This window comes from Lygodium microphyllum, chromosome 9 (assembly GCF_053477565.2).
Source record: "Lygodium microphyllum isolate KBCC chromosome 9, Lygodium_microphyllum_v1.1.10, whole genome shotgun sequence".
Lineage (NCBI taxonomy): Eukaryota > Viridiplantae > Streptophyta > Polypodiopsida > Schizaeales > Lygodiaceae > Lygodium > Lygodium microphyllum.
The window spans coordinates 121,706,322-121,778,410 of record NC_141143.1 but is presented as its reverse complement, the minus strand read 5'-3'; the positions used below and the strand labels follow the sequence as shown (position 1 = coordinate 121,778,410).

The window sequence follows — 72,089 nt, the reverse complement described above, 5'->3', positions numbered from 1 at the left end:
GTCTCCTAGGGGAATGATAATGGAAATTGGACCCCATGAAGTCTCTGTATGTCCAATTTAGTCGAAACCACATGTGTAGAGGTCGATGCCTTGGCTTGGGATGCAAGTTGATTCCCTTTCATTAGTTTTGTAGTACAAGGAGTTAGCTATAGATGCTACATCATGATCAATACTCTGATGGTTGCTTTTAGTCATCTTGAGTCCAATACTTGTACTGGCTATGGATCTTTCAATGTTGCTAGTTCTTTTGCCATCCATGTAGTCACCTATTGTGGCAAACTTTCTCATATTTTCAGGCTAGGAAACTCCTCCGGGACCTTTGAGCTTCTTGCCTCATCGGGTAACCATGTTGACCTCTAGTTCATGGAGCTCTTTAATTTTCATTCTGTTGATAGATGGCAATAGAGTTTGATCCTGATTCTACTGCTTCTAAGTATTATACTACTAGGCCTCAATACATTTGGATCTCCAATGGTCTTTCTATATACAAAAGAAACATTGTTTATTTGGGGTGATAATATCCTCCTCGACCTCCGTAATTTCTTCCTCGTCCTCCATGGCCTAGGCTAGGAGATGAATAGTCTCATTGTGTATAGGACACTACTAGGATCGTGGCAGCATATGATTTGGGGTGATTCCAATTGGTCGGTTATGCTCCTCCCATGCCTTGCCAAGACCCAACATTTCCTATCTAACTACAGCAATTATACCTACAAACCTTGGTATTGTGGATACTTGTATGGCAAATGCTATACCACCACTGATTTAGATTGCATTTGGAAAACAAGTGACTCGAATTACTACACTTGGTATACTAAAGGGTTTTAATGGTAGTTTTTTTAGTGCCCTCTAAGGGTTTGTAGGCCTTGACCTTTCTCTTGGACTTAGTTGGCTTTTGACATTTCTCTTCCTTGAAGTCCTCCTCACTATTACTTTCTTCCTCTCGGTATGAATCTGTATTAGAGTCACAAGGTTCCATTCGACGGGGTTTATCAGTAGGTTTGGCCAATTTCCTTCATTTTTTGAACATATCCTTGGCTAGAAACATCTCAAGGCAAAGTGTGTGCTAGTAAAAATAATCCAAGTTTTTAATGAATGGACCTTTTGTAGCTAAGGATTTACAAATTTTCCTATTCATGCCTTGTAGATACAGAGAACACAATATCTTGCCATTGGGTTGGGTGTTCGAGGACATACAAACTCTAAAGACTTTGAACCGAGCTATATAGCTTTGGATTGTGGCACTACCTTGTTTCAACCTACATAGTCTTTCTAATTTTTAAACATCAGTTGTCCACTAATTAGAACTACAAATAGAATGCTATTCAAGCATCATTAAACATTGCCCAATTGTTTTTTGCTGCTCCAAGCCAAAGCCACTGCCTCTTTCCACATCGATTACTCGAATATGGCCATCTTATGGGCAAGTTTGACCATATATACCACCTTGAATTGCCTAAGGAAGGCATCCAAGTCCTCATTTGATGAGCAAGTAAACTTCAAAAATGGAACCCATGCATGCGTAGCCATCCAAGTATTAACTAGGATACCACAATGCAGAATGGGTAAAACCACTATTGGGTGAGCTGATGCAAATAGTTTCCCTGCTAGCTTTAGCAACATGACAAAGGTGATTGTTGGAGTGCAAGGTGCATATATCAAGGTCTAGGAATAGAGCACGAGTGTTATTTGTTGAGTTGTGGAGTGGATTGCTCCACATGAAAATTTTCATCATTGCTAAGAAATGAAGTTGCCTCATGAGACAAAATCCTACAATGCTACTTGCCCAACTATTGTGAGAGCATAGACTACAAGCAAACCTTGTGAGCATGTATGCATGTAGACATGCATATGAAATATCAACATGGTGGCTGTGTAATTAGGTCCAAGTTTTGGATGTGATCACTAGGTGCAAACTAGTTGTACTAGCTCTACGGGACAGTAGAGCCTTATCATACCCGAACCCAGCTTAGGGGTATGCTAGCATTTCTAACTTAACAACAAAACATACCGATAGAGTTAACTACCATCATGCACCATTGATACAAACACTTAATCAAGAAAAGAGAATGCTCATATATTTCCATCAAGTGTATATAGGGTTTGATAACAAATATCAAAACACAAAGTACATCTCATTAGTTATCTACTCAAAAGAAATACATGAAGAATTCAACTAACTGAAGACTACTAGGTATTCACTTTTGTCAGTTTAATTGTATTATTTTACTAATGTGTAGAGATAGCAGTAATGGCGGAGGAAAGCATTGGAGGATAGCGTGCATTCGAGTTATCATTTATATTTTGATGGGTGCATACCTTAGGCATGGCGCCTATATTTTGTCGCGCCTATTTATTAAGGCGTTGGATATTTATTTATTATTTTTGTATGCCCATGGGTGCACGATTATGATATTTGTATTTGGACATTGTATTGGGTATGCCTGACTCTTTGGGCGCCCGCCCATTAGCTTTATTCTATTTTGTGCTAAAGCAAACTCAAAAGCCAAAAGCGTGCTATTTTTTAATTTGGGCTATTATTTGAGCTTGAAGATGATTAATACATAAAATACATGCTTTGTGGAGCACTCACACAAGGCATGGGGGAGATTGCACCCAATTGGTCCCTTGTTCATGTCGTGCATGCTTTCTACCTTGAGTTTTGTGGAAAAAGTAGAGTTCTTTTGTTCTTGGGGACCTTCCAGCACTCACTACGCGAGCATACATCATCCGATCTGTGCACCAATGGTATCAGAGCGAAGCTGAGATCAAGAGCTTCCAATCGCTACCCATCTTGCACGAAGGCAGAGCTACTGGAATGATCGAGCTCTACAATCAGTTTCATCGCGAATGGTCGATACGGGTGGATTCCTTGCGGTCAAGAACCTCTGTCTATACAGCCTCTAATCGCGAAGGATCGGCCTGGGAAAGCGGAGGACCACATCAATACCTCCCTACTCGATTCGTTTTTCTCAGACACAACAAATAAGATTCATCTTCTTCATAAAGCTTAAGACCTTAAAAACTAGGCTTTTAAAAAGCTTAGCATAACAATTTTGAAAATCGGTGGCATCAGGATGGGTTCGCCATGATTTTCGGCATTGGAAAAACGGCCCCCCCTAAAAATTCGTCATGATAAGCAGATTAAGCTCCAAGCTTAATCAACTAAGTCTCAAGTCAAAAGAATCTTCAAAGTTTGACAAGTACTTTAAGTTCTGTAACTCTGCAAGTTTTGCAAGTCAGCAAAGGTCAAAACTGACTTATGCCAAAAACTCCCATAAGGACTGTTCCTGCACAAAAGCACAGAACTGCAAAGTTGTTCCCTGGAAGACTCTGTTCGCATATGGAGACTTGCTGAACTAGTTTCAGCACATGCATAAGGTCATACGTAGATTTTACGAAGACTTCAAATCCCTCAACCGCAAAAGTCGAAGACCGTGAAAGCCAAACAAAAATTTATAAGCCTTGTACACCCGACTTTGAGCTACGCTCATCCCGCTAATTGGATTTTGAGAGTGTGAGGTCTTTTGAATTTTTACAGGATGACGGAACAAAATATGGATGATTTAATGGCTGAAGGCAATCTTCTTGAACCTACGATGGAACAAAAATTGGATTTAATTATGATGCAGTTGGATGAAGAACGAAGAGCTCGGCAAGCCTTGCAAGTTCAATTGGCCAATTTACAATGATTGACTACCGACAAAGATGGACCACAACCCGAAGATCTTATCCGGCGAACCATTGATGCGACTCTCGAAGCTCAATCCATCCGCAAAGAAACAAAGATAAGTAAAAGAAATTTCAAATTTCGTACTTTCAATGAAACTCGAGATACGCTGAAAAAGATAAAATTAAGTATTATGAGATATCGAGCTCCACTCGTGATATGCCAGGGTGACCGTTGTGCATTTATGTCACCGACGTGTTAGTTGCAGATGCGGTTGGTACACCGCCCATGAATAATAGCTAGATGATAGCTATCCTTATCTACTCTAGTTCGTGGCTCAGTTAGTATGCCACCTTAGTTAGTTGAGTTTGGTTTGAGACCCATATATAGGGTTCTTCTATTTCTTTGTATGAGACTTCTTTTTGGCTTACACAACTAAGAAGAGGAAAACTGTTTTCAGCCTCCACCCTTGTGTGTCTTCCTCCATTGTGCAAGCAAGAAAGCTACAAGTGAGACTCCTTCCTTCTCTCCCACAATCTTGATATGGTATCAGAGCCTTGTTCGTGGTAAGGAGCTCAAGAAAGCAAGCCAAGCTCGCGGTGTTCTGGTAAGAGGAGCAGTGTTGCTTTCATTTTCTGTTTTGGGAGCAGATCTCTGCAGGTAGCACAGCCGGAAATTGCAGGAGTGCATTGTCTCAGGTTGAGATGCCCTTCGCGGTGAAGCAAGAGGGCAGTATATGCTGTGGGTAAGGGCTTTAGCCCTTGACGACCCTGTTTTTTTTATTTGAGGCCATTTCGGGGCCTGTTTTGGAGGCGGAAGTTTTCTGCACGCACTCAGGAAAAGACCTTGTTTTATGCTGTGCGACCACTGTTCTACAAGTCGGTGAAAAGTTATTGTAGAAATTGCATCGTATGCTTGTGCGCAGAGACACTGGGAGTTTCAGAATCATCCTTGGTTCCTGTTTATGCAAAATCGTCACTAGGAAGTGACTATGTGGTCAAATACCACTTTCGCCAGTTTTGCAGATTTGCCCTTGTGAGGGTGAAGCTGAGTTTTTGCAGTGACAGAATTTTTCGCAGTGTTCTGTAATGGCGTCTGATTCTCTTTCACAGATTGTCACTGAAAAGCTTGACAAGAACAACTTCCAGGCATGGAAGTTTAGAATGACGAATTTCCTTATGGGAAAAGGATATTGGGAATTTGTTGCAGGAAATGAAGAAGAACCAGTTCTTCCTAATGTTCCCAATCAACAGCAAATGCAGGCATTCAAAGCATGGCATGAGAGAGCCAGGAAAGTTATGTACTGGCTGTCTATCAGCATTTCAGACTCTATGATTGTGCATATTCAGGATGCAAGTACGCCAAAGGAGACATGGGATACTCTGTCAAAGATGTATAGTACAAATACGCAAGCCAGGAAAATGCAGCTCAAGCAAGAGTTGCACAATGTGCAAAGAGAAAATATGAGCATCAATGACTACCACATGAAGGTGAAGAAGATTGCAGATGCACTTGCTTCCATTGGGTCGCCAGTGGAAGATGATGATTTAGTTTCTGTGACCTTGAATGGTCTAGGAAAGGATTATGCACAGTTTCGGACATCCATTTCAGTTCGTGAAAGATTTCCTGATTTTGAGGAGTTGATTGCTCTTCTAATTTCTGAGGAGCAGAGAAATGGTGGTGCATCTTCTTCAGGAGGAACTTCAAAAGAAACTGTCTTCTACTCAAATGCTGGAAGAGGTAGAGGCAGAGGTAGAGGAGGCCGATTTGGAGGCCGTGGTAGAAATCAGAATATGCAGCAAACTCAAGAAAACCAGTCCTATGGAGGAGGACGTGGTAACTCTAGAGGCAGGGGGAGCCAAAGAGGTCGTGGTGGATGGCAAAGAGGCCAAAATGCAAATAGTAATGTTGAATGCTACTACTGTGGTAAAATGGGTCATATGGCTAAAGACTGCTATAAAAAGCAGAATGACATAATGAATGGAAAACTGCAACAAGGGAATTATGCAGCTTCTAGTAGACAGGGTGATGACAGAAATGAGCATTTGTTTATGGTGCAGCACATGAACAATTCTGTGACAAGTGCAGAAGAAAGCAACGATGTATGGTATGTTGACTCAGGTGCATCAAACCACATGACAGGTCATGCAGAATGGATGGAGGATGCAAGGAAAATGGAAAAACCAGGATTTGTGGAGACTCGTGATGATACTGCACATCCTATTGTGCAGATTGGAAAATTTCCCTTGTCTATGCAGGATGGGAAAAAGAAATACATGTCCGATGTATTTCATGTCCCGAATATCACCAAGAATCTGGTTTCTGTTGGTCAAATGGTTGAGCAGGGCTTGCAGGTCAGATTTAATCCTCATGAATGCTTTGTTGAGGATATGAAAAATAAAGGTCGCTTGATAGCAAAAGGAAAGAAGAAGGGCAGAATGTTTACGTTGGATGCAGACATGTCTGAATTGAGTGCAGCAATGTTTGCACATGGGACCGGTGTAGTTGCAGATATTGATATCTAGCATAAACGCATTGGTCATGTTAATGTACAGCGACTTAAATCAATGCAGGCCCAAAATATTGTTGCAGGATTGCCTAGATTCAAGATTGCAGAAATGCATAAGGTATGTGAAGCCTGTCAGTTTGAAAAACAGGCAAGGAAACCATTTCCTAGACATGTTCAAGAGAGTAAGAAGCCATTGGAATTAATCCACTCTGATATGTGGACTACTAAAGCTGCATCTCTTGGAGGCTGTCATTATTTTGTCACTTTTATCGATGACTATAGCAGAAAAGTTTGGGTGTATTTTATGAAAAAGAAAAGTGAAGTTTTTGGGCATTTCAAAACTCTTAAAGCTATGGTTGAAAAAGAAACAGGTCTGCAGATAAAATGCCTAAGGTCAGATGGAGGGGGAGAGTACCTCTCAAATGAGTTTGCAAGGTTCCTGCAGGAGTATGGCATAAAGCAGCAATATTCATGCAGTCATACCCCACAACAAAATGGAATTGCAGAAAGGAAAAACAGGCATATTGGAGAGGTATCTCGTGCCATGCTCAATGAAAAAGACCTGCCAGATTTTTATTGGGCTGAAGCAGTTGCTACAGCAGCCTACATAATGAACAGGACTCCCACTGTACCAATACATGAAATGACTCCAGAGGAGAGGTATACTGGTAGGAAACCAGATATTTCACATTTGAAAATTTTTGGTTTCATTGCCTATGTACATGTGCCAGATGAGTTGAGATCCAAGTTGGATCCAAAAGCTGAGAAGTGCATCTTTATTGGTTACTCTCTGCAGCAAAAAGGATATAGATGCTATAACCCTTCTACTCGTAAGTTTACAGTGAGCAGAGATGTTGTTTTTGATGAGATGAGTAGCTGGTATAAACCAGTAAATGTGATTGATGATGTAGATGCACAAAATGGTAATGCTGCACAGAATTCACAGCAGCAGTCACAAAATATTAGTGGACCTGGAGCGTCCTCTAGCAGTGGTTCACAGTCTTCGCCATGGACAGGTAGATTGAGATCAGGAGAATCTTCTCAAAGTAATGCAGATAGTGGTATGCAGGTATCACGAAAAGGAAAAGAGAAGGTTGATCAGCCCATGTTTGATGTGAATGCAGGTCACTCTTATGTGGATGGTGAATCCAGTGGCTCAGAACAGAGCATTGATGATGAGTTGGGTATTCCCTCTATTGTTACACCTGGAGTAAGAAAGACCAGGGATGTTTTGAGAGCACTTGGGAGTGAACCCACTTTGCGCAGGTCTACCAGAGTTAGGTATCCTGTGGATAGGCTGAAATATGATGGATTTACAGCCATTCACTATGCATATATGGTCAAGCTGATACAGGAACCAGAACCCACTTCTTTTGAGCAAGCCATGGGAAAAGAAAAATGGGAGAAAGCCATGGATGAAGAAATGGATGCCTTGGAAGCAAATGCTACATGGGAATTGGTACCTTTGCCTAAAGGTAAGAATGCAATTGGCTGTAAGTGGGTTTATAAGGTGAAGCACAATGCAGATGGTTCTGTGAACAGATACAAGGCAAGATTAGTAGTCAAGGGGTATGCACAAACATATGGCATTGACTATGAAGAAACATTCAGTCCGGTTGCAAGGATGGCAACCGTAAGAGCAGTCATTGCTATGGCTGCATCAAAGGGATGGTCTTTACATCAGATGGATGTAAAGAATGCCTTCTTGCATGGTGATTTGCAAGAAGAGGTCTATATGGAGCAGCCACCAGGTTATGTACATGCTGTTCATCCTGAGTTTGTTTGCAGGTTGAAGAAAGCTTTGTATGGCTTGAAGCAAGCACCTAGAGCATGGTCTGACAAGATAGAACAGTATCTTGTCACTATTGGCTTTCAGATTTCCAAGGCAGATTTCTCACTTTATGTGAGAAAAACAGAGAAAGGTATTATGCTGCTTGTCATTTATGTTGATGATTTGATTATGACAGGTGACAGTGATGAAGATATCCTTCATGTGAAAATGCTATTGAAGCAGAAGTTTGAGATGAAGGATTTGGGAGAGCTGCGTTATTTCTTGGGCATTGAGGTGATTAGATCACCAAGTGGGATACAGCTCTTGCAGAGGCAGTATGGATTGGACATGCTGTCCAAATATGGGATGACAGGCTGTAAGCCTATTTCAGTTCCTTTGGAGCAGAATGTGAAGCTGAGCGCAGATACAGGTGAGCTTCTCGAAGACCCTACTATGTACAGATGCATAGTAGGAAGCTTGATTTATATGACTATTACCAGGCCAGATTTGAGCTATGTTGTTGGATTGGTAAGTCAGTTTATGCAGGCTCCAAGGAAATCGCATTTGGATGCGGCTAGACGCATACTCAGGTATGTGAAGTCCACATTGCAGTATGGACTATTTTATGAGACTGGGATTCAGATACAGCTGCATGGATACACTGATGCTGATTGGGCTGGTAGTATTTCTGATAGACGATCTACCAGTGGATATGTGTTCTCTTTTGGGAGTGCTGCAGTGACTTGGAGCAGCAAGAAATAGCCTACAGTTGCCTTGTCGAGCACAGAGGCTGAGTACAGGGGTGCAGCAATGGCTGCATGTGAGGTAGCTTGGTTGCATAAGCTACTTTATGATATGCATCAGTCTACAGATGGGCCAGTTGTCATTTATTGTGACAACATGAGTAGTATACACTTGGCAAATAACCCAGTCTATCATGCTAGAACAAAGCACATTGAGGTGCATTATCAATATGTGCGGGAGAGGGTTTTACTAGGTCTTATTGATCTAGTTTATGTCAGCACAGAGGATCAGGTAGCTGACATATTTACGAAGGCATTGGGCGCAGAGAAGCTGCGCAAGTTCAGAGACCTGCTTGGTGTGCAGGAATTTGGATTGAGCTCGAGGGGGAGTGTTGAGATATCGAGCTCCACTCGTGATATGCCAGGGTGGCCATTGTGCATTTATGTCACCGACGTGTTAGTTGCAGATGCGGTTGGTACACCGCCCATGAATAATAGCTAGATGACAGCTATCCTTATCTACTCTAGTTCGTGGCTCAGTTAGTATGCCACCTTAGTTAGTTGAGTTTGGTTTGAGACCCATATATAGGGTTCTTCTATTTCTTTGTATGAGATTTCTTTTTGGCTTACACAACTAAGAAGAGGAAAACTGTTTTCAGCCTCCACCCTTGTGTGTCTTCCTCCATTGTGCAAGCAAGAAAGCTACAAGTGAGACTCCTTCCTTCTCTTCCACAATCTTGACAAGTATGTCACTAATCATTTAGTGGATCGAGCATATCTTTGGTGGACCGTGGTTCGTAAGAGCATAGATTGTCCCACTACCTGGGAAAGTTTCAAAAAGAAGTTGATGCAGAATTTCCTTCCTCCTCAATTCCATGAAAAAGTCATAAAGCAATGGGACCTTCTTCAGCAAAGAGATCGTGAGCCTATTTTCCAGTACACCGAACGCTTTTGGAATACCTTACTCCAACTATGCATGCTTGAAGACGTACCTGAAGTGACTCACAAGCGCAAGTTTATGTCTGGATTACTTGGGCATTACTACGCTGAAGTCAATATGTTCAAGCCTGCAACTCTTGAAGATGAAATTTCTTTAGCTCATGACACTGAAGACAAGATTCGAGGAAGAGACAAGCGTCCACAACAATTTCAAGCAAATGGTAACTATGGTTCTAAGCAATTCAATTCAAATTTTAGAAGATTCAATCAAAGTCGATTTCCTTCATCATCTTTCCATAAGTCTTGGACAAAACCACCTCCTTTGCCATCAAATACCAATCAAAACCCTAAGCCATCCTCACAGCCAAATCCTAATATTCCTAGACTTCCTGCCATTGCCAACAATGTATCTAAAGCCAAGCCAATAGTTTGTTACAAATGCCATCAACCTAGACATCTAGCAGCCAATTGCCAATCGAAGAAGCCACCTGTCCATATCAACTATCTTGGAGCAATGGAAGATGAAGAACATGAGGAAATGCCTGACTTTACGGAAGATGAGGACGACATTACTACTCCTTCGGATACTTTACCAGGTATGCCAACTCCACATTCTTTGTTGACAATGAAATGTTTAGTGCATGGAAAAGAAAAGATTATTCTGCACGATGATGGTAGTACACATGATTTTATTTCTGCAAATTTAGTGAAAGAATTGAAATTACAAACTGTTCCTACGCATTATCACATTAAAGCAGCATTTTTAGGCACAAGGTATAATTGAACACAAGAGGTGCATGATTTAGAAATTCAAATTGGTGAATACACTGAAAGAAGGAATTTCCTAGTTGTACCGTTACAGTCCAGTGATATTATTCTAGGTATGCCTTGGCGTCATCAGCATAATCCTGACATAGATTATTCCACGCATTCAATTAAAATTCATTTTCAAGGAAAACACATTACATTGTATGGTATGCACGCATCTAATAATTTTCCACTTCTTACTCATACTCAAGCTAAACGTGCATTACGCAAAAGTAATAAATCTTATCTAATTTGGGTGAATGAACTTCAAGCTAAAGAAAAACATATGTACCCTAGGCATAAAGAATTCCTTGCACAATTTAAAGATTGTTTTGCTGAAGATTTACCACCTAGACTACCTCCTTCACGTCCTAAAGACCACAAAATAGATTTAATTCCTGGTACACAACCACCCTGCAAAGCACCATGTAGGCATAACCAGATTGAACAGAAAGAAATTCAAAATCAAGTTGAGGAATTATTAAACAGAGGATTAATCAGACCTAGTAGTTCTCCATTTGGCGCACCTGTTTTGTTGGTAAAGAAGAATAATAATACTTATCACATGTGCATTGATTATCATGCCCTAAATAAGATTACTGTTAAGAATAGATATCCAATTCCTAGGGTAGATGATCTTATGGATAAACTACAAGGTTCTGCCATATTTAGTAAAATAGATCTTAAATCTGGTTATCATCAGGTGAGATTAGATAAATCTGATATATTTAAGACTGCATTTAGAACACAATTTGGTCATTATGAATTTTTAGTGATGCCTTTTGGATTGACTAATGCACCTGCTACATTTAGTAGAATGATGAATCGCATATTTTTGAAATATCAGCATTGTGTTATAGTATTCTTTGATGATATCTTGGTATTCAGTAAAAAGAAAGAACATTATGAACATTTGTCTTTGGTTTTCAAGTTGTTGAAAGATAATCAATTGTATGCTAATCCAAAAAAGAGTGAGTTCTTTCAAACAGAAATTGAATATTTATGTCATATTGTGTCATCAGAATGTATTAAGGTTGACCCTAAGAAGATAGAAGCAATATTAAACTGGCCTATACCCAAAAATGTGCATGAGTTACGTTCTTTTCTAGGTCTTGGTAGTTTTTACAAGAAGTTTGTGCGAAATTTTTCATTACTTGCTTTGCCTTTGACTAAACTTTTAAAGAAAGGTATTGTTTATCATTGGTCTAATAATCAACAAAAATCTTTTGATTTATTGAAACATGCATTAACCCGTGCTCCTGTATTACAACTATCTGATTTTAATAGACCATTCTTTTTAGTAGTTACTGATGCTAGCGGATCTAGAATAGGAGCCGTACTTATGCAAGATAATCATCCCATAGCCTACTCTAGTTGTAAACTGAAACCATCCGAACTTAAATATTCCACATATGATAAAGAATTGTTAGCTGTTGTACAAGCTTTAAGACAATGGAAACATTACTTAATGGGTTCTGAGTTTATAATTAAGACTGACCAACAAAGCATTAGACATCTCCTTAGTCAACCCCAAATATCTGACCGATATATCAAATGGGCAGCTTTTATTCAGAGTTTTCATCCCCTTATTCAATACCAACCAAGAAAAGAAAATGTAGTAGTTGATGCTTTAAGTAGAAGACCAACCATACATAATATTTCTGTCATATCATTTGATTCTCTAACCCCTATGAAAGATACTTATCATCAGGACATTACTTTTCATGCTGATTGGAATAAATTAGTTGGAAATAACTGGATTCCTATTGATTCACTGTCTTACAATGATGGATTCATGTTTTATGAAAAGAGATTATGTGTTACAGTCCCATTTAGATCTTTTGTTTTGAATGAGATTCATTGTCCTCCATATCAAGGTCATAGAGGTATCATATCTACTTTGCGTACATTGACTGAAGATTTTTATTGGCCACATATGGACACTGATGTATCTAACTTTGTTTCTGAATGTTTGGTTTGTCAAAGAGTTAAGAGACATCATGGTAAACAGTATGGTTTACTAATGCCTTTATCTATTCCATCAAGACCATGGAAACAGATTTCTATGGACTTTATTACTGGTTTACCTAACACAAAAGCTAACCATGATATGATTTGGACTGTTGTAGACTGGTTTAGTAAACAAGCATATTTCATTCCATGCAAGAAAACTTTAACAGCATCTTAGGCAACACAATTGTTTTTTAAAACTGTTTTCACTAATCATGGATTACCAAAAGTTATTATTTCTGACCGTGATTCTAGATTTTGTAATAACTTTTGGATTACTTTGTTTGCTAACCTAGGAACAAAGATTGATTTTTCATCTGCATTTCATCTTGAAACTAATGGTCAAACAGAAGCCACTAACAGTACTATTTTAGATCTTTTACGTCCTTACACTATTTCTAAACCACAGACATGGGATACACATTTATATTTACTGCAGTTTGCATATAACAATACACCACACACAGCCACAAAGAAAGCACCATTTGAAGTGATTTATGGTTATAGATTGTCTACACCTGTTGCATCTTTATCAAATAGAATTCAGAGCGCTGATGATATTGCTAACATGCACGCTACTATTTTTGATGAGATTAAAGACATGATTGCCAAAGCCCAGCAATCATATACAAAACAAGCCAATAAGAAAAGACAGGCCATGAATTTCAAAGTTGATGACTATGTTTGGTTAAGAATAGAGAAACGTAGATTACAAAGTGCAGATAAGCACCCAGTTGTGAAATCAGCACCTAGATTCTATGGACCATTCAAGATCATTCATAAAATCAATGACAATGCATTTAAGTTAGAACTACCACAACACCTTTCACATTAGTTTATTACGATCCTTTAGAGGCCAATTACCTGTACACCCTGTTTATGAAAACCCACCTTTGCTAGATGAAGAGACTGAAATCCTTGAGCCTGAAGCTATCATACATACTAACTTTATGACCACTACAACTGGCCGTAGATATTCTAGATATTTGGTCAAGTTTAAAAACCATCCTGTTGAAGAGGCCCAATGGATGCATGCTAGAGACTTAAATGCTTTTCCCACTCTGTTAGCTCCACATTGAGCTAATAGCAATTGAGGACAATTGCTATTTCACCCCGGGGGTATGATGTCAGGAGGCATATTCCACGGTGGATTCCGTGCCACGGTGGATTCCGTGAGGTTTTACGGTGGATTCCGTGAACTTTGTTGACTAGGGCTCATACACAAAGTGGATTCTTTGTGCGAGAAGTTAATGGGGACGCCTATCCTTTTCGGGTGTTTCATTAATTTAGTGTGTACATGGGTGATTCCATAGCGGGTGATTTCGCAAAATACATATTAAATTAATAAACATTTATGAGTTTAGAGTGCGCACTCGTGATAAATTAAGGTTAGGATTGATTTCTAACCAGTTGATTTATTTATGTAGCTGAAGATTGCTAGGTATTCACTTTTGTCGGTTTAATTATATTATTTTACTAACGATTGTGAATGCTTCAGTTGATGTGTAGAGATAGCAGCAATGGCGGAGAAAAGCATTGGAGGATAGCGTATATTCGAGTTATCATTTATATTTTGATGGGCGCATACCTTAGGCATGGCGCCTATATTTTGTCGCGCATATTTATTAAGGCGTTGGATATTTATTTATTATTTTTGTATGTGCATGAGCGTACGATTATGATATTTGTATTTGGACATTGTATTGGGTATACATGACTCTTTGGGTGCCCGCCCATTAGCTTTATTTCTATTTTGTGCTAAAGCAAACTCAAAAGCCAAAAGCGTGCTATTTTGTAATTTGGGCTATTATTTGAGCTTGAAGATGATTAATACATAAAATACATGCTTTGTGGAGCACTCACACAAGGCATGGGGAAGATTGCACCCAATTGGTCTCTTGTTCATGTCGTGCATGCTTTCTACCTTGAGTTTTGTGCAAAAAGTAGAGTTCTTTTGTTCTTGGGGACCTTCCGGCGCTCACTATGCGAGCATACAGCATCCGATTTGTGCACCATGACTTGAGGAGAAGAAGGAGAAGACCACATTACTTCTTTCTTGGTCCTTTTATAGCATGCGGTGCATGTGCTATCATGAAGTTCTTCTATCATAATCCTTGACCAATCTGCCAACTTGTGTTAATGTGTCGTTGCTATCAGAATTGATGGCCTCTTTTAGCCACCCTCCCATGATTGCTTTTTCATGTTGCCAATTAGGCCCCATCTTGTGCTTTTGACACTAATACTTGAGGAAAAGAACCTCGTCTTAGATTCCTCTTCTTCTCAAAGCAAGAAAAAGTGTGAACATGTGTTTTACTCTACTAGCAGAGATAGAGGTCGTGGCAGAGGCCAAGGTGGTGGTCGTGGTCAAAGTTATGATACACAACAAAATAGAGGAGGATAGTCTCAATGAAGGGGGAGTGAAAGAGGCCAAGTTGAAGATTCTAATAGGCAATAAAAGTTTGGTGATAACGCTCTTATGTCCCTTTTACATGTGAGAGTTCTCAAGGATATTGTTTTTTTATGAAATGAGTAGCTAGTATAGTAATGTGTAGAAAGTAGTTGGGGTTGATGAGCATGAGAGTGTGGTTGTGCAAAAAACACATCAACTATCACAGATATTGAGTGAACCACAAGAGTCTCCTAGTCATGGTTCTATTGATAGACTTGAGTGGTAGGTTGAGGTCATAGGTTACTCCACCATGTGTATCACAGATGTCAAGAAAAGGTAAAGAGAAAGTTGGGGACTCACCTATTATGGCAAATGTATCATTAAGTTTCTCTCATGTTGATGTTTATTTAGATGGCTCTAAGCAAAGCTTGGATGAGAAGTTTGGGATTCTGTTTGTTAAAACCCCTAGTATGCAAAAGGGACAAGAGGCTACTAATGCAGTCGGTAGTGATCCAAGTCCACACATGTCAAGTAGAGTAAGAAAGCCAATGTAGCAGTTGACGTATGATAATTATGTAGCTCATCACTATATATACATGGTTGAGGTTGTGTAGGATGTGAAACCTACTTGTTTTGAGGATGAAGTGGGTAGTGAGTGATTTTAGCACACTTATGGCTTTTTTCCTAGCTCTCAATTGTGGTGGATACTCCCTCTAGAAGTGTTAGTGGCCATATCCATTTTGTCCAACAAAGAAATGCAAGAGCACTTAGGTAAATAGTCTTACAAGATTACCCTAGAGCATTTGAGATCCCAATGGATGATATATGGAAGACCTTAAAACCCTCTCACTTTTTCAAGGTTCATATTCGGAGAGATTAGGATTGTGTACTAGAGTCGAGAGGCAAGGGTCATGGGGATAGAGAACCCCTTGATGTGGCCAAGGTCACTTGCCATTTGCACAACTCAAGAGAGGCCTTATGGGCCAAGAACTAGGAATGGTCTGAGTGGAGGGCAACAAGTTCAAGGGTCTAGGGCCAATTAGAGCAAGGCAGAGCCCATGACAGAGAGTATGGCCATGTGGCAGTTGTGGAATATCACAAACAATCAACAAATAAGCATGTGGGATGGGGCCCAATGTGGCTAAGTCATCCAAGGGCCAAAAATCATGTGATGGAGGTTGCATGCCAAGGTCCAAGATCCATCCTAGGGTGGCCAAAAGGAAGGGTTGAGGGCCAAATATAATGGAATGGGGTTGAGCTACTTTGACTAAGTTCGAGACTAACTATGGGGTAAGTTAGTAGCGTCTCAAGTGGCATGCAATCCTTGTCCAAGATTTGAGAGGAAATTACTAGTGTCTGAGCTATAACCCTATCCAAGGGTTAGATGTGCACAATCGAGTTGACGGCTAATGGGGGTTGGCCAAGAGTCCAAGGCCTGGAGAAAAAGCTACTTGAGTTGATGGCTCATAGGAGTGGACATGGTCTACTCCATGTGGAGTGCTCAATCCAAGCATGACAATTGTCATGGCTCTCCAAGTGGGTAGCAAGGCTCCGGCATGGCCCAAGGGGAAGTATGGGTTGATGCAGTTGTGAGACGAGCCATAGTGTTATCAAAATCCCACGTGTGAGTTAAGGTCTATATACCATCCAAGCTAATATCTTGGACATTTGAGCACCAAACATGCCATCTAAAGGCCTTGGTGGTTCACGTATGAATGGTAGGGTGGAGGGAAAAATGTATTCTTGTTCGACCTAGATGGCTTGAATATCATCCAAGTCACTAGGCATGGCATATAAGGTGGTCTTTGAGTGTCTAAATAAGGAGTGAGAGGACAATTCAAGCAAGGGTGTCGACCCAAGGCAACTAAGAGCTATACCCCATCCATGGGGGAAAATGGGCATCAAAGTCATCACCTGGGCAAGTGAATTAGATGAGGCTATTGTTAAGGCCTTGGTTAGTCAAGTGGTTGTGAATGGGCTGAGGGCCATGGCCCTTGGAGCAAATTGGACCCTCACTAGGGCTGAGCACCCCTTTCAAGCAATAGGCCTTTGTGGCCATGTAAATAAGGGCCAAGATCATGGTGTGTAGTGCTATCTAGCTCAACAAATAAAATTGATTGACTAACCTTAATAGGCCATCCAACCAGTAAAGTACATAAGGCTTAGGGCCATATGACAGGATCCTACACAAACCCATAAATGCATCGGGCCAATAGATTCACAACTCACAACTCAAAAGCAAACATCATAAGAAAACCAAAAGAAAACATTATTAGAAAATTGAATCACAAGCCTAGGGGTGGTCAAGCCTACCTAAGGTCGAGGAGTCGTAGATCAGATTCAAATAAGTCTGAGACTTCCAAGAACTTCTATTTCTTTTCTGGCTTCTTCTTCTATTCATATCTATCTTTTTTTCAAAACACAAAGAAGAACATTTAGAGAATGTTTCCCACTTTCCTTCTCTTCTCTTTCCTTACCCACAAAAAATAGAGTGAATCAAGTAAGCTTTGGTTTACCACACCCCTAGCATGCTCAATAGAGACTTGAAATGTTAAAAATTTTGTGTTTTTAAAGGTTTAAGGTTACTTTTAAGGTTTTTCTCTTTTTCCTAATCTTGGAAAAAACTCATTCTTTCACTCAAAAATTGATTAGAAATTTACAATATTAATCTTTTATCATTCCATTAGTCCTAATCTACTCACACCCATTTCATAGCTCCAACTCTTATTCCATTTTAAAGTACATGCTCCTATTCCGTTTTAGAGTTCAAGCTTCTATTCCAATGCATGATGGAGAGAATGCATGGCATCACAATTGATTTTGTCAAGTCCCAACAACAACAAAACCAAAATGTTAAAGCTTTTGCAAGCTCAATGTCAAGAACTTGACAAAACACCTATTATCTCATGTTCTTCTCTTGTTTCAACAATGGCTACCCTCTCACATAGCAAATATATCTCTCACACTCACTAATCTATTCATCCTTCTCTCCAAACCCATGAAAGTAAGAACGAACTAATTGATAAGGTTGTAGTGAGCTCACCGTCTTACATGTTCTTCAATGCTACATTGCTTAAAGGTGGCCCAATGATCTTTATAGTGGTCCTCGATCTACCTCTCAAATCGCTTCCACCACTCCATAGCTCCCGATCCAATCTACAAGTGCTCAATTCACAAGGGAAAATGTGAAGAAGAATAGAAGAAACTAAAACTCTCCTCCAATCCACCTCACACCCAAGAAGAAGAAAAAGAGAGAAAATCATGAAGCAAGGTAGAAGTTTCACTCTCCAAGTTCCTCACTCTAATGCTTTTACTCTCCCTCGCTCTCAAAATGAAGCACAATTAGATAGAGTAAAGTAAGGAGGAGAATACTCTCAAGTTTCCACATTACAAAATTAGCTTATTTGTTCACTTTTTGACTTTTATACACTCGGCTTTGAGTTGGACTTCCAATAAAATCAGGTGTCCATCCCTTCTTTTTAGCTCTTGGCTAGTCTTTCCTACTTGATGCATTTGTATTTAGATTACATATTGGCTACTCCAAAAGTGAATGAAAGTAAGTACATGCATCCTTATTAAGCTACAAGTCTTCCTTCCCAACATGACAAGATAATACAACTTGCATGGGTGTCAAGCATCGCTCTCAAAATAATATTATAAATAATTAGATGTACATGGTATTGACTAAAAAATATTACATAAACACAACTAAATGGATTAATTTATAAAATATTTGTGATGCTTTGTGCCTTTGCTAGATTTGTGTGAGGGTTGGATTTTGGGACCTATTTTTGAAGCAGAAAAGTGGCCCAAGAGACGTAAAAGACTAATTTTTCATGCAAGATGAAATGGTTCTAGATCGATGAGTTGGAGTTTTTCTAGATGGAGTTTGATGCTAGGAACACAACGCAAGTCTCGATTTGTTGATCGAAGTCTGTTTGACCCCCCATTTAATCTGTGAAAGGTTTAGTGTTATAAAGCAATTATGTGATCTAGAAGCTGAAAAGTGCATGACAAAGGCCAAGGTTTATAGATTTTGATGCCATGGAGCTACTTAGTAAGATGGATCTCAACTCTGAGTTTGTTTGCCCCTTCCAAAATGCAAAAATCCACTTGCTGTCGAGAGGAGTGTGAACATGTGAGAAGTGAATCGGTTATTTGATAAATGCATGTAAATGACATGAAATGAAATGTCAATGATTAAAAAACTCAAGAAATCAGTTGTAAGGAAGGAGGGGGTGCAAATTTTTTTGCACCCCAAAATTTGTGGGATTCGATGCCTCTTTGATGCTTAGATCCTCAAGAGATGATTGCACATCCCTAATCCACTCCTCAAGGGCTTCAATTTGATTGTGAGCATGCAAATTTTCACGAAGGGAATCAAAATGCCGATTTTCAATATTTCTCTCCTCTCTCCTCTTGTTGTGTGTTTCCATGCTTGATTCTATGAGAGAAGTGGGTGCATTGAGATGAAAGATTTTGATCATGGGATGATGCTAAAGTGAAAAGAAGCATAGATCAAGGTTGGAAGGATCATTAGTGGCTATTGGAAAGCATTAACAGGCCTCCAATCACGAGACATGGATGTCATAAGATGCGGTTTCATGAGTAAGTCGTAAATTTTATTGTTTTATGATAAATGTTGTTTGGAAATGGTTGCATTTGGTTGTCAATGTTGTGATTGATCAGAAATGTTAAAGAAATCAAGGAAAATCAATCATCTAGTAATTTCTTTATAAACAGCAAAACCCGCAACATTCGGGTTTAAGTAAAATCCTATGTTTTTGGGGTTTTGTCGTGCATATAGTGTTTGTATGGGATGGAATATGATAGAAAAATAATTCTCGGTATGATCAATCAATCTAAATTGGTAAATAAAAAATATCAATAATTATAAATATATAAATATAAAAAATAAGTTTTTAAAATCTAAAAAATAGAAAAAAAATAATATTTGTGTTTGTGAATGTATGGTGAGGCTGAGGTGTGAGGCCTACAGCCCTATCTCTATGTTAAAGTAGATTTTCATTGCTTTCATGAAGGAAAAATACATTAAAAATGCTCTCTAAACCTACCACCGAATGCAAATCTTAAGCGGTAGGGAGAAGGGGGATATTAAGTGCTTAAAATACATTGAATGTTGAGGTTTTTCTTATGCATGGCATATAGGATAAGTGTTTTTTAAAATTAAGAGGGTCCAATAGTACGAGCATACTTAGTGCTGGCCCTAAGCAACGTAGCAATCTCAGTTAGAAGAAAGGCATGAAAAGACATGTTTTTGCACCTTCATAATGTTGGTTGCCAAATAAGAAACTTATTTGAGCACTAAGAATTATACACAATTGCATTACACTCAACGCATGGTATCATCTTAGATGCATGGCAATTGTTTTCATAAATCATGACCTACGTTGAGTGTGAGGTACCCTAAGCTGTAGGGTTAGTGGTTCATTCCTTTGGGGAGTATTCAGTGAGGACTATCTATTATCTCCTGGATTGATCGTTTGAAAGAGTGGATTATGTATCAAATGTGCTTTATGTGTTCACGACACATCTTGGGGACAATCCCCGCCCCGAGGTGTAGGAGAGAGCCATAGTGGGGCTGTGGCAATCAGCCAAGGGGCACTCCCTTTGTTTGTGCTTACATGGTGTATAATGCCAATATGTGTAGGGACTTCCTCTAAGGAGTGTGGGAAGGGTTATCCATTGGATTACAATCTATACAAATGCAAAGTTTTGTATTAGAGATTAGGGTAGTATACCCGTTAGATGCTTCTGGCTGTGAGGCCATGAGGGGTGGTTTAGGTGTGTAGTAGAGGTCCGGCTAGTGCCTTAGAGCCAATGTTGAACCCATTGTAGGTCCAAACAGGTGGTATATTTGTTGGGAGCCACTAATAAGTGGTGGTCTCCAAATATCGATTGATAAAGACTAGCTTATTAGGGTATGCCAAAAGGCAATGAGATAGATCCAAAAGACCATAAAGCTAAGCTTCAGAAGCAAGAAAGAGCTGAATGGGCTAGACGGCGGGCTGAAATTATTAGGAGTCATTTTCCATAAAGGAGTGGTTTGATATCCCTACAAGGGAGGGGTCTTAGTAACCCTAGCCCCACGCATAGCATGTTAGCATTGCAACCCATTGCTATCCCTGTAGGAACACCAAACTTGCCAACCTTGGGATTTCCTCTACCCATTTTTAATGGATTAGTAGAGGAAGATGAGGAATTTCATATTAATGAATTCCAAAAGTTAATGCTCAACTATCGAATCCAAGATGAAGGACACTTGATGATGTTCTTTAATATGACTCTGAAAGGACGAGTTGTGGTATGGTATCACAGCCTAGAGACTGGAACCATAACTACGGTTGATGTAATATTTGCAACCTTCTGAAGAGAGTTTGCCCCTAAAAGGAAAGGTCCGTGTACTGGCTACATATTCTCAATGTAACACATCAAAGAACCTCATGAGAATGTTCGAGGCTATGCCAAGAAACTAAAGGAAGTATTTTGTAAGTTGCAAACTTATATTCTTATTTATTCCAACTATTGCTCAATTGCAATACTTTTTGCATGGGCTAGACTTTAACATTCAGGTGCACTTGAGTTGCTCTTGTTGCTGACATTGATATGGCTATTACACTAGCAGAGGAGGTAGAGTTGCGATTACAAGCAGTCTATACCTCTAGGGCAAACTAGAATCCAAGTCTAAGTGTTGGAAACACTCTAGCATTAACAAATGGAGGTCAAGGGATTCCCATGAGTTCTTCTAATGGGAGAGGAAGCATGATTCAAAATGTGCCCATGTTGCTAGCTCCTCCCAGTGTGACCATCCCTATGGCTAATTCCTAATTAAGTGGTTAGACCAATGGAATGATAGGTAGACGATCACAACTATGAGTCAAGTGCCTCGAATGTCCTTGGTGAAGTTAAGGATATGATGAAGCATTATACTGACATCATCACCGAACAATATAGACAAATAGTTGTTGATGTCAATTTTCTTAAGAAGTAGCAAAATTTGATAGGGATTCGACACTCTGAAAAGGGTGTCCCCCTCAAGACTCAGTTGTAAGTGATGTGGTGGCCAACATTTCCCTAGGAATTGTCCAAATGTTAAATGTAACATATGCGAAAAGTCCAGCCACTCAGCTAGTACCTCTTGGAGTAAGATTAGCTCTCTCCAGTAAGGAAGTAAACAGTTAGGTCTAGTCAACCATTGAGCACAAGGAAATAATCTCTAGCAAGATGAGGGACCAAAACAAATACTACAAAGAGGGAAAGCTATTGTAGAGGAGCTACCTAGTGGTAATGGAGTCAACCTTATTGAAGTTGTTTGTGTCAATGGCACTGAAGCTTTTAATCTACGGCTTATTACGAGAGGTCAAAAGGATAAAGACATTGATAAAGATAAGTGTCGAGGGAAATCCTAAGCAAGATAATAAGGGGGCATAATACCTTAATCCTGACATGGAAGGTGGGCCTCTAAAAGCCGTTGATGGTAAAACTAATGCCAGAAAGGATAAGGAATGGCCAAAGAAGAAGGCAAAAACCAAGAAAGAGGCACCAAAGCCTATTCAAAGACCAAAGGAGAGAATGGTATAGCGGGAAAAGAGAGCTCTTGTTAGCTATCATGAATTTGATTTAGCAAGTTCTCTTTGTGAAGTTAAGCCAGATGAAAATCTTCTGCAGTTGATTAAGTTGTCTCCAAGAATGCGTAAAGGGTTTAAGAAGATTTTTTGCGTGGGGTATATTGTGGAGCCCTTGGGAATAGCATGGGTAGGAGATGATTGGTTTGAGCATGCTGAAAAGCATTGTCCAAGGGTAGTAGCATATGTTAATGAAATATTAGTGGATCATGCTATTGTGAATATGAGATCCTCTGTCTCAACATTATGAGTTCGAAATTGATGGAGAGACTAGGTCTAGAAATCAAAAAAGATGCCTCCACGATTCTCCAAATGGCTGATGTTAGTTTAAGACAACCTGAAAGGTGCATTACTGAAGTCCACGTGACCCTTGCCAATGCGTGGAATGCATTTTGGACTTTAGGGTTATCAGGTTTGCGGGTGGCCGAGCTATCAAGCATTGCTAGAGGTAGGCCATGGATCTTACAAGTAGACTGTCAGGTTGATATACCTGCTAGTCAATTGATCTTTGACAAAGGTGCTAGACATGTAGTAGTAGATACCTACCTTGAATCTCCTCAAAGTGAGAGAGTTCCTTTATCCTCTACAGAGATAGATACATTGGAGGATGCAGCTAGTAGTGAAACATCATCAAAGTTATAAATCCAATGAGGGGTCCACTACAAAGGATATTTATCAAGTAACTTTGAATCAGTCAATAGAGGCCCAGGAGAGGGTAAGAGATGCGGACATAATTAGACCTTGGTACGATGAATGATTCATGACCAATCAATTTAGGGTCCATGCTCAATTTGGAAGAAAGGAAGGACTATTTGTCCTTGATTCACGAATTCTATGACATCTTTGCTTGGAGTAATGATGAGTTGAGAGGTATTCCTGCCAACCTAGTTGTTCATACCGTTCCCCTAAAGGAAGTTAGCTACCCTGTGCGACAAAAAGTAAGGTGTATACCTTTCGAATTAAAGGACGGGCTATTCGAGGAGTTGAAAAACCTACGAAAAGCTGACTTGATATTTATGGTACAACACATAGAGTGGTGTTTGCCAATCATTATCAGGAAGATTAATAATAATCAAATTCAACTTTGTGTAGATTTTAGAGAGCTTAATAAGTAGACAATTAAGGATTACTATCCATTACCATTCATCGATCAAATTTTTTATCAATTACTAGATAGGGAAATCTATTCATTTATGGATTGCTTTGTTGGATACAACCAAATGGCTATTGTGGACGAAGACAAATTGAAAATTACCTTTATCACTGTCTTCGGTACCTTTGTGTATCATGTGATGGCGTTTGGATTATGCAATGCAGCTGGTTCTTGGCAACATATAGCTTTGATAAGAATTTTGGTGACATCTCCCCAGAGGAGTTAAAAGTCTTCATCGATGATCTGGGAGTAGTCACCACAAGGGATAGGCAACTGATCATTTTAAGAAAATATTTTGAGCATTGCAAACAATTCTACATTGCTCTTAATCCATGAAAGTGCGTATTTGGGATGCCTTATGGGTTGTTACTAGGCCATGTAGTTAGCTCAGTTGATATCGTGCTGACCCTAAAAGGATAAAGGTTATAGTGGCTATAGTGCTGACCCTAAAAGGATAAAGGTTATAGTGGCTATGAGCTTGCCATGCACTCCAAAAGAGATACATAGCTTTTTGTCATCAATGGGGTATTATCCGAGATTTATCAATGCATTGGTAGAAAAAACGTTACCATTTACGAACTTGTTGTCTTTAACTATCTGTTTAATTAGAGTGAAGCTTGTCAAATATCTTTTGAGGATGTGAAGCAGGAATTAGTGAAAACCCCAATCCTAAAAGTACCCAGAAGAGGTGGAGTCTTTTATATATTTTAAGCAGTAACAATGCATAGTATTAGCTATTGTTTAGCCCAAATTTGGAAAGAGAAATGGTGTCATCCAATTTCCTTTACTAGCCAAAAATTGGGGATATCTAAAGTTAACTATACTTACATGGAGAAATTGTGCCTTGGAATGGTTTTTGCGACAAAGAAATTTAGGCACTATATTCTCTATGAGAAGGTGGTATTTTTTATGAAGGTGGAGGGACTTAGACTGTTGATGAACAAGTTGCAACCGCCTGACCATCTAGCAAAGTGGTTAATTACTTTGCAGGAGTTCAATTATGAGATTAGGAGTATGCGACCGAAGCTGTAGGAGGGTATTATAGATTGTCTTGTGGATTTTGGGAAGCCAAAGGAAATTCTGGCTAATGGGAGTGACATTGAAGGTCTATTCAAAATTGATACAGCTTCCATCCCTTCCTGGTATGCATCTATAACACATTATTTATCTACAGGAGAGGTTTGGGTGATTCTATCAAAGTTTGAGAAGAGAAAGATCAAGCATTGTGCTTTTTTATTATCATGGGTGTCTTGTATCGGAAAGGAGTGGACGAGATTTATCATTGATGCATAGTACCTGATGAGGTACCATTCATTTTTTAGGAATGCCATGATTCAACATGTGGGGGACATTTTGCTGGATGGCTTACCGCCCGCAAAGCTTTATGTGCTAGATTTTGGTGGCCATCAATTTTCCAGGATGCTTTCAATTATGTTAAGCACTATGATGTCTACCAAAGACATGATGCCAGGGAGAATCGTAAGCAGCTGCTAAACCCTATTTTAGTTACGTTATCCTTCAAAAAGTGGGGTATCAATTTTGTTGGAGATGACCAATATACCCTTTATCAACTACACAGAAGTATTATATTATTGTAGCGACAGGCTACTTTACAAAGTGGTTTGAAGCTCGAGCAATGATTAAGGATAACACTAAGGAGATGGCCAATATCATTATGGAGCAGATTATTTGTTGTTTTGGTCCACCTAAGGAGATAATGTCTGATTGAGGGACACACTTTCTGAATAAGGTCATAGTAGCCTTGACAAAAGCTCTGAAGATTAAACACAATAAAACTACCCCATATAATCCACAAGCAAATGGTCAAGTTGAGAGTACGAATAAATAACTTGTAGGGATCTTATCCAAGATAGTGTTTGAAAGTAAGCAAGATTGGGACAAGAAATTGTATGTAATGATATAGGCTTAAAATACGACATTCAAGAGAGCTACAGGCCACACCCCATTCAAGATGGTATATGGGGAAGAGTGTGTCTTACCATTGGAAATAGAGCTGCCCACTATGCGATTTGCTCTTAATCATTCGATGGGTGAGGTAGAAGCATTGCAAGAAAGATTTATTTGTCTTGCTCATCTTGATGAAATTCAATTGTAGGCTTTATTATATCAAGAGGTAGGGAAGAAGAGAATGAAAGAGCTTCACGACCTTCGGGCTAAGAAATATAAATTTGTAAAAGGCCAGTTGGTGTTGTACTATGACACTCATCATGAGCTATTTCCTAGTAAACTAGAACCCAAATGAGATGGGCCATATAAAATGTCCGTATAGGAAAGAATGGCTCTGTAGCCCTTTTATCAAACTTGCAAGGGGTAGAGTTTAAAAATAGGGTAAACTTATATAAGTTGAAGCCTTACTACGTGTAAGGGCTGACGTCGAGGACTTGGTGCCTATGCAGGTCCTTCATGATTCAGCTTTAACTTGCAATAGGTACCAAGACAATCGGATGGGAAGGATCATTCCTTATCTTGAGCATCTGTATTTAAAGTAGTGTTACCACCAAGGTTGAGTGATCTAGTGAAGTAAAGGTTATCACATTATTGAGTGGCAAGATGAAACTTTCACATGGGATATTAAGGTCTATTGCCACCACTATTAAAGGATTCTTACAAGTATTCCTATTGGGTTCAGCAAGGAAGGAGGGATTGTACGTGTCATACATCCTCTCTCTCCACTCGACTTTGATTATCATAAGTACAAGTGAGCTAATCAGTATGGCGTGGCCTATCAATGAAGACTAGTTCTATACTTTGTATTTTGATGAAGCTTCTAGAGGGCCCGCTAAACATGCGAATATTAGTGTCATTATTAAATATCATCGATGTAGGGTTGTTATGAAAATGGGAGTATATTTTGGACACTCTTTTACTAATAATATGGCAAAATACAAGGCCTTAACTATGGGGTTGAATGTAGTCTGATGTGGTGGTATTTGCAGATTATTGGTGAAAGGTGACTCGCAGTTGGTGATCAACCAATTGAATGTGACCTATAGTATGCAAGATCCCATCCTACGAATGTATCGTCATGCAGCCTTGGATATGTTGAATATCTTTAAGACGGTGACTTGTCAGCTAATTCCTTAAGAGTGGAATCGCTTTGTAGTAGATTCCTTGGCCAATTATGCTTTTGTTGAAGATGTATTTTTCAATTGTGATCCAGGGGAGCTCTTACAATTACCTTCTAATATTAGCCTATGACTACTTTGAGGTCTTCTTGCTGATACGTCCTATTTTGGCCCTGCTGGTGGCTAGTTTGGCTTTTGAGTCAAGTTGCAATTGAGCACCTTCCTATTCTAACATGGACGCATAAGATCGTTTATCATCATATTCGTCAGACACCCCTTGCTATTTATGCAAGGGGGTTATCCAATAGCTTGATGCATTTAGTATAGGGCCTAAGGAGCCCTTATCCTTGGTCGATCTTGTGTTGTAGTTGAGTTATGTTGGGACCAAGGGTTTGTTTCAGTGGTACATTGATGAATGGTTGTTACATGGATTCTCTTGTTGAGCTAAGAGGGCTAGTAATTCTATAGTGAAATGTCACATCTCGTTAGGCCAAGAGGGCCATGTGTCTATTTAGTATGAGTGCAGTTAATGGGTTTTGTCTTAGTGTTGTGCTATACAGATTCAGCGGAACTTGGATGGAGCCTCTTGCTACACGTGTGTAAAAAGGTGTTCTAACCCCTAAAATAGAAAAGAAAAGGAAGCAAAATCTTAAGAGTAGTTGTTCATTGCCTTGCGAAGGCTTGGTGGATTCCTAAGGATGAGTTAGACCCGGGGTCAATGCCTTGTCTTCTTGGGGATGGCATCTAGCTTTAAAAAATTTACTAAGGAAGGTTGGAGCAAAAACAAAAGCGAATGGAACAAAAAAAGATTGAAGTGTCACCTTACAAGAGCTTGGTAGGTTCTTGGATATTGACTCAGGGCCTAAGGTCGATGATATGTTCTCCTTGGGTCACTCTATGCTTAGTTCCCTAAGAGGAAACTTGCATAGTAATCAAAACCATCATAGTAGATTGAGAAAACTTGGTATGAGCAGAATGATTAATACACTAGACTCACACGGCAAGCTGATTTGACTCATGTATTCTGAGTTAAGCACTCAAACTTGCTTGTTAGAGCTATAACAAGTAGCAACCTAGATACCAATGAGAAACCTATTCTTCCACCATCATACCTCTAAATAAGAATGACTATCACTCACTCAAAAAATCAAGATGACACCCTCATAGACAAAGGCTCTAACTTCAATGTTTGTTCTACCATTTCTAGAATCGAGTAGGTTAGCCCTATTGTTGATGCCAACAAACATGAAGCTCCACCCTTATGGTGGCAAGGCCTGGTCTCTTCTAGGAAAGTGTAAGCTCATGACAATAGTGGGAATCAAAAGTACCCCCATACTCTTCTACATTTTCCCAAATTGAGAGGACGTGGAGTGATAGATCCTTTTAGGTCATCAATTTAAGTACCAAGTGTGAGTTAATGCTAGCTACATAGAGAAATGCATCCACCTGACCTTTCCTAGGGCCAAGGTAGCCTCTTCTTTCAGCATAGGGAAGAGAGGCTTTGCTACAAGAATTGTTGGACATTCAAGCTAGCAATCTACAATTGATCAGTAAGAAGAGACCCATTCTGCAATGTAAAAACAAATGTAGATATCAATGGAAAACCAAGAGGAATTTGGAACAATCTAAAGATTCCATGCTAATGTACCAAAAGCCAATTGGACAAAAAATGAACCATAGCTAATGGCATGCCTCATTGAGATGGCTACCTAAGGCCTTACTTTGTGGCACAAGGATACTACCAAGGCAACCACCAACTCTAGGTTCCAAGCCACACAAATATCACTTACAAATTTAATAAGCCACCTATCAATGTAATTTATAAAGATGCAAGACAAATGCCAAGACCATACTTGCTCCCAAAAAGTCTCAATTGGTAAAATCCACTATGGTGTACAAGAAAAAAATCCCAAGCTTACTGCTCATCTCGCAAGTAGAGGAAAAAGACAAGCCCTTAATGGTCCTAGTTACACAACAATATAGCTAATCCCAAGCAAGACTATAGTTGTACCCCAAAATGACAAGGCAAATTACAAAATAACAACTTTACACTAATCGTGTAGAAATAGAGCTCAAAGAAGTTGCCACCAAATCATGAACACAAAACCAAATGCAAGAGGAGAGGCTAATGAAACTTGATAAAAGGATGGAAGACCTCAAGGAAAGAGCCAATGCTAGACCAATATGACAAAACCACCACCACTATCCAAAACACACTTCATGATCAATATATCAAATGGCAATGATGTTGGCCACACAAACAAATCTTCTAACACATGATTACTTTGCCTAATTCAACAGATATTTGAAACTCTTGTTCAGGCCTACAAAATGATAGATATAGGCATACTAAACAATCATATACTCAAAGTTGTTAGTCATTGGAACACCATATGGAAAGAAAATTAGAACATCTTTTGCAAAAGTACATCAATACAAAAAGAGCTCTTAAAAACCTTAACGATGGAGAGATATGCAAAAGCACTATGGCTTATTCCCACTTTGGCATCGATGACTAAAATTTAGGATAAAGTTGAGATAAGATAGCTCAAGTAAAAATGTACCTGGACAAAGTCAATTATTAAAAAAATGGTACATGCATAAGGTTGAGATTGCTTGTGATATCGACTCATATCCAATGCCAAGTAGTGTAGATAGCTTGTCATTCCTTGATCTAGTTTGAGATAATTAGGAGCTTGTAGATGTAATATTTTAGAAGTGTAGTTTGCACAAATCAGCTATAGTACCTGCTATGTCCCAAGAAGCATTGATTCTCCTTCGGCTTGGCATTTTGAGGTGAGCTCATGATAACCCAAATCTTAATCATTTTTGTTGTAGTGTCATTCTGGATATTACATGACCAAGATGAGTTCATGTTTTTACCCAAAAGTGGCATTTCAAGGCATTAAGAGAAAGTTGATGCTTCCTACCTCCTTCAAAGACCAATCTTAGTTTCTCTAACTATTCTTCCTGACTAGAATTGACACATATCCACCAACACATCAAGCCATTTTCTTTGCATATCCTTGCATATTATATTGGGTGGTGCACCTATAAGAAATAACACACATCACTTTTGTATTTAAAGGGCATTAGAAAAAGCCCTTTCCTTACAGGTTATAAGACAATAAAATGATTCATTTACCTTTATGAAGCTTAAAGACTTTCTTGAAATTGTAATTAAAAACATATAACATGTTTTAAATGCAATTGTGTAAATTTTACTAAATAAAATATTTATTTTGTTGATCGCACATGGTACACTTATTATTTTTTAGGTATACCCTCCAAGAATTTTATGCACATCAAACATTGGAAGGCAACTAGTGCATTACTTAGGTAGAAAGGCGTGCTTATGTATTCAAAAAGTCCCTCATTCAGTGGGAAAGATTGTTTTCTACCTATCATTTGGATAAACATGCACTTGAGGAAGCTACTTCCTTGCATGCCACATGCTTTATGTGCTTGGTATAAAGTAGGGTAGTGATCTCTTTTGTTCATCATGTTCATCTTTTTGTAATTTACATATACTTAAATTTGGTTATCATGTTCACCTTTTTGTAGATTACTTATACTTAAATTTGGTTATCATGTTCACCTTTTTGTAGTTTACTTATACTTAAATTTATCTATTCTTGGTAGTACCATAGTAAAGGGTGGTATCTAGCCTGTATGCTAGATATCATAGATAAATCATGCTTAAGAAGCTTGTCCACTTCTCTAATATGGTGTGCACATCTTAGATTCATTAAGTATCACCTTTGAGTCACGGCCTTGGTGTTAGTATCTATTGGAATTGTATATATTATCACATTAGCAAAATCCTTTAGGTTGGTGTAATTGTAGCATATCGTGGAACTCCTTCAACAAGCCAATAAGCTTGTTCTTGTCCATGGATATGAGCTCCTCAACTATATGAACGGGATTTGGCATTCCTTCCTCTCTTATGAGATTCACCTCTGTTACTTTAGTGGGTCCTTCAATAAGTTTGCTAGAATCACTCTATCTTTTTATATCCAACATTTCAATGATGCATCCCCCTTCTAATCCTAATCGTGCCATTAATTGGGATCAAGTAGTATCCTTATTGTTGATCATCTCAACTTTGAAAGGGACTTAGCGGCACTGAAGGGATGATTTTATTACATGTGTTGACTTATTGCTTAGGCCAATATGAATACATGCATATAATGCCACACTCAACACATCATTGATCTACTCTATTATCCTTGGGAGGCTCTTGCTTTTGTAGAGACTTCCTCAAGATATACCTTGGCTAACCACACTTCCAACACTTAACTATAGTATTAATTTGGATTTTGTCTCTCCCTCAGTCACATCCTAACATTTGACTATATTGGGCAATAGCCCATGAGGATTGCATGCTCTCTTTGTTCTTTTGGCCAGTTTATGTTGGAGCAATTGGTTCAAAACTCAATCTTGATCTCTTTATCAGATTCTTCTTAGGCTATCCCTCGTGGAATTCATGCCCTAATTGTGACAAGGGGTAGGGTGAGAGTTGTTTAGTGTTATGTTGTGTATTTTGTTTGAAGCATCTTGATGCTCTTCATGTTTCCTGTTTTGTGCAGATCAGTTTATGGGTTTGACAAAATTGAGTTATCCTATCCCATGGTTGCCAATGAGAGCAGGATTTTAAGTAGGATAAAGAGACAAAAGCGTGCTAAAATTCGTCATTTAAAGTGAAAATGCAAGCCCACTAGAAGCAGTAGAGGGCAGATTCAATCATTTTAAGAATTAGTAAAAGATAGGTTTTAAAGTCACATCTGAAGACGAACCTCGACGAGGTTGTAAGTTTTTATAAATTTTTTCAATGGTTAGGACTAGCAATGAATTCCAGGAGTTCCAGATGGGTGGGCAAGGATTTTCAAAACTCAATTCGAAGGCCGAGAAAACAAGAGATGTAGGTGCCCGAGCAGGAGGAAGAATATGCCAAATGTGAAAGGGATCTTTTTAAGTAAAATTTTTTCAAAGAGGGGCGTGCCATTTTGGCCATTTTTTTCGGGCACATCAAGGAAGAAGGCACCATGGCATCATGATGAATATGGAGAGGAAGAGAGGGTGATTAGAGCCTCCAAATACTCCATGCAATGAAAGACATCATGCTTTTCCTCCATTTTTTCACTTCCTATTGCTGCCTCCGGCTCTGTGAATGGTGGCCCAATCAAAAATATGAATTTCTAGTCTTTCTCTCTCCTCCCTCTCTCTCCTCTTGTGGGAATGATCAAGAGAAGATCGGGATGAGATATGGCTATGTGGCTTGAATCGGATGAAGATGAGATCATACCAATGCTAAGATGTGTTGAGAACACTGATTAGAGCCCAAATTGGGACCAATTTGCTAGCCATGTATACATCTATAAAAATACAAAAGTTGAAAAATCTCCGTAAGTCTTATTTTTAAATGAAAATTGATTATTTTTTATGTTTGATCATGGAAATGATGTGCATATGGTATGAAATGTTATATGAGAGTAGTATGTGATGTGTTTGAGTGTTTGAGTGTTTTCATAAAGAAAATTTAGGAAGTGACATCACATTAGTGAGAAATTAATTATCTAAAACACAAAAAATCCACACAAAATGAAGTAGTTTTGATAATAATTGATAAAAATAGTAGAAAGAAATGTTGTATGCAGATGAAATAGTGTATGTTGATTGCCATGGTTGGGCTTTGCTAGTGTGTGATCAAAAATTGTAAAGTAATGAGTATTTATAGTAGAAATAATTAAGAAAAAATAGTTTTTAAATAGAAATAACAAAACATGTCCAAATGTATGGTGGATTGTAGGGCATGGGGTTTAGCCTCAATTACACCCATTTGCATGTTAAAGTGCTCATTTAAGGGGGGTGATTTTATGGGAAAATGTCATATAACATAGAGAACGCTACATAATGAATCAATGTGCAATGAGGCTAAAATGTCAAGTTTTTTCAATAACAAAATAAATGATTGTGCATTAAAGTGTTGAATATCTAAAAAAATGGAAGCACGGGTTAGCCCAGTTCCATCTTCTCAATGTTGCATTGAGTTACGGGAAAGCATAAAAAGAATGTATTCGTACAACACGTGGCTAATTGTTAGTCAAAACTGTTTGAGCACGCTAGGACATAACACATTGCATATGCATGAAGCATGGTATCAAAGAAAAACTCCTACATGCATAGCACACATCTGCCAAATTATTCATGTACGTTGAGCGAAAAAAGTTCCTTTGCCATAGGTTAGAGCGGCTATCTTTGGGAAAAGTTATGTGAGGAAATAATAAAACTCCTAGATCAAAAAAAAAAGAGCGAACAATGTTTCGTTGTTCTTTATGTGTTAGACGATGCATCCCCCAGGGCCAATCTCAGGGGTGTGGGAGAGTCATAAGGGCCATAGCAATCAATTGGGGGGTGCTCTCTATGTGTGCAAATCGAGGTGAAGTAGTCACCTATGTATGGGAAGCTCCCTGTACTTAAAGATGGGATAGGCAATTATCCTAACCGTTGGACTACAATTTGAAACTTATGTCTACAAATGCATTAGTTAGATAAACCATATTGTATCATCTAGACACTCCTAGCTATGAGGTTGTGAGGGTTATTTGGTGTGTGTAGAAGCCCCCGGCTAGAACTGAAAAGAGCCAATGTCATGCCCACTTTTGGTCCCCACAGATAGTAGGTGCTTCATGGCCAAAGCAGATAGAGTTTCTACATGCACGACTAGGCTTGGTAAAGTCTGATGGTAAGTGAATCCCACTAAAGCATATGCATTCTATATTTTCTATGTAACCCCTTCGCTACTTGATAGTATCTATGATTTTTGTGAGCTCCAAGTACTATTGTTCAAAGATAGTTATGATATCTTGAGTCATGTTGATCTCTGCATTGCTTATTCTTGGGTGGATAGAGTTCTTGAATTCCTACTCCCTTTTTACTTTACTCCTCTCCTTATGGAGAAAACATATTTTAATGGCCTCTTCTAGCATGCTATTTGATGTCAAATCAATCAAGAACCAAATAATTGTTCATGGCCTCATAGGTTCTTTCATCTCATATTCCCTTTATGAATTATTTGGTCATTACCTTGGCATTAGGCCTTTTATTTTCAAAATCCTTTCATATAGACTCCTAACCTTGGGGACATGGCCTTGCATATTCTATTCAACCTACTACTCCACATTCATTAGTCTTATTATGATAGTATCCCCATAGTTAGCATGTGTAAGGTGCATAATAAAGAGATATTTGAGATTCAAAAATGATGATTTATCCATTGGGTCTACATCAATGGATCGCATTTGTAACTTCTCACCTAGGCACAACTTGAATGATTGCACTTTGTTTTAAGTCTGATATGGGATTGTTTCTAGCTAGAGTGACAAACCTACTCAAATCTCTCTACAAAGCTATAGATGTCATCTCCTATTCTATACATATCTAATTCTTTGGTTATCATAGGGATTTTGGATTGCTCATTTTCTATCCTCTCTCATCATGTGGCTTTGGTTAGTCCATTGGGTCATTCTAATTAGGTTGGGTTAGCCATAGCATTAAAGCTATCCAAGGATTTGAGGGACCTCCTATGTCAATTTCCCTCCATGGTGTTAGTTTTGCATTGGTTGATCTCTAGGCTTATAAAGTTTGATGATACTTTTGATCAAAAATCAACGAGAAAGAAGGAATGCAAGAAGTACATCTTGAGTCTAATGATGTGTCTTTTCTTCTAGGTATTGGCTCTACACCTTCACTTCTCCTCTCGATCCTTGGAGTGGATGGCTCCACTCCTCTTGCATCTCTCTACCTATTCCTTCATCCCTTCTCTTCTCTCTTTGTCTCTATCTCACAACCCTAATAGAGTTGAGTTAGGACAAAAACATGTATGACATCTATATCCTTTTGTGTGTCATCCTTAGTCTCCATTGAGCTCAATGTTATGTGGACACCTAGCTATTGTGAATGTGTGTGCATTTTGGAGGATGCCACCTATATACGTCAAGATGGGGATGGTATGATGATGATGAGGATGCCCTACTCATGGTATGCAAAGTGGGGCTTGATGTTGTATGATTTAATGAAGGTGGGCCCAATGATGATGATTGACACTACAACTTCTTATGCGTGTGTGATGCAAGATAGGGTGTTGCAAGATAGAATAGTTGAGGTGTGAGATGTAGGTGATTGTGTGGTAGATTGTTGGTGCACATCGTGTCGATAATACCCATGTTAACATGATTATGGAGTAATATGGGTGATGATTGTCATGGGCTAGGTGGGGTGTGATGATGATTGTGAGATGGGGTGCAACTATTGTATGCATGAGGACAACAGTTATCATGTGCTATGGTGATGGTGGCATGAATGTAGGCTAGTGATGATGCTCATGTCAAGTGGATTGTGGGCTAGTGATGACAATTGGTGATGATGACCATGGTGGTAAGGATGGAAATTGGTGGTGAAGACCATGGCAAGGATGGTGCTCATGGCCTAGAAGGGTGGCATGATCGTGGGGTGTGGGTGTGGTTGATAGTCTTGGGGTGATAATGGTGGGTGAATACATTCTTGGTGGCTCAATTTTGGCATGATGGTGGTCATGGATAGACATGCTCATGTGGCATGTTGATCATGGGCATGAAGGGCTTCATGGAAGGCACAATTGTGGTGATGGATCGTGAGAGTGATATTATGGCTACTCATGGAGTGGTGGACTTGTTGTGGCTAATGAGGTGCAAGCTTACCATAGGCTCAAGGCTTGTTGTGTGATTGTGGTTCAAGTGGGGATGGCCTACAATTCTAGGATGCGTGGTGACTATGATTGTGATGTGCTAGAAGGGTAAACAACCACAATTGATGGTGATTATGGGCTTTAGTGGTGATGGATTGTGGGATAATGATCATGGGTATAGAGCTAGGACTTCCCTTCTTATACTTGTGGTGTGGCAAGCTAGTAGGTAGATCAATCTTGGTGATGTAGGCTAAGCTTGTAGGTCATGTAATGGGTTATGCAAGTATGACTAATTAGGTAGGGTAACCTAAGTCAATCTAAGTATCCAAGTACATGCAAGCTAATTAGCCTAGTCCAATTATGAGGAGGCTTACAATTTATTGCAAGTGCAAAAAAGCTAGTACAAGTGTGGGCAACCTAGTCTAGGAATAGATAAGATTGATGGATGCTCTCCATGTGCAATCTAAGTAGACAAGAAATTTTCTCATTTTGTCCCATTCAAGCACACATGCCTCCTAATCTACCACATAGTAAGAATGCAAGTAGCTAAGATGAATCGATTTTGTTTGTTGTCTTGGCCATAGAACCAAAATGTTAGCCTCAATGAGACCTCAACAATGGGAGACTCCATGGAGACTTGTATTCTTCCAAGAGCTTGATACACCAATGCCCCACAACTATCTCTCAATTAGTTGGTTCCTACTCTTACTTTGAACCATTTAAGCTTCCTCTCACACTCTTCATGCAATGTAAGAAACTAAAAGATTCGAAGGTTGTACAAGACTCACCCTACTTACCTTCAACCAATTGTAGTCTAAAAGCATAGAAGGTTCATTGATAGCCTCAAAATTCATGTGTTGGACTCCAAGTTGCCACCTCCACTACTTTGCATCCGCACCACATAGCTTCAATGCCAAGGGAAGAAGATACATAAGAAGAAGGAGAAGGAGAGAATGGAGAAAAGCTTCTCTCTCTCTCTCTCTCTCTCTCTCTCTCTCTCTCTCTCTCTCTCTCTCTCTCTCTCTCTCTCTCTCTCTCTCTCTCTCTCTCTCTCTCTCTCTCTCTCTCTCTCTCTCTCTCTCTCTCTCTCTCTCTCTCTCTCTCTCTCTCTCTCTCTCTCTCTCTCAACCTTCAAGGTATGGAAGCAACATGGAAAGAAGAGATGAATATGAGTTTCACCCTCACTACATGAGAGGTACTTGGTGAAACAATATGAAGCTTACTAGTAAATAAGTAATCATTACACAACTTGGTAAGTGTACAAAGTAAAGCATACAGAATTAATTGACCACGATCAATATTTTTTGCATAAAAAAGAAGAAACCATGAAGAAAGAAAAAAGGAAAACAGTGAATTTGACACATCATTGTCATCAAAATATTAGGAGACATTAAATTTCATTCTAAGTATTCAAATTTCTCAACCTATGAAGTTTTTGTCTTGAAACCTAGTTGTGACATTTGAAACTCTATAGGCATTTTTCCTTATTCCAAGTTATTTCTATTTCAATCATTGCCATAATTGGTGTTATGCAAGAATTATTGAATTGTTTGATTTAAATAACTTATTACTAATTGTCATAATGTTCCTAATTGTGTCGCAAAGCATAAATGAATGCAAAGTTGGCACTACAAAGAGGTATATCTATTTAAAAATTGTTTGACTTCAAAGAATGGTTACAACACCCACCTTAAATTGAAATCAAATATATATGGGCACTTGAACACATGACCACACATAAATAGCTTCCCTAAAAAGAGTATTTTCATAGAGAATTGCTACTATTGTAGGGTGCCAATATTGATGTAAACAACACTCATGGTACAACAAATGTTGCACATCATTCACAATAAAACAAGTTAACACTGCAACAAAAGCACTCAAAGAAGCATTCAACTATTATATTGAGAATAAACTATGTGCAATTGGAACACTAAAACATATTGGAAGCATGATACCCTAGTGCCCAACTAAGTGCATAACAAGCAATATACTTAACACTATCCTTACTATCATGACATCCATCAAATCATTCACATTAATGAGTATAAATGTGACTACTAAAAGAATTGTGCTGCTACAACAAAAGTTTGTATTGTAGAAATTAGAACACAATGACAAGAACATATTCTTTCCACACATAGTACAATAACTTTATTGAATGAATGTTCAACCTTGAAAACACATGTTTAATAAATAGAATATGCAACAACATTTATACTAACCAAAGAATTTTTTTTTAAAAAACTGTAAATTACTTCTACCTATGACAAATAAAATCACAAAATTGTCTTCCAAATAGCTATATACAATGACATCACTTAGAAAAACATTTAGCTACTTATCATAATCAGAGTATCTTTAATAGAAAGCAATAGGCTTCAACATATAGACACTCGACTATCTTTAATCAAGCATGACCACAAAAATCCATTTGATAATCTCTATATTATGTTCTAATGTAATTTCTACCAAGCAAGGCCTATAAGAGATCATTTGATCTTCTAAACCAATGACATGGATAAGAAATTCTAGACTTTCTACAAAATAATTTAGAAGTGTATGAACTCAAATAACCAATGCAGACATACAAACAATATTCGTAAACACCCTTAATGATTGCCATAATGCTAAAAAAGGCATGCAAATTCTAGATGATTCTAAACTCATAGTTGCATCACATAACCTAAAGAAAATTATGCTAATAGGGGTAAAAATTAGGAGACCCTTGTGAGAAATTGGCCCAATCATTCAAAAAACCTCCCAAAAAATAGCCATTGGGCTAAAATTTTCCCCTAGTTTATGGCCTAGATCATCATTGTCATTGCTAGTTGGAACATGTGTAAGAAACAATGGAATTGATGGATTAGTAAAATCTTCAAAAGTTGCATCATACACAATATGGATAAATATAAAAGTGGGAACTCAAGCTAGGTATGAAAAACAACATCCAATTCGAAACACATAACATGTAGACTTTAAAAAATTCAAATAATTGAAAATAACAATAACGTTATTTCAAGAAGCCAACATCTATGCAACTAGTTATAGAGCATGTACAATTCATCTAACATAAGGATTAACATTGTCTATAATAGCATCTAATCCATCAAACATTAAAACATATGGACTAGTATACACAACACATCTTAAAATATCAAAACCTAAAAACCTTCATTGAAAAAGACCAATTCAAAGAAACACATTCATGCATACCCTTTAGTAAGAAACATACTAGCAATAAAAACCAAGTGAGAATTTACAAACACGGTCTTCCACCAAAGCAAACCAACCAACACTTTGATACAAATACTAAACACAAATAAACTACATCCACAGTTCCACAACATAATAAACACACATGTATTATGGAAATTGAACACTTTATGCTTACTCAAAACTCAAACACATATGTGCCTATTTTCAACTTCAACTTATTAAACTACATGTTAGACATGGAATAGAACTATACTATGGCAATATGATGCAAATTCTAATGTGCAACACAAAGTTACAAACAATATAAAATACTTGCAAACAAAACTCAAACCACATACAATGATGCAAATAAACATTGCCTTCATTCACAAACTCCCAACACCAATAATTAAAAGCATGATAAACAACATTCCATAAAAAGGACAATTCATCTTTATAGGAGATTTTCATAAGATGACAATAAGACAACATCATATATTAGAAAACTAGAAAAAACCTTTATGAAATACTAAGCAACACAACTTATATCAAAACCCACAACAATATACCAATCTATACTGATCATATATGGACAAACATGCCTTTACAAGAAGTTAGAATATGAAGCACATTTTGTTATTGACTGAATTACTCATCCACAAATATCCTCATGTGACTTCTTGCAAAAAGAACTTAGAAGCAAACTACAAGCACACATTACCACTACCACTTCCAAGTTATAAAGGAAAAAAATATCGATAAAATTAATTTAAAAATGGCAAGTCTATAATATATGGACATGAATACATTGGTGTCATTGGGGAAGCACAAATCAAGGATTGAACTCGTGCATCCATGAAAATTAAGCAATTTTTACCCATTTTGACCGTAAGCTTTTGTAAAAAAACTTAGAAGACTAGGTTTCCTATAAAATGTAAGAGGTTGCCCTTGTATATAACTTTTGATCATTTTTATGTGAGCAATCTATTGGTGGGGGTTAAATGCCACCTATGCCCTGCCACATATATTTATCATGTACTTAATGTCTGCACACCACTACACTACTAGTGGTAGCCACCCATCATTGTTATGTTTATTCTTTATAGTTTACTATGGAATAACAAATGGAAAGTAGGTTACACATTGTGACTATTGGAGTTCCCACAAACCAATCTTGCTCTCTAAGAAGGCTTGTGATGGTAGCCTTACCATTTTGGTATTATATCTTGATGATATGTTGATTACTTGGAATGCTAATGATGAGTTGGATGCTTTGAAGACTCGGGTCAAGAGAAGCTTTGAGAAGAAGGGCATGGGAAATGCTTCTCACATACTTGGTATGCACTGCTCTAAGGGACTCCTCTACTTGTCTCCCGTAGAAGGAGTACATTGATAGGGTACTTGAGTAATTTCATATGCAAGGTGGTAAGCCTATCAATATCCCTTTACCTTTCCATGTGAAGTTAAGTTAGTTGTCCCCAATTAGATAATTAGAAGGCTAAGATGGGCAAGATTTCATATGCATTTGTAGTGCAAGCAACTTGTGTATGTTATGATAGCCATTAGACTTGACATAGCATTTGCAATAGGAGTTACGGATTGTTATATGGTGACACCTAACATGCAACATTGGAACACTATGAAGGGTAACATGAGATACCTTAAGGCACTACAAACTTGTGCCTTTGCTACAGTGGCCAAGATACTAGAGTCATGGGCTACACAAACTCGGATTATGTAGGACATGCAAATAGTAGGAAGTCCATTTCTAGCTATGTCTTCACCTTTGCTAAAAGTGTTGTTTCTTGGATGTCTAGGGTGCAGAAATGCATTGCATTGTCTACTATCGAGGCTAAGTATATCGCAACCACTGAGGCTTGCAAGGAGGCCCTATGGTTAGGCTGTGTAGTTGTTACAGACCTCGGTATTACTTCTATGACTCCTATAGGGCATTCTAACTCTATAAGTGCTATCCAATTGGTACATAACCAAGTCTTTCACGTGAAGACCAACCACATTGAGGTTCATTATCACTTTATCAGCGAGGTGATTGTTGAGGACTAGTAGATAGACTTGTTAGGATCTATATTCATAAGATTCCTCATAATTTGCTCACTAAAAGTCTCCCAATGGAACATTATGCCTTGCTTAGGAAATGATGGATGTAGGATGAGATGGCATATTTTCTCATCCATTTGTACTCATATGTACATTTTTTATTTTCTTCTCCTCACTCTTGAAACATTCGCCTAGGTTGTCAAGGATGCCTGCCTGGCAACGTATATTTATCATGTACTTAGTGCCCGTAGACCTATACACTATAGGTGGTGGCCACCCATCACTGTCATGTTTATTATTTATTCTTTACTATGGAATGATAAAGTAAAGATAGGACACACATTGTAATTGTTGGAGTTCCCACATATCGCTCTTGCTCTCTTAAGTTCAAACCTCTATGACCATTACTCTCTTTATTCCATTGTGCTTCTCTTTCACTCTCATTCCTACTTGCCCCGTTCACTATCCAACTTGGAGCTCTTGAGGCTAAACCTCCCACCAACCATTGAGGGTGTGTACTCACAAACACCATTGCATGAGGTGTATATCATTTTATCTATTTCTCTTTGTATTTTCTCCTATATTCTAACTATGGCTTCCTTTGTACCATATGTTGCACATGAATACATGCCATGGCTATGGCTTCTCATGGATATGATTTGTATTTCTTAGTTCTAGTATAATTTATCTTCCAATTAGAGGTTCCTTCCATTACAATTTGGGTGGAGACTCATGACCTCTCAATGTACCCCTTGGAATGTACACCCTAACATTAGCAAAGTTATAGAGGAAAGACTCAATGTCCCCCCACTTGGCAACCCTTAAGGAATAGAGTATGTTTGTTGTGGAATATGGAGGATAGCAAATCGAATGTCTTGGACTTGGCCAATCTCATACTCAAGTTGGTTTAGTATAAGTTTGTAGTTGCATGTTTCAACCTTGTTATGGGAATATACCACAAGGAATGCCTCAATGTAGTAGAAGAAGGATAGATGTCAAAATAGGTCCCCAAGAAAACTCTTTGACAAAAGTGGCCAAAACACCATAGAAGGAATAAATTAAGCAAGAGGACACATGCAGAGAGACTTCAAAAAGGAGGATGATTGGCAAGCTTTTAAAGGGGAATAAGGTAGCTAAATTCGAAGCATTTGTGCATGAAACTACATGGATTAAATCTCCCCAAGCTAAAAAGTTTTGAAATAAAGTGTCGTTCCTAAATACAATGGTGATAAGACTAATTTACTCATGCATCTCAATAGAGTTTCACTTGAGCACTTGGACAAGGAGTATGTAGGAATGGACACTAAGATCTAAATGGCCTCAAGCTTTGTTGGCCACAAACCATATGAAATTAATAACCATGATTGGTCCATGGCTAGAAGCAATGCAAAATGGATGGAACAACATAGAGAAATCATTGCTAGTAAGGAGCCCTAGAAAATAGAGAGAGAGGTTTGAAAGGCCACAATGTAAAGAAAATCTAAATCAAATTGATGAGAGATCAAATCAAGTTGGCCAAAAGAGCCCTTTTCTAAACATGGATCAAAAGAATAGATTTCGAAGCTATAATAGTACAAGAGCACAAGCTTCATAAATGGAGTGGATCCACGTTGCAACAAGGTGAGTGCACATGCTTTGGGGAGGGATGGCAAGAAAATAGATGCCTCACAGTGGTGAAGACCATTAAAGACCTAAAGTGTATGATGAACAAACTTGAGGGAATGATGCTTGAGATATGCATCACATGGGGATATGAAAAAATTGACTTAATTCATATGTATGATCAAGATAATAGTACGTCAAGAAAAGACATACAAACAAATATGAAAAATATTTCATTGGGAAAAGGCCTTATTTGGTGACTTGAACGTGATTATGGAACAGTGGGATACTTCTTCATCGTCATCCTTAATGTAGGGTGAAGAATAGGAGGCTTGATCTAATGGACCTGAAGGATTATCTACAGCTTGATCATGCTTCCATCACCTTCAACTAGCTTAGACACCTGAGCTACTAGGTGCACCTTGATTGGTGTGGTACAATACCACTTTTGGAGAATGGCTCCCCATGTTAATTAAAGCCATGGTGGATTTTGACTACCTTCTTTTTATCATGCTCCAATGGTAATTGAGTAGATTGCAGCTAAACCTTCCATCATTGAGGGTACACACAAAGGATTATTAGTCAACCCACAACTTTTTAAAGAAGTTTCCTTCTCATACATGATGAGAGGTGCCATCTCAAAGGTAGAGGAGGACATTAGTGCATGCAAATAAGATCCTTAGGGGGACTTCATGCACACCTTGTAACACTGCATTTCTCTTCAAGGAGCAAATGAGGTTTTCAAAGAGATGTATCAAAAAGCATCATGGAAAGCTTCAAATCAAGTCAAGATTTCATTCCTAAATTATGCCCAAATCATCAAAATAGTTATCCAAGTACATGAGCTTAAGAAGCTATCTATGTAGCTTTGTAGGTAGCTTGTCCTTCATCCTTCATGTATTTTTGCAAAATTTATAAGAAGCATTAGATTAAAGAGAATCAAAGGAATTCTCATTACTTTGGAGCAAGAAGATGGAACTTGGATCACCAACCAAAAGGAAATCATGATGAGATCCAAAAACCATTTCAGAGAATTGTATACTGACAAGAAAAGCATGGATTGGGGAGTGGCCAATCTAATGTAAGATGCCATGGATAATGTGGCCTTAAAAGAGGACAATTGAAACCTTCTCAAGTCCTTTTCTCAAGAGGAATCACTGAAAGCCCTAAGGAGTCTCTTAGCCATGATGGAATTACAATGGAATGCTTGCTACATTTCTAGCCAACCAAGCTAATTAATTCTTATCTCGAGGTTGGGAAACTTCCCAAATCCTAGACAAAAAGCATAGTGTGCTTGGTTCCTAAAAAGAAGCAATGCTTTAAAATTGTCTTATTAGAGACCCATCACTCTCATGAGCACTATTCCAAGATGTTCACAAAGACAATCACCAATGGATTTGACTAATAATTCAATTGATGATATACTCATGATGTTAAAAGGAACTAAAACCAACCTCTAATCAGGTTTAGATATTGTTACATGACTAGAACCTTGTTGTGGCTTTTTCATTGCATCTCCTTGCCACACAATAAAAGCCCGTTTTTTCAATTGCAAGTACAATATTGGTGTCACTCGCTCGATTGAAGGCATTCTAGGCTGAGATATTTGTTGGGGGTAATGGGGCTCTTGTATCCGCGAGTTGTATGAAGAAAACGTTACATTTGATGCATCTTGGGAAAAATCCGAAGTGGTGTCATGTATAAGTGTTATATGACAAGCTCCTCTACCCTACCCTCCCCAAGCTTCTAACTATTTTGATGGGAATAGAAGTAGCTGGGGCATGGAAGGAGGAACCCAAGGTTTGAACTCATGCACCCACATGCTTGAACCCCCATTACCCCCACTCAAACCACTAAGGTACCACCCCATTGGGTTCCCTCTTTGGTGTCTACCCTCCCCAAACGTCTCTCTCTTTGTGGGCTACGACTCCAGGATATGTAACATGTGATATTCTTTATTGATGCTCTTCTATTCGCGTCAATACTCGAGAGATAACAAAAGACGGATAAACTGGTTTGCACAAGCAAGCTGGTTTGATGCTGCCATCTTTGCAGGCTCACAACGCAGCCGAGCATTCTCAAGGATTTATTCCGTCTTCCCTCCAATCTCCATGGCAGCTTAGTCCCCTCTTCCTCGGAAATTCACCATCGACACCATCATCTTCTTACCATAGCTGGCAGCTGCCGCACAGTAATGTTCATTCCCTGTCCTGAATTGCTTCGTGCAATGATTAAGCATGGTTGTCAGAGGATTCGGGGATGAATTGCATGATTTTGGTTGGAGAAAACCAAGCGGAAGTCCTAATGCAGAGAGTGGAAGAAGGAGCCATTGTATTAGGAGAATAACACCTCTGTGAATATGCAAGGATTGCCGTGCCAAAAGCAAATCACATTTTCTATCTATAACTGCATTAGAAGAATAACACCTCTGTGAATATGCAAAGATTTCCATGGCAAAAGCACACCACAAAGATGTGTGAGGGATTGCTTGTTTGCATCATTCACCAAAGCACAAGAATTGTTTTGACATTTTTCCCTTATTTTTCCTTATAGTGTTCAAACATCATAAGTTTCTGCTCGAGAGGCAATGTATACCTAGGTAGGTGCAGTTGGGGCAGGGGGCTGCCTTCCCACCCAAGGTCAGCAGCCCCCTGCCCTGAACTACACCGTGGTGGTCCCTCCCTCCCAGGATTTCATAACTTTGTCGTAATTCACAATGTGGGAATTATAACGATTATTTCTCTAAAATTTCTTGTGATTGCATGATCTTTATGATTCATTAGCTGCATTGAATGTGTAAAGACTGCCGTGCCAAAAGTACATCACAAAGATGCAGAGGGTGTGCTTGTTTGCATCACTCAGCAAAAGGGTAGCAGGACCAGTAAGAAAGTGATCGTTATGAGTATTAGCTTCTGTACTTTTGTTTACCACTTGGTGCATTGGCAGAGACATTATTCAGTGGGATAGTGCTTGTCGTGGGATTTAGGACCTTGTATTGTTTGTGAGGGTGCATGGTAGTAATAAATTTAGTGATTGAATTGAAGGAGCACTCAAAAGTTGCTGCAGTGGTGCAATGTGGTTGTGCTTAAAAAGTTTCTTCTCTAAATCTGACATGAAAGTCCTTATCTCACAGATTGCCTGAAACGCCTGGATAGATCCATTTTGCACTGGGACAACAAGCCCCATGTCAGTGTTAAGGGGGGAAAAAAGGCTGTAAGAAACATACAACCTTTCCTCATTTCAATCCTTCCTGTTCTTCTGTTTTATTGGTAGTTATTTGCTAGAACTCTTTTGATCAGATTGCAGTACATGCTGGCAAATTATATGGCAATGCAGAGGACTCTGTTGGGGGCTTTGTTGTTTCTCTTGAGCCAGATTTTGCTATGGACTTGCAGTCCACCTCCTTGAACGTAGAGAAGGCTTTCCATAGTTGTGGAAAAACAGATGCTTTCAATGGAAATTCTAACACTACTTACAGTGTCAGGTCTGCTTAAAGTCTAATCTCAACGGCTTTTTCACATGAAAGTTTATTCTGTATTCCATGTTTATCAAGCTGACTTACAATCCATAATGTTGCACACTTCATTCTATGTTTGAATGTTTTCACAAAATACAAGTCTTTGTAATTCTTAGTTTTCACTGCATGTGGAAGGAAGCTTTTTTTTCTTTCATAAATTTGTCTATGGAATTTTTGCATTTGAAAGCATTTCAGTAACCCAGCTGTCTTACACTCCATGGCCTTTTCATGCAGGTCAGTAATAGAATTTCCATACCCTACTCCCTTGTCACTGGGAGCCATTGTTGCTTTATGTGGAGCAGGCAGATTTCTTGAGGCATTTAAGGTTGCCAAAAGGATGGAGGAAGCAGATATGTGCTTAACTCCACATTCTTTGGTATGTCTCTTGCACACCTGCAGTACTGAGAAAAATGTTGCAGCACTAAAGGAATTACTTTACTTTGCTGTGAAAAGTGGATGCGATTCCAATGCCCTTGTTGGAACCCAGCTGATACAAATATTTACAATGATCAAGAATCTTTCAGAAGCAACTCGTATATTTAACAAAATACATACTCCAAATATGTTTACTTGGACAGCCATCATTTCAGCCCATGCTAAGCTTGGTCAAAATGAGCAAGCTATTACTCTCTATAACAGGATACAGGATTCTGGTATGGAGCTTGATGGACATATCTTTGCTGTGGTGCTTAGTGCATGCTGTAGTGCAGCAGAGCTACAGCAAGGGAAGCATATTCATTGCTGTATTATTGAGAGGGGTTTGGAAGATAACATTGTTGTTGGCAATGCTATTGTCAACATGTATACTAAGTGTAGGAGCCTGAAAGATGCATATGTTGGCTTCGAGAGATTGCCAAGAAGAAATGTTGTGACCTGGACTACATTGATTGCTGGATGTGTGGAAGAGGAGTGTTGTCAGGAAGCCTTTGAGGTTCTTGAGAAAATGCAGGAACAGGGGACCCAGCCAAATGTAGTTACATTTGTGCACATCCTCAAAGCATGTTCTAGCATTGCAGCCTTACAGCATGGCAAGGGTATTCATGCCTGCATTATTGAAAGTGGGCTTGATTGTGATATGTTTATTGGCAGTTCGCTGATAGACATGTATTCGAAATGTTCATCTCTTCAGGAGGCACGCATGGTGTTTGACAAATTACCAAATCGAAATGCTATAATATGGAGTGCAATGCTTGCAGGGTATGCAGAACATGATCAATGGTGTGCTCAGGAGGCTTTACAGCTTTACCTAGAGATGCAATTTGAGGGTATTCAATCAGATTCTGTGACATTTTGCATAGTTTTGAAAGCATGCTCTAACCTAAGTGACTTGGAGCAGGGTAAACAGGTGCATCATGACATCATTGAAAGCGGCCTAGAGATGGATGTGTTCATTTCAAGCAGTATTATCAACATGTATGTCAAATGTGGAAACCTTAAGGATGCACACAGTGTGTTCTGTAAATCATTGGAGAGAAATGTTGTAACATGGAGTTCACTGATTGCAGGATATACTGAACTTGGTCACAGTCAGCAGGCACTGCAACTATTCCAGGAAATGCAACAAGATGGTATAGAGCCTGACCAAGCTATTTTTCTCTGCATCCTTGAAGCATGTGCCAACATGGCAGCCTTGGAGCATGGCAAGCACATTCACATGCACATAATTGAACGTGGACTTGAGATGGATCTGCATGTGGGAAGCATCCTTATCCACATGTATTCCAAGTGTGGAAGCCTAACTGATGCAGTGACAATCTTTGACAGATTGTTGCATAGGAATGTTGTGACTTTTAACTCACTAATTTCAGGTTTTGCACAGCATAATGATTATTTCTTTGCCTTGAAATGCTTTGAGAACATGCAGATGGCTGGATGCCAGCCTGACAATGTCACTTATCTTTTACTTTTTTCAGCGTGCGGTAAGTTTAGGTTACTAGAGGAAGGGTGTTACATGTTCAAGTTAATGAGAGACGGTGGTCAAATTTTGCCCGGAGTTGAGCATTACAATGCAATGGTCTACATTTTTGGCCGTTCAGGATACCTGAGTGAAGCAGAGGACTTGCTAAATACAATTCCTTTTCAGCACAATTATGTGGGTTGGATATCTTTGCTTGATTCCTGCAGGTCTTATTCAAATATGGAATTAGGAAAACGATGCTTTGACCGTGTTTCCACTGCCGAGCCTAGTATTGGTTCTGGATATGTTCTTATGTCCAGTATTTATTCTAATGCTGAAATGGACGAGAATGTAAAACTGGTGGAGCAACTTAGGATATCTGCTCATGGTTGGAAAATGCCAGGAAAAGCCTTCATTGAAATTGACTACAAGGTGCACATCTTTATGGTTGGAGAAAATACCCATCCACAGAGTCCAGAAATATATGCAAAGCTTAGACAGTTGAATGCAAGAATGAGAGAGGAAGGCTATTTTCCTCCTGGCTTAATCATGAAGGACTTGAATGAAAGCAGTGTGGAGAACAGGTCGTGTGGGCATTGCGAGAGATTGGCAGTAGGCTTTGGATTGATTAGTACTCCTCAAAACAGAACTCTAAGGGTTCGTAAAAACCTTCGTGTTTGTGCAGACTGTCACACTGTTATTAGGATTATATCTAAAATTGAAGGTAGAAATATAATCTTAATAGATGCCTTCTGTGTACATGACTTCCAAGATGGAGTCTGCACATGTCAGAACTATTCTTTTAATGAGGTAGATATGCTACGTGCTTTAGGGAGATCCAATTGATGGCAGCTATAAGAATGAAGACCTACACAATAACTTTGGAGATCCAATGTCTTACTTGTTTCAAGCAACATTTGTCTTCAAAGTGACTGCCTCTTCCACTATGCTTATGAGTTTGGCCTTAATGTCTTGTTGTAAGCAACATTTGTCTTCAAAGTGACTGCCCCTTCCACTATGGTTATGAGCTTGGCCTTATGAGTTGACTCTTTATATAGCTCTGATTCACCTCCTGAAAAGTGGTTTTTTAAGCAAGAAATGGAGAAGAAGCATTGGGTATTACAAGATTTTGGTTTCCTTCTGTCCATCATACATCAGGAAAACTGTACAGCTGCTTAGATGATGACAGATAAGTAGATTTGTAGTATGTTGTATAAACTCCTTGGCCAAATTGGATTATTTTTTCAACATCACAGTTCATTGTTAAATAGTCAAAACTGAAAGCAGTTGTAGAAGGTTGAAGTGATCAGAAAATTTCTACGCTGGCAGATCCAGTGATGCCAGCAATACATCTGGAGGCCTCTCTTGCTAACCCATTCAAAGGACATTTTGTAGATCTCAATGTGACAAAGAAGTTCAAGATTGTAATAGGAAAATTTATTGAGGTGGTGCTAGAGGAAGAGGGCACTTCAGTAATGCTGGGAGCAAAACAGTAGTTGCAAATGTTACTATAATGATGGGGCACAGTACCTAAAATTAAGAGGAGTGTAGCTTCATTTTTTGCCTCAATGAAGACCACAACTAAGTAGAGCTTTAGAGCCTTCAATATCAGATCTCTTTTGAAGTGTCAGTAAACAACTCCTTCACCGTAATTAGGTCAAAATGTGATGAATAAATAATGAAACATGAATCCTAAGGTGATAAACATCATCATAAAACTATGGGAGTTTCACATATTATCCAGCTTGCAGAGTCTTCATCAAATCAAACCTTGGAAAGCACATGACATGAGGAAAGGATCTCACTTGAAAGTTCAACAATGTGTGCAGCCTGTAGGTGCAGCTCTTAACCCCTTTGTGAAAAAATTTCCTGATTTTTACCTTGATTAATTAAATCTGTTGTGAAAGTTTTTTTCCAATGACCGAACATCTATACAACACTTATTTTCATTATGGCTTTGCGTTGTTGAAACAACAAAATTCACACTGATCGTCCTTACCGAGAGAAGGATATTCCAAAGCAGTGTGCAGCACAAGTAAGGCTTGCCTCTGATGGCATTTATTTCAGTGGACATGGCGATGGTGTAAGAATCGGACACTGTATGTGAGAACAACGTGGCTAATAGAGGGGACTAAAGTATGAACAGCATGACTAATGAATGAGTGTTCAGAAATAAATGAATGAAAATGAAAGGCTGAGTACTCTGTACAAGTGCTTTAAGAAAGTATGAATGTAGAAGTAAGACCGATGCCAACTACAAGAGAAGCTAGACCAAAACTGAAAGTCCTGAAGCAGGGAACAAACCATAGGGGTTAGCAACACTTAGAGAGGCCATCTGGACTGTGCATGGGCTGAAGGCAGGGTAGTAGGTGTGAGGAAACACTAGGGTTTGCCGAGAAAACATAGAGTGCATGACAACAGATGACTAACAAATGAACTCAGAAAATAGGAATTAGAGTGAATGAAAAGAGAGATTCTCATGGAGCAAAGTGATGCTATAGAGACATGAAATACAGTCACAGTGCTCAAAGACTATCTCTGTGAGTGGGCTAAGAGATGTCGAAGAGGAGTGTCATTCCCTTGAATAAATCCTGGAGATAGTAGACCATTGTAACTCAGTGCCAGATGTGAGGATGATGTCCCTTGTTGAGCCATTGATATTATTAGGGTTTGCACTGACTCATAATTATGGTGCATTAACCACTACTTTAGTCTCCTTAAGATAGGCTTAAGAAGCAATGATTGCTAAATTACAAAAGGTAATCAGCTTTATTTCTGACAGTAGGACAAATGCACCCCCACTCCTCTATAAAATAGGAATCTTGTGTTTGTGCATCTTGATCCCTTAGTTACTCCACTCAGCTATCATCAGCCCTCTTCAGACCCACTGCTGTCTAGACTCTACACTCCTCCTGGCGGATACCTCAGTTTGTGGAGCTTCATTGGGTGCTGCCACTGCAGTTCAGAAGCTTTCCACTACTTCGCAAACCACTGTGAAGCTGCTTTTGCTGTCTTCAGTCACTGACCAGCTGCAGATCTTTCACATCTGCATTTGCTGGGACAGCTGCGTTTCAGTCAGACCAGGCTGTCTATCACCTGCCCGCACTCCAAAAGCTGTCGCCTTCAATACCAGCCCTGTGTTTTCATCATTGGAGGACTGTTTCACACTGCCGGCATCTGCATTTGCTGTGGTACAGACCGCCCTTCTGCTTCCTTGAGTTTTCAGCCTGTTGCGGACAGGTGGCATCTTCTCTGTCCACCCTGATCTGCGCTTTCAGTCAGCTGGTGACTCATACTGTGCTGCCTACAGTGAGACACCATTAGAGACTGCCTGCTGTGTTTTGGGATCCGTTTGGAGTAAGGTACGCTCTGACATTCCTTCAGCCACCTCTGCCCGGTCCTAAGACACAGAGGTTTGAGGTCCGACTAATTGTATCATCTTCATACTTCACAATTCATTCATTAGAATCCAGCATTCTATAGATTGTGTTCTCCATGTTGTCGTACATTCTTGTGTTTCTGTGTTTTCCATCCCGTTTCTTTGCATGGTCTCAGAGGAGAGGTGCACAGAGAGCTAAGGACGGATGGGTGGTCTCAATGCAAAATGCATACAATCACTAGTGAGGAATACGAAATGATTATGATATGTGCAAGATTAGGAAACATCAAGTTGGAGCAAGCTTGGAGGCTCCTAATCCACCTCACACAACACCCTTAACATATAAGTCCACCGACCAAGTGTATAACCTAGAGCGTCTTGCTCATAAATTCATGTTGGTGCAAATATATAAGTCCACTAACCAAGTCTATAACTTGGAGCATCTTGCTCATCAATCAAAAATCCATGTTGGTGCATATTATAAGTCCCTCGATCGAAAGAGGAAAAACTAAGGCAGGAAACACAAACTATCCACTACCATCCGTTTCACCAAACACGGTGCAAGGTATATATGGTTCATCTTTTGCAATTCTCTCTTTCATTCCTCCTCCTAAAACAATCGAGGTGCACATGTGAAGTGCAAATCAATTAAGTCATGCTCATAGCCTAAAGTACCCTAAGTGTGTAGTGGGTGACATTGGCAAAAGTTGTATTAATTATGCTAGATAGGTACTTGTGGGCATTTGGTATCAATTTGGGCATACTACATTAATTGGGCCTTTTAAATGTCATATGGCAACATTAGGACTTGGCATTAATTGATAAATTAATGCTACTCTAAGGCTAATCAAAGTTGGGAACAATTTAAAGTTTCAAAGGGGTTAGCACATTAAATGTGGATGAGTATCGGCCAATTAAAGGATAGGATCAAATGGATTATTTTCAAAATTTAAATTTAAAAAATTAATTAATCGATAACAAAAATTACTTTTGGAGGCTACCACTTGGCAAACTTACCCATGGGAGCTGAGAGAAGGTCGTTTGGAGTTGGCTAAGGGTGGTGGCAACTATTTTGTAGGTAAAGGGAGGTGGAAAGTTGTTGGAGAGGAAGAGATCAACCATTAGGAGATAGCCAGCAAACCAAGCGACAATACTATGGGCTTGCCAGATTAGCTCTAGCCTCTAAGACAGGCAACAATTAATTGCATAATGCAATGGATAGGGGCAATAGGTGTCCTTCTCTCGCTTAGTAAGAGGCGGTGACAAGAGAGGAGGGCTTGTCAATTGCACTATGACTTTACCTCTCTTTCGAAGTTGTTAGTGCCATCGGAGCTGCTACTCAATAGATTCTCTCTCCAATTGATTTTATCTCTCATTCTCTAACAATCCCTTAGCAATTATTAGCATATTTAAGCCATTGATGAAGAGTTGCTGTGGTATTTACTGCTAAAACCCTAATTTATAGTAGCAATTAGGGTTTCTTAACCACCTTGGAATCTACACCCGATAATTGAAGACCTTGTGCTTAGAGCAACAGTTATGAATTGAAAATTTGCAACTGATATGAGGCGTCAACCCATTCCCATTTGAATTGGTCAAAGTTTGAGGATCAATTTATGCCCAATCTCCAATCAAATCAAGGGGCAAAATGATTATTGTTATTGTTGATCATTTATGGCAGCCACTTGTACTGAAGTTGGAAGAAGATTTGCCTACATTTCATTGTACTTCAACTTAGAGCAATACAAGATAAATAAATACTACAAGAGGCACCAATTATTGGGGTATCGAGTGTGCATTATCCAAGATTAATTGATAACATTTATATTTAAGTTTATGTGAATTTCACGGTTGATGTATATAGTACTTAATCAAGTCATTACCACCCTTTCAAAGAAAGAATGTTGGTTTTATGGTTCCATCATTGAGTTACAATCAACTCTCTTGAATTGGTGGGCCTATGGCACCTAATTTGAAGTCAAAAGCATTGCACACATGCTAATTTTGTAATCAGCTAAGTGCTACATCAAGCAACTCTCTGTCTAGTGACATGGGTTCACCCAATGGTGATGTATCACAGTGTAAAAGATCACAAAGCATTGAAAGGAATGCAATGCCTAATCTTGGAATGGGCACACTGCATGGGTAGAATGCTGAGAATGTCGGCTTTGATTGAGAAGTGTATCCCTCAAGGCCTCAAAATGTTGATGACCACATCAACAAGATGATGACCATGATCATGATCAATTCAAGGCATAGTTGAGGACAACAACACTTGGTAGATCATTCTCAATGATGTAGTTTACCCTAATGTATTTCAATCCAAGACCGATTTTGGATCAAGCTCATTCAAGTTCAATAGAGCAAGAGGGCCCAGAGTATTACCCGGTGCTCAAGTGAAAGGTTGCATGTCCACTTCCCTAGTGATGGACAACTCAATTATGTGGTGGATCTCGAATGTACTAAGTTTGCATCCAAGGTACTATATACTATATGCATATAATATTTCTGCCATTGGGATAACTACTTAGCATAATAGTAACTATGCGTTAGAATGCAAATATGTATGGCTTGCACCTAGGCTCTAAAGTTGTATTTTGTAACCTATTGGTAGGTATGGAGTACATGGAATGTACATTTAAATATGATGTACATTTGCAAGGCATATATGAGACACATCAATGGTATGCAATGTACATTTATAAGTCATACAAGAGAAGCACATTTGCTTAAGACATGTGTGATTTACATATTATGTATGCTTTACATGAGTATTATGTGGTACATCATTGTTATGAGGCATTATTTATGCTTAGTCTATGCATTACTTTGCTTTGGTGGTCAAACAATATTAGGTTTTGACATGTGGATGCATCCCTTATTTTGATAGTAGTTATAATTCATGATGTGTGGATTCTAATTAGCTCTAGTAACTAGAATTTTAAATATGCAAAGGGCTTGTAGGTGTACATGTTGTTTGACTACGATATTAGCATGTATTTCATGTAGTAATCGATGCCTTTTATGTCACTATAGTCCAATCAAGGAAGGACAATTGCAAGGATTTCAAAAGGGAGGTCTGTCATGAAGACATGTATTTTTAATGCTTAGCTTTGGCATTATTAAGTTATGAATATGTGAGTTGCACATGTGAAGTGCAAGTTAATTAAGTCATGACAATAGCCTAAGTACCCAAAGTGTGCAGTGGGTGACATTGGCAAAAGTTGTATTAGTTCTTGTAGGTGCCTCATGTCATTTTGGGCTTAGGATATTAATTGGGCCTTTAAAATGTCATGTGGTGACATTAGGACTAGGCATTTATTAATTAAATTTATGCTAGCCTAGGCTAATTAATATTGGGAATAGTTTGGAATTCCAAAGGGATTAGCACATTATATGTGAATGGGCTCTATCCAATTAATAGGCAAGGTCAATGGATAATTATAAAATTTCAAAATTTTAACTTTTAAAATTGACTAATTAATATTGAAATTTATTTTAGGAAGGGTGCCACTTGGCAAAATTGCACATGCAAGCTAAGAGAAGGTTGTTTAGAGCTAGTTGAGGGTGGTGGTAGCCATTTCAAATGTAGAGGGAGGTGGAGAGCTACTAGAGACGAACAGGTCAACCATTAGGAAGTAGGTAGCAACTATGCGATAGTATTCTAGGGTTGTCGAATTAGCTCTAAGGTAGGCAACAATTAGCTAATCATGTAATGTGACAGGACAAGGGGAGCAGGTTTTCTTCACTGCCTAAGTGAAAGGAGGTGACAAAGGAGGTGGACTTGCTGGATGCATCAGATTTTTACCCCTCTTTCGAAGCTATTGGGGCCATCAAAATTGCCATCAATGCTACGGCTTACAAAAGATTCTCTCTCTTATTCTCTAACAATCCCTTAGCAATTCTCAATATATTCTGACCATTCTTGAAGAGCAGTTGTGGTATTCGCTATAGAAACCCTAAGTTACAATAGTGATTAGGGTTTCTTAGCCACCTCAAGGGCCATGCCCAATAATTCAAGATCCCATACTCAAAGTACTAGTTGTGAATTGAGACTTTACAACAACTACTCTGAGGGGTGAGTTTATTCCCATTTGATTTGATCCGCATGCAAGATTCCAAGGATCAATTTGTGCTCAATCTTCAATCAAATCAAGGGGCAAATTGGTTGTTGTTGTTGTTGGTTGTTTGTGACAATCATTTGTATTGAAGTTTGAAGGAGACCAACCTATATCTCAATGTACTTCAACTTAGAGAAATACAAGATAAAGAAATAACACAAGGGATGCTAGATGTTGGGGTCAATCGGTAGAACTATCCAAGATTAAATTGTAACATTTATATTTTAGTTTATGTGAATTATATGCTTTTGTTGTAATTAGTGCTTACTTAGATCATGACCACCCTTTCAAAGAAAGAAGCTCAGTTTCAATGGATACAAGTAATCATGAAGATCCAAACCTGTGCTAGCATGTAAATGCAAGAAGAGGTGATTATAGAAAGAGACCAAGTAGTACCTTTGTCTCTCATGCTTATTACTGCAATGAATTTTCTTTGGTGCCTTATCATTACTAAATTGGAATGAAAGATCACAAATTGATTTCCACCCATCCCACCCATTTTGCAAATCCTTCTACTGCATGTACACATTTATCCATCTCACAATTCATCACACCAAAGGATACCACACCATTAGGCAAGTATCCCATAGGTAATATTCTTTTCCCTCAACCAAGTGATGTCAGAACAACAACGATGGAAGTTAGACTCCCAAACCAAGCACCAATGGAAATCTACAATGTAAGGGTATCATCCAAGAATGCATTTATGGATAGGACTCATTTCAACAGGCCCAACTTGATCACTGTGTCAAATCTGATGCACCATATCTTATTCACAAGGCTTGTGGGAACTTGTTTAGAGGCACAAATCCTAACTTGACCCGCCATGGTTTTCATATGAGATAGTCCACTCTTATAAGAGCTCATGTAGAGTCTTATGTGTGAGTTCCATTTACAACTTCAACATTTTGACCTTGATTAGAGCATTGGGAGTGTCTAGTCAAGTGCTATGTAGCTCATAATTGTACCCAACATATCAACTGTGATATTGAACTCTTAATTGTTTAAACTCATTGAGAGGGATGATTTGGTTGTCAAGTTGGCAGAGTGTCAGTGTCTACTTGCCAAATTCACCATTGCCCTCCAAAGCCATATGATGATCAAGTTGCTTTATTCTTGAGCAAGAAGTCACTTGAATATTTTAATTTTATGCAACAAGTTATCTCACAGCCCCAATTACCCACCTTCTATAAATTTTAATATCAACAATTATGTTTTGCAAGGTTGTTTGATTAGATTTGCAAGAAGGCCCATTTTCCATATTCAGAGGGGGCCTTGGCTTCCACTGCACAAAAAGGGAAGCAAGGGGGTGGAAAGAAGAACAACAAGACCTAGATGAACAGTGAAGAGCAAGGTAACTCCTCTCCATGATTAAAACTAGCAAAATTTCCCCCAAGTTAAGTAGGCAATATCAACATTGCCAAGAGTCTAGTCACTATGCATTATATTTTTATCCACATTCAACCAAATATGGATTGGAATCCTTTGACATATACTCCCCCCCTCTGTCGGAATGGAGAGTGCCCACTTTATATCTTGATAAATTTTCTACCATGTTGATAAAATATCTAAAACATAAGAACAATTCAAACTTAGCTTTCAAACCATATACCCATGCATACCTAGAATAGTCATCAATATAAGTCATGAAGTACAAGTAGTTGTTAAAAGATGCTATTTGCATTGGACTACAAACATCACTACATATAAGCTATAGTTTTATGAATAGCTCTGACTAAACCATCATTTGGAAATGAAGCACGTTAAATATTACCCAATATGTTGCCTTCACAAATGTGTTTCCAAGTGCCTCAAGTGAAGACATCGTATCATAGTTCTGTAGACATAGCAAACTAGTAAAATTTAGATAACCAAAACATGCATACCAAAGTTTTGCATTTGAAAGTCATGCAAATCTACATGTATACATATCATGTATTCCACACATTTACCATAGTTATTGAGCTTGTACAACCCACAACACAATGGACCAAATATAAGAATTGTATCACCACAAGACAGATTATGAACTATACATACGTGATCAACAAACTTCATAATCAAGTTAATCTTGCAACTACAAAAATTAACAACAAATTCTGCTTGATTGTGGTACATACAAAATATTTGTATGTGTGAATGTAATGTCATTAATAGCAATTAACACAATTTCTCATTCTTTAATAGGATAAGAGAAGTTACTGATACATGTCACAATACTATACTTAAGGGCAAGCTTAAGAGAGTGAATAGATTGCATAGAGAAATAATATTCTTCATGGCACCATTATCAAAGTACCATACATCTCAATCCACAATAGATGTGCAAGAATCAGGTAAAGGACCGTAACTACATTGTGCACTAAATACAACCTTTGTATTATATTGCACAACATTTGCATATTCTAACTCAGAGGAGAGATATCAATGCCATACTTGCCTATTTCTTTTTGGCCTCTTTCATAGACAATTTAGCACAATCCTTAATGATTTGATATTTTGCCTTATAATACTTGCAATAGATTTTATTCTCATTTTTCTTCTCATCCTTATCAACCTTCTTTCTCTAAATAGCATTCGCATACTTTTCCTAGTAGAAAGGGCAGCTTCTCCTTTACTTTTTGACTAGCCACAAAAACTTGATCTGTAACTTACATAATGGATCTATTTTGCCTAGAGTCTTCTTCTTGACGCAAAATAGAAAACAACTCATCAAATGACAAAGCATTCTAATTGTTTTTCATTATCAAACCAAGAGGAGATGCAAATCTCTGATAAGAATCAGGAAGACCGTTGAGAACTATCTACCTAAATGAATTGTCTCACAAAACATACATTCACTCTCTAATTGCTTACACATGTAAGCAAAATGAGCCTTGTTTCTTCCTTAATACAAACGTGCCAATATATTCCGAGCATCCTTAGCTATCTTACATGAGCAAATGTTTGGGATCATGGTATCTAATAGACAATGCAATCAAAGCATGAGTCTTAGCATCTCTGTCATCCCAACAAATTTGCTTAAGAGTAGGTGGTGGTGGTACTCTAGAATTAAATGGAGCAAAATTGGAACTTGTAGTATCCTTAACAACACCTGTTTTTATTGGTTTTGTTGCACTAACAGCTTCCAAAACACCACCAAGATATTTCTTAATTCCATGCACAATATTTTAAAGCCCCTTTGCAACCAATAGATGATGCATCATATAAGCCCACAGTTGTCCTCAAAATGAGTATATGGAATACATTGTTGCTAGCCATGGCCATTGATTGTACTTGATACAAAAGGTACTTGTATAGAGGAAAATATGCACAAAACCAACTTGTATTATACAACACAATACAAAAGAGACTATAATATCTCTTAGCTATATAATTGACTGCTATTAAAAATTCTACACCAAATGACAAAATAGCATGTGTTGTACTGGTAATAGTGCAAATGGAGGCCAAAATGAACCCTAAACCAAAAAATATAATGATACCAATCCCTTATGGGCTTAACCTGATATTTGTCAACCTACAAACATTCATCAAATCTCATCCCAATCTAAGGAAATAAAGTGGTGTTGTCAATAAGCTCGCTTTGATACCAATCATTCCATTTAGGTTGCACAAATGCACATACACAACTTGGAGAAGAGGAAGCTTGAGAGAGCACAAATCAAAGTATATTGATAGGTACCAATAGAGAAGATTTACAAGTTTAAGTATGACCTAAAGTGAGTAGGCATATATATAAGGCCAAGAACAAAAAGCCTCCTAAAGAGGGAAAAAAGTGTGACCTAAAGTGAGTAGGCATATATATAAGGCCAAGAACAAAAAACCTCCTAAAGAGGGAAAAAAGTGGCCCAATGGTCCTAAGTGTGTTCATACACATCACTACCAAAATATGGTAATACTCCTTACATTCTATAGCATATTTCCCTTTCACCTTATCAAAGGAGTGGTTGGCACAGATCCACCATATTTGGGTTATCTCAAATTGAGGCATCTCACTATGGTAGACATTTATAGTAAAACCTTTGCTATACCTTGTCACCCTAGCCTTGCACTTATACACTATTTATTCATGGAGATTGTTTATATGTCCCTCCTCACTATCATTAAGAGCCATTCAAAAACAAAAGTAAGACTCTTTTAATAGGTTTATCTAAAAGAAGATATCCATTGCCTCTATAGTCTCAATAAGGTTTCGAGCAACCAATATGCACCCATGGACTGATGGCTTGGCTATTTTGGGGTGAGACCTTTCCATTATGAAAAGAGGGTAGAGATATGAATTGTAATCCACCTTGAGCACAGTCCTTTTATGCCTAAGAGGGGTTGCTAAGCCACTAGTATTAGTTTTTTTACTTAATTATAATTATGGTGCATTAATCACCAATTTAATCTCATCAAAACAATCCCAAAAGCAACTAATGCTAAGTCATCAAAACTAAATGGCTTTAAAATTGAGACTAGGATAAATGCACCTACAATTCTCTACAAATAGGAGTCTTGTTTTTTGGTATCTTGATCCCTCGGTTACTCCACTCAACTACCATCATCTTTCTTCATGCCCATTGTTGTCTACACCCCTTTTGGCAAATACTTCAATTTGTGGAGGTTCATCAAGTGCTACCATTGTTGCTCTCTAGAAACTTGCTACACAACTATATTTTTTGCATTTAGCCATTTTCTAGCATTTATACACCTTGCTACAACTAACATCATCATCTTTCACATCTATGCTCAATGAGATAGCTACCTTTTGATCAGATTAGGCTATCCATCTCCTACCCACTCTATAGTAGCTGTCACCTTCAACATCATCTCTATGTTTTCATCAATAAGGATAATTCACACTAAGGATCATATGCCTCCCTTTTAGCTAACATGCCCTTGATCTCACAATAGGAATGGTCCCATAGCCCAACACTTGTACTTCACATCTCCTCCTCTTAGGGTAGCCAAATGGAGGCTTGTCACCTCAATCATGTCCTTGAAAGGTGACTTATGCCAAAATCCATTCACAAAGGTGAGGAAAGTGACCACAAGCCCAAAGCATATGTCCTTCTAAACCCCCTTGCTTAAACCCCTTCATAAAGGTGAGAAAACTGACAACCAACCCCATGGCCTTCATTGCTACTCCCTCACCCTTCTCACCCCTTACAATTTCCTTTAACACCAATACTTTCGCCTTGACATTCCCATCCCATGTCCGGACTCTCAACCTCCTAGATCAATGTCATGCTCATTGACTCACTTCCAACCCTATATACAACTAAACACTTTCATATTTCCAACCTAAAATCACTTTTAATGGAATAATCTTGATGAAAACTTACCTTTTCATATTACTTTTAATCATCCTCCATCTATACTTAGATTTTTTTCATCAAGTTTTGTCCCAAAATTTGGGCATAATATTGATAACATTAGGGTAGGTCCTCACATGGACCTATAGAGCTATTGACTTGCTTCAAAAAAGCCACAAAGTAACACATTTTCACTAAAGAGTTTGGTTGTACTACTACTAATTATTATGTTATATAAGTATCAATTTGGAACTCTTTATAGACTTAAGTAATTGCATGGGGAGACTGAGATGCAACAAATTTATTCCAACAAGTTGAGCTTACTAAAAGCAAAGACTTTCTTCATAGCTCTGAGTGTTACCTTAATGAGTCAAAAGAACTTCTACAACTCTTATCTTAAAATTTAAATATGTTCTTAATATTCTTGGGGAAAAATTTTAATAGATTTTATATTAAAGTGGTAAAATATTCATAAAACCATGAGTATCACACGTTAATGGCATCTAACTTTTGCTAGTTTCCTAGATGCCACTCTGTATACCTCTCTCCCTAAGTTTCATGAAAGTAATTAAAACATTTATGTACAAACATCTCTAAAATGCTCAATTATGCATTTATAAGTCTTCCCTTGTGCATCTTCAAATTCTTAGGATTTCAAATAGCTCTAATGGTGACCCGCTTATAAGGTTCCAAAATTTCAGTGAGTCCTTGCTTTGCGTGCCCTTTATCACCCAAAACAATTCTTAGGATTTCAAATAGCTCTAATGGTGACGCCGCTTATAAGGTTCCAAAATTTCAAAGAGTCCTTGCTTTGTAGGCCCTTTATCACCCAAAACAATTTCCTTGAAGCTCAACCTAGCATTGAAGCTTGCCTTATCCACCCATTTTTTGGTTGCAAACCAAAGTCTACTTACATTTGGGTAGTCCCAAAAGAATGGGGTGTGGTGTAGCCTCTTAGCTTCATGCACACAATAAACATAAATAGGCAACGACTTCATGTATTGAGCCAAACTATCTTTAGTAAGGACCTACTTGGAAATCACTTGCCAAGCAATAAGTTGATATGGTTAGAGGGGTTTGTTGACAATACCCTCTTGACCCTAGCCTTCCACACACTCCAACTACAATGCACCAAATTTCTCCTCCATTTCTCTTAAATCTTTGGATTAGCCTCGTTATTTCTCTTCTCTACATCCGTGATAGTCTTGCATAGAAGTAGGGGCTTTTGGTTGCTAGATCAACAAAACTTGGTTGGATTATGAGTTCTTTAAACAAAGGCCATTGGACAAGTCATCCTTGATGTGCAACAAGACCTTGCCTATCTCCTCTTGTGACAACTTGCAATGATCCTTTGGCCTTAAAGGATAATAGCAAGGATCTAAAGACATTTTAATAATGTTCTAAGCACTCTTAAAGAAAGGAAAGACTATAGCTAGGAAAACCATGGATGCTCCAGAGTTATCAGCTTACTTGTATTTGAGAGAGGGACGAAGGAGTACTTGTATACCTTGCTTGCCATTTTGTTAGCATCCAATCAAGTCTTTCTTTACTTAGAGGTAATGCTCAATGCAATCAAACAACACATATATTAAAAGCATTACCATATGTTTGATCAAATAAAAAGGGCCATCCCTCCAACGATGGAAAATCAACGAGGGCACAATTAAGTAATAGGAGCTCAATCCACCCACACCAATTAATGAGCCAAAGAGATAAGCAAGTTCATTGTAGACCTATATAGGAGACTCAAATAACTGTTGCTTAGCTAGAATCATGTTAGAGTTATCATCAATGAACATTTGTGAGAATAATGTGATCATCTAAGGGGCTCAACACCTTATGTTGCTTATACCACTTTCTTGTTAGTAGCTAGAGGAAATGGGCAAGCTCAACTTCCCGAGCTCTTCAACTTGAAGCTTTGAGTCAAAGTTCCACTAATTGGTGGTCTTAGAGGTGCATTGCTAAAGAGGGTGGAGACTATCTTGCAAAAGATTTTCCCAGATCCCATCCACTTCAAAATACCCAATACGGAGTGACAACTAACTTGGTTATCTTTTATTACCTATTCCATTATATATTATTTTAGCTGTAGGCAAACCTCCAAAAGAGCCTCCCTAACAACCTATAGTCATACTAAACCAAATTTAAATTTCAAAATGCTCACTTTCACTCTTACGATTGGCCTGACACATAGAGCTTTGTTTATCCCCCTTTTGCTAGGTAAATCTTCTCTCTCTTCCCACTCTTTTTCACAGGTTGATCTCTCTCTCTCTCTCAGCAAACAAGTGTGTGTGTGTGTGTGTGTGTGTGTGTGTGTGTGTGTGTGTGTGTGTGTGTGTGTGTGTGTGTGTGTGTGTGTGTGTGTGTGTGTGTGTGTGTGTGTGTGTGTGTGTGTGTGTGTGTGTGTGTGTGTGTGTGTGTGTGTGTGTGTGTGTGTGTGTGTGTGTGTGTGTGTGTGTGTGTGTGTGTGTGTGTGTGTGTGTGTGTGTGTGTGTGTGTGTGTGTGTGTGTGTGTGTGTGTGTGTGTGTGTGTGTGTGTGTGTGTGTGTGTGTGTGTGTGTGTGTGTGTGTGTGGGTGGGAGGGAGGGAGGGAGGGAGGGAGGGAGGGATCAAGTCAAACATAGGCACACAAAGGGGGGAAAGAGATCAAACAAAAAACATAGAGAGAGAGAGAGAGAGAGAGAGAATTTTTAATTTGTTAATACCAACTTTGTCACCTAAAAAATTAGGAGGGAGAGAGAGTGGGAGAGCGAGGGATCAAATTAAAAACAAAGAGTTTTTCATTCCTTAATTCTAACTTTGTCATCTAAAAAATAGGAGGGAGAGAAAAGAGGGAGAAGAGATCAACACACACACACACACACACACACACACACACACACACACACACACACACACACACACACACAATTTTTAATTTGCTAATTCCAACTTTGTTACCTAAAAATTTAGGAGGGAGAGAGAGTGGGAGAGAGAGGGATCAAACTAAATACTAAGAGATAACGATTTTTTCATTCCTTAATTCCAACTTTGTCACCTAAAAATTTAGGAGGGAGAGAGAGTGGGAGAGAGAGGGATCAAACTAAATACTAAGAGACAAATAATTTTTCATTCCTTAATTTCAACTTTGTCACCTAAAAAACAGGAGGGAGAGAGTGAGAGAAAGGGGGGAGAAGAGATCAAACCAACCAAACACACACACAATTTTCCATTCACTAATTCCAACTTTATCACATTTAAAAATAGGGGAGAGAGATATCAAACCACAGAGAGAGAGAGAGAGAGAGAGAGAGATTTCCATACATTAATTCCAACTTTATTACATTCAAAAATAGGGGAGACATACATACATACATACATACATACATACATACATACATACATACATACATACATAGAGAGAGAGAGAGAGAGAGAGAGAGAGAGAGAGAATTAAAAAAGATATATGCATCCCTACACACACATGTAGACACATACATACACACATAGAAATAAACATTGGTGTTTCCCTAAAGGAAATATTTGTGTGGTTAGCTAGGAGAAAGGAGAGGGAGAGAGCTTTGAACATGTGAAAGTGAGAGAGAATGAGAAATCAAAAAGAGAGTGTGGAAGCAAAGGAGGTGAAAAAGTCACATTTGTGAGAGGAAAAGAAGCAACACAAACAAATGCCAACTTCGATTCATTTACAATGTTGCTTCATGGCGAGAGAGAGAGAGAGAGAGAGAGAGAGAGAGAGAGAGAGAGCTTGCAATATCATTATTCAAAACCTTGCTTAGTAAAGCATTACTAAAAACTTAGCATTCAATGAGATCAAATTGGGTGTATTCTCCATTCACTAGATGTGTTGCTATTGTTAAGTTCTAATTACACTCGTTATTAGGAGCAATTTGGAGACTATAATCTTCTTGGTATCTTTCTTGAAAGCAAAGGTGGCCTAGCAATATATGCTTTCTCTCTCTCTCTCTCTCATAGTTGCCTTTGTTTGATGCGGCAATTGCATTAGGCATGCACGTGCACAAACACACACACACACACACACACACACACACTCTCTCTCTCTCTCTCTCTCTCTCTCTCTCTCTCCCCCCCCCCCTTTTTTCCTCTCCTTTTTCTCCTCTCTCTACTTTTTTCTAACTTCATCTCTATCTACAAAGAGAGTGTGCTCCACCTGAGAGAGGGGGGGAGAGAGAGTGAGTGAGAGAGAGAGATAGAGAAATGAAAACAAAGAGATAAAGTAGAAAGCTAGAGAGGACACGAAGAGAGAGAGAGTATGCATGCATGTGCATGTGTGTGTATTGTAGGTTCACATTTGTTTAAAATCACCTTTGTAAGGATCCTTAGCTATTGTGGTACATATGAAATAGATGCAGGGGTTCATACATGTTTAAACCTTTAAACATTTTGCTAGAACACTAAGCCACATGGCCCTAGAAATAATAATCTCCTTAGAAATTTACTTGTCTCTTCCCAAAACTCTAAATACCCCTCTCTCATCACCAAAAGATGGAGCTTGGCAAGGCTTGTAGAGGTGATGGACCGAATGTGGAGGTCTACCTCCCAAGATGCCATAGCCCACAAGTTGGCACTAGAAGAAGAAGATGATGAAGCAGAAGATAAAGTAGGCATTTGGAGGAGGTGGTGGTTGGCGAGAGGCAAGGATGGGAGGTAGGTGAAGAGTATGAGTAATAGGTAGCAAGCGAGAGTAGCAATGGCGATTGAGTGACAAGCAATAGGTGGTGAGCTATTGGCGACATGTGATACATCGAGAGAGAGAGAGAGAGAGAGAGAGAATGGGAAATATGTGAAAGTGAGAGAATTTTAAGAATCCAAATTGCAATATGTGAGGAATGTATGATGCTTCGTGGCAGCTTTGCACAATAATGCAAAGTTGCTGCAAAAAACGGCCTAGTGTTTCTTCTACATGAAGTGTGCATGGAATGCTAGAATGCTTTATCAAAATCCATGTTTATAAGTGCAAAATTTGCCCGCCGTCGAAGTGTTTGGGGTCAAAAGTCTACCATGGGAGTAAGAGACAGTAAGGTGAAGGGAGATTCAAGGAGAGGAGTAGACAAAAGAGAAGAGGTTTAAAGAAATAGAAGATGTAGAAGAATACTCATAGAGGTGAAGCTTGTCAATGTATTTCTGCATCCTGAGAAGATAAATCTCTTGTAGAAAAAAAAAGTGCATAAAATAATAGCTTCTTCTCTGCTGCTCAGACCGCCAATCTGATGCTTCCATTAGCTCCGAAAGGGGAGAAAAATATAAGGACTCCTGGTCAAAATTCTCTTAGATCACTCCTTCTTCTCCCAGTTTGGAGTGTAGTTTGCTGCTTGTAAACTGCGATCGCACGTGTGCGATTTCGCCCATCCTTCTTTTTGCATAAAATCCCCTAAAAAATGGCTGAAAGTTACCTACTTTCTTTTACATGTCATTCTATTCTAGAAGTTGTCTACAATTTTTGGATATTTACAAGAAACAGTATCTCAAATATAAAAAATAGGCTAAACTTGTTCAAAAATCTAGTATTTTTGAACCATCCACACTAGGACACTGACACTAATGACTAATATGGCATTTACTCTCTAGATTAATAAGAAAGCCGAATGACAATGTACTCTAGAGTTTTTCACACTGTGTCCACGTAGCGGCACGACATCCACCCCCTCTTAACATGCACATCCTCTGGCATGTGCCAAAGTCTTATGGATTTGCAATGTGAGAAGAAGTATCCTCTGCCATGTCAATGTCTTCATTTTCTACCTCTTCTTCTTCCATATGCTCATATTCATGCTCAGTATCCAACTCCTTCAACTCATATACTGAAGACTCCCTATGTTTAGAGAGCTTGATACGTTTTCCAGCAACTGGAATCCTTAGAGCTATCCCATCTATCTCATTTAATACATAGGTAGCATTGTCAAAAGCAAACCTTACCAGATATAGACCAAACCACTGCTTTGCCATCTTCTGACTCACACTATGCTGATTTTCCAAGCTGCTGTCATAAACTAGTACTTAGTCTCCTTCTTGTATAGCTCATGGTCGAAGTTTGTGTTGCTTGTCAAACCTCTTCTTGTTCTTGATCCCTCTAGTCTTTGGCTTTTTCATGGCTATCTCAATGTCTTCACGCCTTCTTTCTAACTATCTAATGCGTAGGACCAACAACTCTTCTCTATTCAAACCCTCTTCCCATGGTAGAACACTCCAAGTAGCAATAGTCTCCTCAATAGGCATAATTGGTTGTTGTCCATATATTAATTCAACAGGCATATACCCTGTAACTACACTATGAGTGGTCCTATCAACCCATAAGGCAAAGGGTAACATTCTTGGCCACTCTTTCATCCTATCCTTGCATGACTTTGCTAATGCCTTAATGATAAGTTGATGACCTCTTTCACTTTTGCCATTTTCTTCAGGATTGTAGGCTGAAGTTAAAGCCAGCTTGATACCCAATTGTGAAAAGAAGTCACGAGCCTCATCCGCATCCAATTCTCCTTTATCTGCAACCACTTTGCCAGCACAACCATACTTGCAAAAGACTTCTTCCAATAAGAACATGCACACTACTTGAGTAGTCTTTGTACTAAGAGCTCGGCCTTCCACTTGATTTTGTCAAGCCTTCTTGTGCAAGCACAAGAAATCTCATATTTCATAAACCTGTAGGTATGGTAACCAAATCAACTACCCATTTGTAATGTATAGACAATGGATAGGTCGGTTGCAACCCATCTCGTTGCTTTTCCATGGAATACATCTGGCAATCACTGCATGATTCCACATAATGCTCCACATCTTTATACATATTCTGTCACCAATACTTCTCTTTGATCTTGACAAATGTGCCCCAAACTCCTCTATGTCCACCCAGCCCATAAACTTTCATGAAAATCATGCATCACCCATTGTTAAGAAGCCCTATCTCCCAATACACCTATTGGAGCTCCTCTCTTTTTCTTATAATGCTTCCATAAATATCCATCTTTCAAGAAAAACCCATAAGATTTCTTTTTAATCCTTTTGAATTCAGCTTCAGACCACTCATCCTTCTTTGTCATGAGGCTGAGATATTGGCCTATTTTTAGCCAATCATCCTCATACAACTCTTTCAAAAATTGTGTTCTCACTGAAGCATAACATTGATGATGCTTTCTCTCTACAACCCATCTCTTCTCCATGGATGTAAGCTCTTTTCTTACTATTGAAATCCATGTTACAATAGTTATACATGTAGTAACATCAACTGCATACTCATTCCCTGCTCTGTCATAAAGTCGTTTTCAGCAATAAGGAAAAGAGATATGTAACATGGCAATATCAAGAGTTGAGAAACTTACTATCATGCCCAATAGAGGTAGACAACCAGTCTCTACCACTACATGAGCTCCCATAAAATACTCCCTATCACACTTAAGGGCTATCACTACACCCCAAAGCTCTCTTTTGACTTGAGAATACTACCATTGCTATTCATTGAGGACCTTTGCTCCAAACTGAATGGCATACCTATTCTCATCAGCATCATCTTGACCCACTGCCCAACCAATGCCAATTGGGATTGTATCCACGGTGAGAACAATAGGCTGCCCATTCTCATAATTTGCTCTCTTTAGTGTCAGTGCTGAAATCAATAAGCTCTTTAACTTCTGAAATTGCCTTCGTATGCTGTTTGCCCCACCAAAACTTTTGCCCTTTTCTCAAAAGGTGATATAAACTTTCAGCCACACGAGCAAAATGTGGAATCCATATCAAGTAAAAGACACATGTACCCAAAAATCTTCTCACCTCCTCGGATACATTCGAAGATGTCTCCCGCACCCTGCTTATGGCATCAATCTTAACTGGTGAGGGCTTTCTCCCATATGGCCCACACATATGCCCAACAACTAATACTTCCTCCACTTTAAAAACCGACTTTTCTCCTGACAGAGTCAAATGCACTTCTTCAAGAGATGGCTCAAAATCCTGTCACAATCAGCAATATAATCAGCCACAAATCTTCTACATCCATGCTCATTCAACTCTTCATTCTTCTCATAAATATCACATCCTTTGATTAGCACATCATCAAGAAAGGGCAAGGTCAATTGAGGAATATAATCCCTCAAAACTTTATGCATAACATTCATGTATTTACTTAAGTGTTGAGATTTCAAGTTATTTATGACAATTACTAGGTGTGTTTAAAGTAGAAATTTTAGATGTATGTTTACAAGAATGCAAAACCAAAAACTTCAAGCAATTGGGGTTAGATGCCACACCATGAAAGTCTATTGCCAAGGAGAGTGGCTTAGAAAAACCTCAACCCATACAAAGCATGATGATGAAGAGTCAAAGTTGGATGCTACAACATAGCAAGGCGTGAATATCATAGAGCTCATAATAATAGAAGATGTCAGGGAAAACTAAATTGGTTGCTCCCTATGGAAGCGTACACATCCTAAACAATCCAAGCGGTGTCTTCATGGTAGTGATATCCCGACTTTCTAATGCAAGCTAGAACTGATCATATCCTAAATATAAATCTTCCATATAGTAAATTGCCTTGCCTGCAAATGCTTCTGCAAATTCATCCACTATCGGGCCTAACCCAACATTCTTTATGGTGATCTTATTAACTGGTTATAAATCCTATATAAACCTCAAATAACCATTCTTCTTTGGAACAATGAGCCACCGATTCGAATATGGAGCTGAAGAGGGCTCCAAAATCCACATCCATCTCTTCTCATTCAAAAGCTCTGGCAACTTAGGCAATATATGCCCGAGGTACTATAATAGGATTTAAATTCCATGGCACATGAGGTACTGTAAAGATCACCATAGGTGCAATCAACACATCCAATTTCATCTGGGTGAAACACAAAGGCTTTCCCATGCCTTGCCAACATCTACAAAAATAAGCTCTTTTTGCACAGGCAAAAGAAAGCTTGTATCACAAATTTTTAGCTTTTGTAAAGTTTCAATTGTAAATTTATGTCCTACTCCATGTGGATCCTGCAAACTAGAATGTTGAATCACTTTATCAGCCAACCCATCACTTTTAGGTGGTATAGGCAAAGCCACTAGCTTAACCTTCTTTGCAGCTATTTTGTACTTTGTATCCACCCTTGCTTTAGCCCTATTTTGTAGCCCATATTGCATCCCATAACATTCATGCTCAATAAACTCTTAAATGACTTCATACATCTCTAAAGTATCAACATAAATAACCCTTTTTTTCTACCATGTTTTTAACATCAATTGTAGTAGAAGTTTTAGTCATTGTATCAATATCAACCAACCCTGAAAATAGCCTTGAAATGCCTTCATTTGCAACCATTAAACCATATGTCTTCAACTCTTTTTCAGCCCATCCTACATATTTCTTTTCAGCCCTGCACATGGCTAAAATATTCGTAAAACTGCCAAGACTGCATGCTGTCCATTTCTGCAATCCAAACACAAACACAGTTTTCCCCTTTCTTGGAGGCATAATTATCTTCGTAGAGGCACTGCCATATCCTCCACTCATAGTAGTGATGTCTAAAAACCCTTAAACTCTCGTGCATTAGATGGCATAGGATTATCCCGTAGCCTATCCTGATTGTGGGATGATTCACACAACGGTGAGAAACTGTACCGCCTTTATATTGTCTTTATTCCGAACCCAAGCATATGAAGAACCATCATCCAAGACTTTTATTTCCAGTCTTGATTCCAAAATATAGAGCTGCCCCAAAATCACCAAATAACTACATGAATCCTGTATAAAAAAATTGATATTTATCCCTAACATCTCCAATAGTCACGGGTACATTTGAACAAGCCGCATAAAGATCCCTTGATGAATTGTTTGATGCCCGCATGTGCCATCCCGGATCTACATTAATCGGCCAATCTCCATTCTCATACAATGTGCCATAACATTGATTTTGGAACCATGATCCAATGGAGCTATACAAGGTGTCTCTCTTTCTCCCACTTTAACAATTGTCTTTGTTGTAGCACGAGCCCAATGCATTCGTGAATAATGACTGCTTGGAATAAAATGAGCATCTTCTTCTTCATGTACTTGTTGATGGAAATCCCCATTATACATTACCTTTTTCTACGCTTACTACTATCCATAAGACCAATTTTAGCCACAAGCTTACTATCTACACTCCTATTTAACCCTGTTTGTAGGTGTGGTGCTTGTACCCCATCTTAGTTTCATCTGCTCTCTCTTTACCAACATATGCACTACCTCCGTTATATTAGCCCAATCTAATTTCAACCCCTTTTCAGAAGAGGCATCTTCTAAATGATCAATCAGCTTCTCCTACAAGATAGGATCTACAGCCTTCAGAAACAAATCAATTTTTTTACTCTCCAATGATTGCTGCTCATCAGCATCCAATTGCGCATACTGACTTTCAAATTTACGAAGCAAAGCTATAGCAGCCAACCCTTTATTGGGCTTTTCAATTCAATCTGTAAATGTATTTTTAGTTACCAATCCTACATCTTCCAAGAAAAACTCTTCTCTCAAAACTTTCTTAAAAGTTGCCCAATCAATATCTCTTCTATGTAACTCATCAATTTGATCATGCAATACATGGATGGCCAAACGGGAGAAATACAAACTCCAAGCATATTGCGGTACCCCATGAAACAACATCTTTTCTTCATACAATCAGATGAAGGCCGAAACATTTTGACCCTTAAACTGCTTCAATTTCTATCCCACTGCCTACAATGCATTCACACCTAAAGAATCAATTCTTTCTGCTTCCTGTCGAGTTTCCATCTGCTATTGTAACAACAGTTGTTGTTGTTGCTACAACAAAGCAATCATTTGTTGTAAAGCATCACCACCACTTGAACATGCAGAATCCCTTATCTTTACACACATATTGCTGACTTTCACGTTAGGTTTATCATTGTTGGAGTGTTTGGGATTGAAAGTCTACCACGGGGGTAAGAGACAGTAAGGTGAAGGGAGATTTTGGGAGAGGAGTAGACGAAAGAGAAGGGGTTTAAAGAAATAGAAGATGTAGAAGAATACTCAGAGATGAAGCCTGTCAATTTATTTATGCATCCTAAGAAGATAAATCTCTTGTATTTAAAAAAAAGTACATAAAACAATAGCTTCCTCTCTACTGCTCAGATCGCCAATCTAATGCTTCCATTGGCTTTGAAAGGAGGGTAAATTACTAGGACACCTGATCAGAATACTCCCAAATCGCTCCTTCTTCTTCTTTCGATTCGGAGTGCAGTTTGCTGCATGTAAACTGCAATCGTGCATCGCGTGATTTTGCCCATCTTTCTTTTTGCATAAAATCCCCCAAAAAATGGCTGAAAGCTACCTGCTTTCTTTTACATGTCATCCTATTTTAAAAGTTGTCTACAATTTATGGATATTTACAAGAAATTATATCTAAAATATAAAAAATAGACTAAACTTGTCCAAAAATCTAGTATTTTTGAACCATCCACACTACGGACATTGACACTAATGACTAATATGGCATTGACTCTCTAGATCAATAAGAAAGCCGAATGACGATGCACTTTAGAGTTTTTCACACTGTGTCTGCGTAGTAAC

The 72,089-nt window shown here is 38.6% G+C and overlaps 1 protein-coding gene across 5 annotated transcripts; it reads left to right on the top strand.

The window, feature by feature from the left end:
* The first annotated feature begins 44,239 nt into the window (after positions 1-44,239).
* On the top strand, positions 44,240-49,234 carry LOC148031512 (pentatricopeptide repeat-containing protein At2g03880, mitochondrial-like). 5 transcript variants are annotated; one of them, XM_087685033.1, is made up of 6 exons: positions 44,243-44,497; positions 45,440-45,519; positions 45,606-45,790; positions 46,058-47,020; positions 47,160-47,236; positions 47,329-47,467. In XM_087685033.1, exons 1-5 carry the CDS (start codon positions 44,344-44,346, stop codon positions 47,197-47,199), a joined length of 1,422 nt encoding a protein of 473 aa, XP_087541159.1. In that variant the 5' UTR covers positions 44,243-44,343; the 3' UTR covers positions 47,200-47,236; positions 47,329-47,467. The 5 variants fall into 5 exon arrangements, 4 of the variants coding, with proteins under 4 accessions (XP_087541156.1, XP_087541159.1, XP_087541157.1 ...); XR_015691904.1 differs by having other exon boundaries at positions 44,244-44,497; positions 46,058-47,088; positions 47,329-47,389; XM_087685031.1 differs by having other exon boundaries at positions 44,244-44,497; positions 46,058-47,236; positions 47,329-47,471.
* Positions 49,235-72,089: the final 22,855 nt, after the last annotated feature.

Excerpts from the sequence above, each read along its gene's own strand:
- LOC148031512 (XM_087685030.1), top strand. The coding sequence starts at position 44,344 with ATGCTGCCATCTTTGCAGGCTCACAACGCAGCCGAGCATTCTCAAGGA. Across the intron at positions 44,498-45,439 it reads TAGCTGGCAGCTGCCGCACA|ATTGCCTGAAACGCCTGGAT; the intron begins GTAATGTTCATT and ends CTTATCTCACAG. Across the intron at positions 45,791-46,057 it reads AACACTACTTACAGTGTCAG|GTCAGTAATAGAATTTCCAT; the intron begins GTCTGCTTAAAG and ends CTTTTCATGCAG.